General features: G+C 29.0%; 3 protein-coding genes and 2 pseudogenes across 6 annotated transcripts; 2 read left to right on the top strand and 3 right to left on the bottom strand.

Annotated features, from left to right (window-relative positions):
• Positions 1-16,923: 16,923 nt before the first annotated feature.
• LOC149894072 (uncharacterized) lies at positions 16,924-18,457 on the top strand. The gene has a single exon (XM_090070755.1). It carries the CDS (start codon positions 16,928-16,930, stop codon positions 18,029-18,031), a length of 1,104 nt encoding a protein of 367 aa, XP_089926881.1. The 5' UTR covers positions 16,924-16,927; the 3' UTR covers positions 18,032-18,457.
• A 5,707-nt stretch (positions 18,458-24,164) lies between these two features.
• Positions 24,165-26,090, top strand: LOC149894071 (uncharacterized). Its single transcript, XM_090076985.1, has 3 exons — positions 24,165-24,627; positions 24,837-25,023; positions 25,247-26,090. Exons 1-3 carry the CDS (start codon positions 24,294-24,296, stop codon positions 26,088-26,090), a joined length of 1,365 nt encoding a protein of 454 aa, XP_089933111.1. The 5' UTR covers positions 24,165-24,293.
• Positions 26,091-27,538: 1,448 nt separating this feature from the next.
• Positions 27,539-29,956, bottom strand: LOC149894070 (zinc finger MYM-type protein 1-like; annotated as a pseudogene).
• Positions 29,957-39,051: 9,095 nt separating this feature from the next.
• Positions 39,052-64,735, bottom strand: LOC145191135 (protein NLRC5-like). 4 transcript variants are annotated; one of them, XM_090070674.1, is made up of 8 exons: positions 64,618-64,735; positions 62,522-62,650; positions 58,525-58,607; positions 57,719-58,019; positions 57,375-57,428; positions 53,208-54,545; positions 43,933-43,965; positions 39,052-39,671 (listed from the first exon to the last, which is right to left on the bottom strand). In XM_090070674.1, exons 2-8 carry the CDS (start codon positions 62,643-62,645, stop codon positions 39,115-39,117), a joined length of 2,490 nt encoding a protein of 829 aa, XP_089926800.1. In that variant the 5' UTR covers positions 62,646-62,650; positions 64,618-64,735; the 3' UTR covers positions 39,052-39,114. The 4 variants fall into 4 exon arrangements, 3 of the variants coding, with proteins under 3 accessions (XP_089926800.1, XP_089926805.1, XP_089926812.1); XR_016446321.1 differs by lacking the exons at positions 39,052-39,671; positions 43,933-43,965 and adding exons at positions 46,524-49,242; positions 49,425-49,683; XM_090070686.1 differs by lacking the exons at positions 39,052-39,671; positions 43,933-43,965 and adding an exon at positions 49,404-49,683.
• On the bottom strand, positions 47,011-48,947 carry LOC149894069 (uncharacterized; annotated as a pseudogene).
• Positions 64,736-72,089: the final 7,354 nt, after the last annotated feature.

The raw sequence follows: 72,089 nt of genomic DNA, 5'->3' as shown, positions 1-72,089 counted from the left end.
TCATTAGGAAACAGAGTTTTTGATTGTATTTATACACTTTTAACAAATCTCGATTAACGTTTACAAATAAGGCCGCGTACCAGTGCAGTGTTAATTTCACAATTTTGCTTACACTAAATAGCTAACTTTTTGGTACATATTGCAAAAAAACCTAAAGAAGCTATTGCCACTCTTTGGTCTGTGTTTTTGGCCGAGTACAACAGTGCAACAACAACAACAACAATAGGACTACAAGGAGAGGCTGGTTCTGGCTCATTCCATATTTCAACCATAAATCAACCATATGTTTTTTTTGTGCAGGATTCGTGCTAATTTTTTTTCGACCATATTTCTAGCCATAATTTTGTTTTTTGTAAATTAAAGAATTACAAAAAAGGGGCTATTTATTTACCCGTTTTTTAAATAACGTGTGATTACTTTATTCGAATTAATTTCTTTCAAATGCTTCAGGTTGGTTTTTTCTTTCATTTAATATAAGTCGGTTTCTTTCAATTATTTCAGGCGGGCATCTCACAACTATTTCACGTCGTCTTCAAGCATTTGTTTCTTGATGTAGTGATGAACCTAACACAGATATTTCTTTGAATCTAGTTACCATTTTTAAATGGTATGCTTTTTTTTTTTACTTAGATTCAATTTTTTTCATGTCACGCGTAATTTTATTCGGTAGTATAGCTCCTAATTCATATGGGTGCAAAGAAGAACCTTATTCATATGGGTTCAAAAACCTAATTTATGAGTAAATATTATGCGTAAAAGTACACCTGACCTAACAATAAATAAAAACTTCCAGATTGACCAACTTGCGCATTTCCAGAGTTTAATGTGACGACCAGGCTTCTACCAGTAGAAACGCTAGGCATAGAATCAGAATCGCTAAATTTCTATAAAATGAGTGGTTGTTGAGCCAATTGAACTATTTGATTGGTACAATAATCCTGATGATTTATTATTAAGTGAGCTTGTAATTGAGCCAATCCATGAAGATAAATAAAAATCCTCTAATCCAGATCAGGAGAATATGCATTTACTATCACTATTATAACCAGGAAAGAATGTATAATTACTAGCATTATAGGACGTCCAAGGACTAAGAACAGTTCAATTACCTGGAGGTAAATTTCTGTCATATATTCTTAATCTTGATTCCCACCAGTTTCCAGAGAATCCTATGATGTGTGCTCTAATATATTTTAAGTAAACACCATTTCCTTTATCTGGAGCGTTTAACAATACATATTCATTTCCGTAAGTTGTGTTTAAATATCTAAATGTTCTTGAGTATAATTTAATAGATGATATAAATGATGGAGTTGTTGTAAATGTTGTAATAAAAGGTTGAATCCAGTATGTTACTGTAGAATATGTGTTGTTATACAATTGTATAGCTAAACTTGTTTTAAATGACAGGTCAAAAGTAAAATAACCTCCGAATGATGAAGTAGTAAATACAGTACATCCTTGCAAAGAGTTTGCATAAAATGGCCCTCCAAGTGGAGAATATAACAAATCACAAGCTTGAGGAACACTATCAAGAGCAATTCCACGACCGTCACAGCGTGACAACCGTCTTTTTTTTTGTCTTTAGCCTTCAATATTTTATTATTAAATAGATATAAAAAGAATTTTTTTTGCTATTTTATTAGCTCATAATAGGTGCTACAAAAAACAAGAAAAAAAATTAAGGTGGATATATTAGCCTCTTATTCATGCAAGAAAATATAAAACGTCACAGCGTGACCAAAATTTTCACATTGTTTTTTAGTTTTTAGATCAACATCGCGATTCAGCTAATATAGATGAACTGAATTATTAACTTGGCATTAAACAAAAAGTTTAGACGTTACTCTTACAAGTTTTATATCTAAATAACATTTATTTAATTAAATTTCAAACAGGTGCACCTTTAATTAACTAGTGGTAAACGTCACAGCATGACGTCACGGCGTGACCAGACACATTTGGGTAATTATAAACCAGGTAAATGGACTGTTTTAAATAAATTTAAAACTAAGTAGAGAAGTATTAGACAAATATATAATTACATTTTTATAAAAATAGTTCTTACATAGTAATCTTCAGAACACGCCCATACTATATCAGTGTCAAATCGCGTCCATATTATATTGCTGTCATATATAACGTTTTAAAGTTTTTTGGTGATTTTGTCTGAGGACGTAAGTTGTTTCACTAAATACTTGGCACTTGAATAGGGTCGCATTTCTATTTTCCCATTATTGTTGTGAATTAGGTGCGCTGCAAATATTCCTGGTTTTGCTGGTGCTTTTGTAAATAACTCATCAATTTTAAATCTTTTTATTGTATTTATAATATCTTCCATAGAAGAAGACATTGAAATTAGTCTCATTTTTAACAGATTCATGAAAAGTTATGGCATCAGTTATTATACATTTTCTCTGGATTATTTTTTGCGTTGCTATTCTTTTAACGGTCCCACCAATAGCATCTACTGGTCCTTTCCCATGTGAAGCAGCAAAAAAGTTCCAGAATAATTTTAAATCATGCTGTTCTTCCAACCAGGGTATTGCTGATGCAATAAAACGATTTTTAAATTGATTACTTGGCCCGTCTGTCCAAACCTGTAGTATTTTAACACTTGATTTAATATGCTTAGATAGTAAATTATGAACAAATACAAGAATAGATTATTTTGAATGGCTTATATCATCTGAAACTATAACAGCTGATGAGGATGAATTTTGGTACCAAAATACAGCAGTAAAAATAGTAACTTGCTTCTTGTGCTAATGTGCTGACTGCACTTCATCTTGCCACAAAGTTGAAAAATTTTCAGCAAAATCCACTTGAAGAACGGCTGTGTCTGGATTTCTTTGAAGCTGGATCTTATGATCACGATATGTCTTTGACTGTTTCTGTTTAATAAAATGATGCCAAAAAAATGAAGGTAAAGATTTTGAAAAGGTGCTGTAAAGATCATCAATTCTTTCCTTTTTTTCAATTTTTTTAATATATTCCTTTCCATTACCTTCTGCAAATTTTTCCCATTGGTACCATGTAATGCATTTATTCTTGTCAATTTCATTCAAAACAAATAGATTATGAAACTTTGCAGCATCTTTACATGTTGTACACATATTATTATAACAAATATTTGTTATAATAATATGTGTACAACATGTAAAGATGCTGCAAAGTTTCATAATCTATTTGTAGCTTATAGAGTATACTCTATAAGCTCTATAATATATATTCCACTATGCATTGTTTTTTAAAAGGTGTATTTTCTAATGAGCTTTTTTATAATTCATTTGATAATGCAAAACTTTTAAAAAAGTTATTCAAATTTATAATTATCTTGCAAAATGCGGTCAGATATTTCATCCTTTCTTTTTTCATATTTCATATATTATTTCATCTGTCATAAAAGGCACATAACAACCCATTTGTTTTTGTCAAATAAAAATTAGTTTGTAAATAGCTGGTAAATCATGTTATGTTAAAATTAAATACTCAGTTTTTCTTGCGGTTTGCCATAAATTGGCTTTGCTAAATTCTTTAAAACTGTGACAAATTATTTTTTTCTTTTTTGTATTTACATTCATTTTATGTATAAGTTATTTATCCTTAACTGTATGTATTTCTGTTGTTAAACAGAAAAATAGAAAATTCTACAATATTCATTAACTGGAAGTCTACAGCATTATAGTAGATGGAGTAGTTCCCTGGACATGAAACCATTGTGCTTTAGGTAGCTACAAAACTATTTGATTTTTTTTTATTATTTATTATACCTCTAGTTATTCATGTACTAAAGTATTTAAGTAAATGATCTCAATTTCTATATTATCATCAGCGTTATTTCTTAAAATATTAAGAATATCTAGCTATATAAAATTAAGCTTAAAACCTGATTGTATTGCTGTTATCTTAAATAACTAAAAGGAAGGATGAAAGGATATGACTGGTTAGACGAGACCAAAACTTTTCGACGAATCCGACAGACTATAACATAATTTAATTTCTACATTTTAAAACAAAAGATTTGTAACAATGCGCAACGAGCATGGTTCGCAAAAAAAACAATAGGTTGCACGTCCATATCTTATATGTCCATGATTCAACGAATTGCATTTTCTTCTAATTTGCATTTAACTGAACTTAAAGCTGCAAATTAATCTGTTTCAGCTCAATGATCCACACTACTTCAGTTGCTTTACTATAATTGTGAATGCGATAAACGAAGCTGATTTTATATTATCGTGCTTATAACATTTGCGAGAAAAATGACGGAGATAAGAGAATGCTCAAATGTGAACTTATTGATATTTTAATCAAACATTCACAACAAGTATGTAAGATTATATAAAAAAGTATATAAATATATTAAGTAATATAATAGTTAAAAATATTTTACAATAAATACGGATACGGTACCAAAAGTTTAGCTTAAAAAATAAATTTCAAATCATCTTTAAGAAAAATAGTTAAATACTTAAAAAAAATCATTACACAATCGGATGCACCTGCATACGGTCTCAATAAGGCAAAGATTTTCTCAGATGATGACCAAATATGTCGAAAAAGTGTAGACATTGATAAAACGTTAAATACCATTCGTGAAAAAATGAAAACCAGTTTTTTCACTGAGTTGTAACCGTTTTTGAAAGTTTTATTTCGTGCTGCTTCATTTTAAACCCCAACATTTTGTGTAAAAAATGATAAAGGGAATTGTTTTATAAATACATTTCTTTCACCAACCCAATTGCTTATTAATACAAAATCCAAAGTAACTTTGGGACAGATGTTTGGAATGAGTGGTTTTAAAGAAAAATTATCTCAAACCAAATGCAGTTTAATGTTTGAAAAAAAACTTAATGTTTCTTTTGAGTAAATCACCTGCATGCATAATTTCACAATATAAAATTATTCGAACAAAAAATTCATAATATATTGGTTACAAATTAGTTTTTATCTGGAACAAAATCCCGGTCAACAATAATTAACTTGCAAGTTGTACCTTGTCCTGTGCTATAGATAAATCAAGGCGTTTCCAAGATAAATGGAAAGAACTGAAAAGACTGATACTTTAATGAAACACTAATCAATTAATTTATTAGTTTATTATACTAACACTAAATTATGTAAGTAAATCTTGGAAAGTGATTGCTTCTAAATGTGTTATTACAACTTTTTTATTTTTATTTCACAGTAAAAACCCAAAGCAACCTATATCTTTCGTGACTTGGAACGAGTCTTTTTTCAATCCATAAATATATCTCTTACTTAATACAAAACTTGAAACTAAGAAATGTGCAATTTACTTTGAAAACGACATTTGTTATAACTTGAGCACTGTTATTATGGCCATGAAACAAAAATAGAAATCCGAAGCGAAGTAAACGTTAAAAAGTTTTACAACTTATTAACGGTTGTAACAGTTCCCATTAAGAACATTTTTCAAAATAATAGCTTATGTTTTATGTGAGCTATTATTTTGTAAAAGAATTTCGAATTTTTTAAATGCACTCAAATAAAAGCAACTGAAAAGGTAGCTTTTCGATTGTGCTAAATTAAAATCGTTAAAGACAGAAATGGCATAAAATTAAAATTAGAATTTTGAGATATTTATACTTTTTTACACTGAAGTTTAAAACCGCTCCAAGTTGACTTTAATATATGAATAAAATATAAGTTTATGAATGCAGTGGTATCTAACGGGCCTGCGAGCCAATTTTTTGTTCACACACAAGAAAAAGTTCAAAAAATTTCTAGTTCAAAAATATTTTTCAGTGATTTTTTTAAAGATTATGCCACATACATACTATTTATCTAAAATGTTATATTCTTAAAGCCTCGAGTTTTTCAACTTTTGAAGCCTTTCAATCATCGTCTAATTCTTTCTTAAGCCAATCTCGTAAGAGAAAAGTTTTAGTAAAGTCAAAAATAACTTTTTTGTTCGCGCTTTCTTAGGTTATTAGGGCTCCGTTAAACCAGCACTGCCGAATTTCAAAACAGATTTTGACAAGTTCTAAAAAAAAAAAAAGTCGTTAATAATAAACAAAAATAAACTTGTATTTGTGTCATTTTATTTGTAGTAAAAGTTTTTGCTGTCAAAGAATTAAAATATTAAAGTATTAAAGAATTGTTTTTTAAAATCAGGTCTCCTTTATTTGCAGTTTGACGCCCCCAGTCATAAAATGTTTACTTCAGTCCACCCTTAAACTCCTCCCTCAACCTTTACAAATTATTGTAAAGTAATTTAGATCAAATTCGAAAGAATATTTTAATGCTTGGATGCGAAATGTTTTACGAACTTTCCCTGATAACAAGATTTGACATTTTTTGTTTTCTAAACTTTGACTAAAATGGACTGTGAGTTAAGGATAAAGTTGTAAACACAAAAATGTTACTGATTTTATTCAACTTCAAAATTGCTGTTTTCATGAGAAATCATTTTTCTAATACAAGTAGTAAAGTATCATCCTTTTACTTAAATGAATAATAAAATAATGAACCGTATATTTTTCTTTTCTTTCTTTTATATCTTTTAAGTCCGTATATATGTTCAAATTTACTTCTTCTTAAAACAATTTTTTAATCTGGTTGTTAAAAATAAAATTTTTTCCGCACTAAAATTATTGATTCTTGTAACATTTTTCTTACTCACCCTTCAGAAAAATGAAGTAAAGTTTGCAAACAATTATTTTATTGCGAGAAAATTTGAATTTTTATGATGCGTAAGCTTTCATTTTAAATCATAAAATAATAGTAAAAATATTACATTTTCACTCTAAAAAATACGTTTTTTATTTCTGTGTTGTAAAAAACAATTCAAATGGTAAAAATATCAACCGACGTAAAACTGATTACATCAGCACCTATTTGAAATTAATGCGACAGTAAAAACCAGAATCTAGATTTGAAACTAGTGAGATAGCACCAAATTATTCAAGTTTTATCAAGACTGGTTTATCGAGACTGTTTCCAATGAAAAGCTAATTGAAACGTTGAAACCTGAAGAAAAGGGTGAGATTATTGAAGATGAAAGAAATCGAAAAGTACATTCATTGAAAATATTGGGTGGAAAAGTAGACAAGAAATGTGAATCTGTAAAAAATCCAGTTGTAATGCACCATATTGCATTTGATGACTATAAAAGTTTTGTTTATAATTTTGAATAAAATTAAATAAAGGTAAAACTAAATTTTTCTTAGTGAAAATCGTAAGAGAAAAGCGAAAAACTAAAATATCAATGACTTAACCACAATACATAAAAATACCTCAAAAATATTGGAAATTTAAACTTCATTGTAAAATCTCCACATTACCTGTTTCCAGAATCTAAAGCTGCCTAAATGTAAAGTTGAGATTTTCTCAGTTGTGTAAATGATGAAAGACAAGAAGTTGCATACAAATAAAGGAGATCATAAATTGCTCATAACAACTCAACTTCTTTCACTACGGAAGAAGACATCATGAGAAGATATCTTTCCCAAACGAATCATTTAGTAAGTACATCTATTAAAAAGGAACACTTACAAATCATTATCTCAAAGGCAAGCTTCTGAGTCTGAGATTTAAATATTTTTTATATCATTTTTAAATTTTTCATATCTGTTTAACATATTAAAAATATTTAATCATTCGAGTGATTTTCGTGTTTTTCACTCCCACCCTTTCAATTCTTCAATGTTATAAAAATCTTTTCTACAGTACACGATCCACAACTTCTTGAAGTCCAAACAACAAAGCAATTCACAAATGTCGTCGATAAATTTTGTGTCGTTGTGAAGGTCAAGAAGTAATTCTTCAACGAGTCGAATACACGGAAGGACGAAACCTTCGAAATCGCTCTTTGATACAAAAGTAAATTTTATGTATATCCACATCTCTTCAATCTTATGTTTCGGTGTCCATTAATTGATCTGAATACTCTAACCAGACACGACGAACGTTGGTCGAACATAAAATGACAAGTTTTTTCTCATCCTCAGATAAAATACAGTCAACTTTCCAAACAGAAAAAACATTCAACTTGTATCCAGCGTTAAAGAATTTTTCCATGAAATATTTCTCATATGAAACTTCATTAACAGTTTTTCCATCGCGTATGTAAATTATCCACTCTCGTTCATCGATTGATCTTTTCAAGTCCTCTGAAATCGACGCCTGCACTTCAAAGAAGCATTCCATGAACATACTTCGAGTAATGTATTTATTTTCATCTGAACAAGAATAGTAATAATATATTAATATTATCACTAATATTTATTTGCAACAACCATTAACTCAAGACAATCAACTTTAAAAAATGTGAAAACATAACACCGTGTTTAATAAATATAAAATTTATATTATTTTCTAAATCGAAGTGACTAAAACAATCAAAAAGATCAAAAACTATATTTTACTTAAATATTTATTAAACAAATAAATTTACAAAATACAGAATTAATTTTTTTTACAGCTTCTGCGATATATTTAAACCTTAGATGCGCTTTAACCAATAGAATTACGAATAACAAGTCACTCAATCAGCAGCTTTGTCAAATGCATTAAAACTGCGCGCGATTTTAAGTTGCGTGAAGTTTTCGGTGCATTATAATTTATTTTCAAACCAAGATAAAAACGTTTCGCTTTCTATTTCTTTGTTGTACCAACGGAAAATGTAAAAAAGTAAATGAAAGTATGTAACTTTAAAGGGGTAACCTTCGTAAAAGTAATTGTCAAAACCGTTGGAAAACTTCATTTTATAACTTTCTCAGAAAAGTACTGCGGATCCATTTCTTTTAAGGTCATCGTTTTGTAAATTTTTCATTTCGTTTTGAGGAAAAGAAATCCTGTTTAAAAATTGTTACAGATTTTAAATGTGTTTTGATCTCTTTTGTTAGTAAGTTTTCATTTTATTGATTTCATTAAAACGTAATTTAGGTGAGAAGGGAAAGGACGCGGTTCATGCGCATGAACCGCGTCCTTTCCCTTCTCACCTAAATCTTGGTGGTTAGGAAAATACTGGATCACAGTCTTATTTCTTAGGGGAGGGTAAAATGTTTCAGTTTAATGAAGGACAAGGTTAGGAAAAGGTATTTTGAAAGAAATAGAAAATGTTTATCTGTCCATTTTTTGATGAAGATCCAAAACTAAGGCCCTAAACAAATGGAGCGATTTATTTTTAAAGAACTATTTCTTAATTGATTTTCCTATTTTTTTTCCTTCTAATTTTTAAATAAAAGATTTAAATGGTTTGTTTGATGTTAAGGGAGATATTTCCTTAAAGCTCTAAAGGTGAGGAGTTGGGTGGGGGAGGGGGTACTTTTAGAGAGAGAAGTTGTTTCGATAAAAGTTTACATAAAACTTAAATAAGAGGTTATTAGTGTGTGTATCGCCCTCTAGAGTTGATCTATAGATAAAACCAAAAAATGTTGATTTTCAAAGGCTAGTAAAGTGTAAATAATTTTGTTTATCAAAATTCTGCTGATGGGCTTTTTTCGATGTAAGCATTTTTCTATTGCCAAATATTGCTTACCTATTAATACCTAACAAATTGATAACTAATAATTGTTTAGTTATCAATTTGTAGCAATTCAACAAAATAATAAAACTGGCACTGAAAACAAAAGCTTACAAAAGAGAAATTATGTTAAAGTTAAACAAATCTAACTAGATAACGGATGCAACTGAAAATAACATCATTTACAATACAATTAGTTAAATACTAAATCTGCTGAAAATTATGATTCATTTTTCTTCTTAAAACAGACCGAAAAGACTCATGTCATAAAAATCTTCACTTTTTCCTTTCATCTATTGAAACTTTCTTCAATAGAATTTCTTCCAATCTTTTTATAGAACAGGTCATTTTTAGCTAGAAATATTCCATGGTATAGAAATATTCAATGGTATTTTACAAATGAGAGAAGAAAAGTAGTCGAATTCATCAATTGTTTTAAATTTATGGCGAGTGAACGAATGGAAGAGGTTTCCTCGAAAATAAAGCAATCACATTTTTAAAGCATTGATCGAAAATTTTATCAAAGAAATTGAAATTATAAATATTTCTTACTCTCAAAATACATTTCTTTTACTGGTACCAAGGCTAAAAGAAAAATGCACAATACATAAAATTTTAATTTAGAAGCAAAAAACAGATACTTTTTAGTTGAGAAAAATATAATTTTTGAAGTATTTTAAAAAATTTTAGTTTTAATAAACGACAAATATTCGTAACAAAAACTCCAAATAAAAATGAAAATCTTTCCATTTTTTCCTCGCGTTTTAAGTTTTAAAATAAAATTGTTTTTTTTTTCTTTTTAAATTACTTATTATTTCGTTTCATAAATAATTTTTGAATTATTTATACTTAACATATTAAACGTTTTTCGTGTTTCTTACTTTAAACTCTTCGATGTTGAAAATCTTTTTTCCACAGTATTCAATACACAACCGGTTGAAGTTCGAACCACGAAGTCATTGACAAATGTCGTCAATGAAGTTCGTGTCGTAGCGAAGGTAAAGATCTAATTCTTCAGCGAGTCGAATCCACGGGAGGACGAAACCTTTGAACTTGTTCTTTGATGCGAAAGTACCGCTGATATCTATCCAGAAGGGCGTCCCAGCCGCCCCAACTTTTTGCAAAATCGCTGTTCAAAATTTTGCAACTGTGTTTCATCATATATACACCGGAAATATATGTGTTTTTATGATTTTCAAAAAATTGAACCAGCACAATCAAATTGAAGATTACGTTTTATTGAATTTTCATCTTTTTAGACTAAAATACAAGTTAAAGGATGAAAAACGCAATATTTTCCATTAAATAATGTAATATCGTGTACAATGTTTATTGTTTATTATAAAAATCAAAACCTCATTTATGTATTTAATCATCAAACATCATCCAGTGCTAGGAACTGCGACTTCTCTTGAGAACAAGATGATAGTTTCCGCTGATCTAGAACTTTTTTCGCGAACTTTCAACTACTTGGAGTACATCTTGAAACCTTTCTTCGTCCATTGTTACACCCAAGAAATCATAACATAGCTTTACTCCACTTTCAGCAGCTTCGTTGACTACTTGAAGACATTGAACAATTGTCTTCAGTTCAAGAAAGTCGTCCAGTTTTGTCCATTTATTGGCTGGTGTTTGAAGAAACTCATAGGGAGCATTTACAATATGGAAAAACCTCATTGATCCAGAGCCAATCAAATTACTCAGTGACTTAATCTCCTCTGAAATTGGTTTAAGGTTAGACTTTCTGAAAGATGCTCCATCACGATCTGTAATACTTCCAGCACTTTCAAATTGGAGAAGCCGGAGTCTCATACTCTCTTCGTCTTTGTCAGATACCATTTGTGAGAAAAGAGCCATCGGAACAAGTTCTTCATTCATATATCAACTATGTCTGCTAAGAGTTTTTATTCCCTTGCCAGCAATTATAGAATCATGGTATGCAAACTGTTTCAGTTTCTTGACTAAAATCAAGTCGTTGACTGGGGCATCAGCTGCAAGTGGGCATTTCATCCACCATTGCACGTAGACACTTACAGCAAACACACAGAAACGTTCTAATTTCTTGATTTGATTTTTGGTTGCAATTTCTGAATTGGGAAACTGCTCAATTATCTTTCTGGACAATAATACTATTTTCATAGTGTACAGAAGTTTTGTCATCCATCTTGCTTTGTGCAAAGCTCCAGGGTGCTTCATGCTAAACTTCTGAGGTTCGGATCCTTTTGTAACTAATAACAGGCTGAGTTCAATAAGTTCTTGGTAATCCCCTCGAGTGAAATCTAACGCTAGAAATTCACGGAAGCAATTTGTTGAGCTTTCTTGTTCCTTTTCAGTTGCTCTAGGAGGTTCAGGATAGTAAAAGTTTGCTATATTACTTGGTGGAAGTTGTAAGTAGTGGCTCTTGAATCTGCAACAATTTATAATCATTATCACTAGTTAAAGCAAGTCTACTTAATCAATTAAAAAAATCTTTTTTTTCAATGATGTTGTTAAAGCATTAGGCTTACCTTTTAAAAAGTTGAATGTTTGGACCAGATGAAGCCTCTATATTTAATGAATCCCAACAGTCGCTAAGCATGACTTCTCCTACATGCCTGCGGCATGCAAACCACAATAAGGGGCGGTCTAGTTCTTTCTGCAGGCAGACACATGCTGCAGTATGCTGTCCTGTGATGTAAAGAGTGAATTAATTATTTTTTTAATAAAACTATACCCAATAGCCTTACAATTATTCCATTACTAAAACCTCCACAGTATTTGTAATCCTAGAGTTTGTGCAAAAATGATTTGTTTATTTGAAATTTAATAAATTATTAACATTTCACAAAATTTAATAAATAATTGCTATGTTAAAGCCTAACCTGTATTCGAGGATGTTGTGTCGAAGACCATGCCTATGATGTTTTTGTCGCATTTCTAATCTACAAGCAGATTTTTTGTTGTAACAGAGACAGCGCTACCATGTTTCAGATCAGCTTTTGTGGTTGAACTTGGAAGGGCTGGCACACCAAGAAGTTTAGTTCCATTTACTCCCGAGACTAAAACAGTTAGACGATCAGCGGTGTCTTTGCAGTCCAGGGAAGCCATTTGTTGTCCGTCCCAATGTACCACCATTTTTGGAGATGGATTCCATTTGTCTTTTATTTGTTGGCTGATATGGGGCAGTACTGATGTTCGATATCGATGGGCTGAACTGGAACTTAGATTTATTTTTGAAACATCTCCTCCGCAGACAGATATCATCAAATGTACGAATGAATTCATCTTAGTATTACTAATGTTATTCCTCACACTCCAGGCAATAACATTTGAATTCTTGAGAATATCATGTGGGAAAAATATGTGTTCACCAGATTTAATTTGCCTTTAGTGTCGCCGTTCAATTTCAGACCAGGCCGAGCTGGGTCCAGCAGTGCCCCCCCGACCGATTGTATTTCATTAACTTCATAAATTCATTCTATTCTTCTTTAATTATTTTGCCAATGTTGTTTCTTCCACTTATTGGAGGGATACTTGACTTCAAATAATGCTTCAGGGCATTAGCAATTGTAAGAGATGATGCATCATTAAATTTTAAAACCTTAAGGTTTGCAAGCAGGCAAAGAATTACTTGCTTCTTTGTTGGTAGTTTATGTCCCTCAATTCCCTTGTCGTTGATACCCTAATATCATTTTTATATATCGATCGTTATGTCTAGTTTCCAAAATGATACATTTATATTATATATTAATCATTAGTAATCTGAAAAATAATCAAAGTTAGTTAAATAACAATACTAAACAAAGACAAAATAAATATTCATAAGATATTATTACGAAAAATGTAAATATTTCACAGTATCAAACTTTATGTCGCTTGTGCTAACTCATATGTGATCAGATTGCAGAAAAAAATTAATAGCCGTTGTTTTTAGGCCCAAACGCCTTACCAAAAACTTGAACAGCTATCCACGACCAAATTTTGAGTTTTGTGGGGCGGCTAGGACGCCCTACTATCCACAACCAATCAATCTTTCTATGCTTCGGTGTTTATTCATCGATCTTTACTGGATGAAATAACCAGACACAACGAACGTTCGTCGAACATAAAATCCACAAGTTAGAATCACTTCACAATCATTAAAATTTCAAAAATATACACAGACTATAATAATGTACTAAAAGAAAAAAAAAAAAAAGTTTCTTATTTTGCAATTACATCTCCAAATGAATGCTTTTGTAATTAACAGGCAAAATTATCAGTCACCCCGCGTATCAAAGTCACCCCGTTTTACGATATATTTCGGTGATTTTTGCAGTATTTAAAAAACTTCTTTAAGTTTTAAGAAACAGCAAATATTCGCAACAAAAACTCCTAATAAAAATAAATTCGTTCCATTTTTTTCCGCATTTCATGTTTTAAAAGAAAACTGTTTTTTTCTTTATCATTTCATTAACTCATGGCTATCCTTTTTTTCTTTTTAAAATTACTTAATTTTATATTACACAATTTTCACAAATTCTTGTATTATTTATATATTTTACATATTTATTTAACATATTAAAAATATTTAATCAAAATTATTTCGTACCACTTCAACTTTTTCAACTCTTCGATGTTATAAAAACTTTCCGGTATTACAATATACTTTTTACATATTTACATTTGTATTTATTTTTTATTTAACATGTTAAATATGTTAAATGTGTTTCTTACTTTAAACTCTTTGATATTATAAAACCATTTTCCACGGTACAAGATCCTCAACTTCTTGAAGTTCGAACCACGAAGCCATTCACAAATGTCGTCGATGAAGTTAGTGTCGTCGTGAAGGTGAAGAGTTAATTCTTCAGCGAGTCGAATCCATGGGAGGATAAAACCTTCGAAATCGTTCTTTGATACGAAAGTATAACTGATGTATATTATCAACCACTCAATCTTACGCTTCGATGTCCATCTATCGATCTTCACCGGATGATATAAGTAGACGCAACGAACGTTGGTCGAACATAAAATGATAACTTTTTTCTCATCCTCAGATAAAATCTTTTTCTCAACATCTAATTTATTCAACTTGATTCCTGCATCAAAAAATTTCTTCATGAAGTATTTCCGATATGAAACTTCACGAGCAGTTTTTCAAAAAAATACAAAATTAAAATATTTATTGAAACTTGTCTTACGCCGTTTTTAAACTTTGGTTGTGCTCCTACCAATAGAAATACGAATAAATAAACAGCCGTTCAGGAGCTTGGGCAAAACCATAAAAAGAGCGCGCAACTTTATTTAAATATAGGGTGGCCATCGATTTTTTTCAAAAAAAACGGGAAAATTTACAAAAAATACGGGACATTTGCGAAAAAAATTTTTTTGTAAATATATTGAAGCAAAAAATAGTTTTTAACTTATTTTTCGAAATATTTTAAATTTGGTAGCTATTTTAAAAAAAATTGCTCAACATTTTCAGATCTATTTCTTTATGAATGACAAAAGTCCAATTAAGTAAAAAAAAATTGAGATTGCAGAACCTTATTGTACTGCAAACAAATTTTTTTTGTTTAATTTAAATTTTAAATTTAATTTAATGGCTGAGAAATTCAGTAATAACTGTGAGATATTTTTTTTTAAAAATAAATTTACTTTTAATTTGAATATTTTTCTTTTGAAATAACATTATTAAGGAAAGAAACATTATCCTTAATAAGATTATAAAAATGTAAGCATTTTAAGTTTGAATTTTATTTAATTGTTATCAATGAATCAATTGTCTCAATATCAATTCGATTTTTGTTATCATTCCAGATCTGATTAATTATCGAAAACAATCAAACAAAATGCAAGCTCTGCTAATTTTTCTAAACTTGTTAAAGATGTTGAATTTTTTCTAAAATTTACGAAAATTTTAACCCAAATGCTTTCTGGTGAAAGTTTTAAATTTGACTAGCTTGATAAATTTTGTATAACATAATCCCCCATTGAGCCTTATTCATCAAATAGTAAATCAATATTTATAATATTATTGAACTTCTCTCCATATCTTTTCTTAACATATTGAGTTGATAATTCCACATCATTCCAATCAGGATATTTATTATCATCCATATAAAAACTTGCGAACTATCTATTGAATTTTCCCATAACTGAATATAATTGATTATAGTTTTATAAAAATCATTCACTTCATAGATTCACTTAACTTTTGAAATTCAGGTTTGGAATCAGTAGATAGAAATCTAAATGCTTTTATATTTATTATTTCTCCTTTCAATATTTTCATTTGATTTGCTGCTTTAAAACTTGTTGTAGATAATGATTCAATAAGTCTTATTGAATCATTGAAATTTTTAAGCTGATTTGCAATGAATAACATCCAAAATTTATTTTCACTGTGGTCAAAAATAGATTTGATAACTGGTGGACACTTTGTTAACGATGTAAAGTAATCCTTCAAAGGATTGTAAAACTCAATTAAACAAAAAATTGCAGGTTGAAGTGTTAAAAAGCATGTGCTGGAATGGTTTAACAAAGATTTGTAATATGAATTAACTTCATCACAAAACTGTTTGAATTTTTCTGTTCTCACAGTGTAAATATAAAAATGTTTATAAATTTTAACAAAAATTGCTTCAATATCAATTTCAAGCCATCACATCCTGCATTTGAAGCATTAAGTGCTATATGAGCCATATATCCATTTCCAACAATTTCTGTTTTCATATCGTTTTGAAGCTTACGCCAGACATTATTGACACCATTACGGTTGACTCCACCAAAATTCAAATTTGTATTGTCAGCTGTGAATGCAACTTCTTTTTCCTTTAAATTTTGTTTTTTAATTACTTCTAAAATTAAATTAGAAATTTTTGTTGACTGTTCATTTGGAATTATTTGGAGTAAAATTTTTTTTTTTAAGAACACCAATGGATTAAAGAATCTTGCAATTACAGGCAACATTTTGATGCTCTTATGATTTGAAGTAGGGTAAAGGAAGGTATGTTCGTGATATATGTAATTTCGTGATATTTCGCTCGGCATTTGTAGCGAACATACCTATTAGTCAAAAACATCGAAATTGCGTCAAATGGTACCCCGGGGTACTACTGTCGATTCACAAATAGTCGTTGGGTGCGTGTGATACGTCAATTGTTTACTATCAGTTTGTACATTCTTTAGCATTATTTAACGTGCGTTCAGCACATTTGTTTGGAGTACTTGTCCAACATTTTTATTTCCAGACTTGTGTTTTAAGGTAAGTAAATTATTTTTATTAAATATTAAACTAGAAAAGATGCTTGATTTAATGGTAAAACTTTTGTTTTTTTATTAACTTCCTATAACTTATGATTCCTTATCGCAGTTACACATTTTCTTAACGTTTTCACCTCAAATGAATTTACATTTTTAATCATGTTTCTTTTATTAAATATAATGACATTAAAAATTGTTATTAAAGATATGCCTGGCCGCCTTTGGAATTGTGATGAAACTGGACTATCTTATGTAGTAAAGCCTAATAAAGTAGTCACTGCTATTGGTAAACGTTATGTTTATAAAAGAACTTATGCTGATCGTGGAGAAACGCATACACTTTTAGGATGTGTATGTGCCAATGGATCATGGATTCCACCTTTAATTATATTCAAAGGCGTTAGATGGAACGATAATCTTAAAGCTGATTGTTTACCAAACTGTATGGTAAAATTATCTCCAAAAGGATGGATTAATAGTGACTTATTTTTGGAATGGTTTAAATTTTTTATTGATTCTATTCCAAGTGAACGACCTGTGATATTATTCATGGATTCACATGCATCACACATTAACATGGATGTTATATTACTTGCAAAAGAAAATGAAATATATTTATTTACATTTCCAGCTCATACTAGTCATTTATTACAACCACTAGATGTAGGAATATACAAGCCACTTAAGTCAAACTGGGCCACTAGCTTAAATGACTTTATGAGGGAAAATCCTGGAGAAAAACCAAATCGGACAACTTTTCATACAATATTGAATCCAGCATTTATTAAAAGCTTTTCTAAAAAAAATATAGAAAATGCATTTAAAAAAAGTGGCATTTGCCCTTTAAATAAAAATGCCATTCCTCCAGAAGCAATAGCTCCATCTCAATTGACAAACAGAGAGATTCAAAGTACAGAAATTCAACCACACAGTAATGCTGCTATACAAACATTGTTAACTATTCCATCTGTAGAGCCAACCACACCTAACCCTAATAGGCCAAAAAGGGATTCAAGTGCAAAGTGTCTGACTCCTCCTGATCAACCTATTCCATTAACTTCAAAGGATTCTATTCCTGTATGTTCTAAAAAAAGTAAAAAAAATAAAAATGCTTCAAAAGATGATGATTGGGAGTGCGGTGTTTGTAAAAAAAGTTACAACAATGATGTAAAAAAAAAAAATGGAAAAAAATGGGTGCAGTGTTCCTATTGTTTAGTACCTTATCATGAGAGTTGTCAAACATATGAGGACATTGGTGAAGTATTTATGTGTGATACATGTTGTCAACAAGAATGTGATTTAGAAAAATAAGTTAATCAGATATAAGTATGGTTAATATTATAGTTATTATATTAAGAGTTTTTTGTAGGTCTGTTATTTTATTTTCTAAGCTACCTATGTTAAAAGTATATTTTTTTTATATATAAATATAAAGTAATGAAAGTATTATTATAATTTTGTTAACTTATAAGCCTGACTATATTTATATTTTATGAACTTAAAGTCTGATTGAATAGTTATGAATTCAAAACAAGTGTTGATATTTTTTGTTATATTATACCAGATGTTATACTTAATTAATAAAGAAAAATTTAAATATTATTGTGTATTCACGAAATTACCTAACCACTATCACGAAATTAAATATCATATCACAAAATTACCTAACTTTTCTCAATGACTTTTGAGCTTTTATAAAAACTTATCAAAGGACTTAAAATCCCAAAACTGCATAGATTCTAGTAACTTAACTCTATGTACATCAAACAATTAAAGTAATTAAGTAAAATTACTGAAATTGACTTTGTAATTACACATCTAGTTAATTTATCACGAACATACCTTCCTTTACCCTATCTGTTACAAGAGCTATAAAATTAGCCTTTTCTAGTTCACTTTTTGTTGTCACATGAATAAACGGTGCAATTACTTGTGTTATGACAGCAGCTGTTTTAGTTTTTCCAAGTGTAAACTTTTTTTTCAAAAAAGTTTCGTACTAATTCTGAAGTCCAATCATTAGAACGGAATGACAAATAATGCTTAGCAGTATGATGCACAAATGTTGCTTCTTTAGCAGCAACTTCAAGGTCATTATTTGATGCATCTATTTTTTTGAAGGAATCATTTACTTTCCTGTTTGATAATCCAGCAGAAATTGATGATTAATACTTTTTAGAATAAATATGTTGAATAATATTACTTCAACCTACAAATTCAACTGAAAAGTCTGCTGAACATAAATCACAATATGCTTTACTGTCGTTTCCGACCACTTTTTTGATAAATTCAAATTCAGTTGCATATTTGTCACTCCATGGAGTTCTTCGTTTCTTTTTCTCTGACATGATGCTATAAGAAAGTCAAATTACTAATTAAAGCAATCTTAATTGTATACTTTTTACTGACTATCATATTTAATATAACTAGTTTAATATATTAATCTTATTTAGGAATCACAAATATAAATTTAAAAATTAAAACAAATAATTTCTTGTCACTTTAAAAAACTTTCAACAGAGGTAAAGATAATATAACGAAATTCGAAAGAAATTCGGCGGCATCATAAATTGCAAATTTGTTTAAAAAAAAATGTTAAAGTTTTCATTAAAAATTAAAAAGTGAAATTTGTACTAAATAATTCAAAATACGGGACAAATGTGTTCAAATAAAGGACACGGAACATTTTGTAAAAATATGGGACTGTCCCGGCTAAATACTGGCAGATGGCCACCCTATTTAAATGTCGCGTAATATTTTTGATACAAAAATAATTTATTTTTAAGCTGAAATAAAAACATTTTCGCTTTCTATTTCTTTGCTGTGGCAACGAAATATATTACAAAGTAAACGAATGTATGTCAATTTTAAGCGGCAAAAGTCGAATGAAATTGTCAAAACGGTTGGAAATTATATTTTAAAAGTTTCACACAAAAAGTACTGTATAAGAAGCCATTTCTTTTATGGTTTTGAAAAGAAAAAATATCAAAAAACCATTTTAATGTCACCAAAAAAAAGATATAATAAACAACTTTTCCAATATATAACTTTTGGCAAAGAAAATCATTGTATTAACTGAACTTGTTATCGCTTTTTCCCTAAAAACCAAACTAATAGAAATATATTCTGCTCAAAACTGATTTTTACAACTACATAACAGCAAAATCATAAAAACTTACTACCTTCACATCGTTCGTTCGGAAATTACTTTAAACAAGAAAAAAAACTTAGAAGTTAGCGATTTTAATCAAAGAAACAACTTAACTCCTGCGACGATGTTCTCATTTGAAAAAGATACCTGAAAGCGTGGTTCAAGAGCATATACAACTTCATACAGTCAAGAAACGTTGTCCAATGCTATGAAAGAATGTTTAACTGGAAGAATAAGCGTGAGAAAGGCTAGTCGACAGTTCGGAATATACGCTTCCCATTTGCTTCAACCGCTGGATGTTGCTGTTTTCCGTCCGCTAAAGATAGAAACGCGCATCAAAGAATCAATACCAAAAAATCAGTTCCTCGGTCTTCTTCCTCTACTGCAACGTCAATTGAAAAGCGATAATTTGAGATCTGACTTGAAGGCTAGTGGAATATTTCCCTTCGATAAAGAAATGTTCATAAAGCATGATAAAAAACCTGGGGTAAGATTGGTCACTTTTCGGCGTTTAAAAATAAATATTTGTAATAAAAAAATTAAAAAAATAAATATAGAGGCCTATAGCCAAGACCTATAATGTTATTACCACAAGAGAAAATTGTAAAAAATTAATAAGATTCAGCGATTTTTAAGAAAAACTGCCAAAACTGACCAAAGTTACCCCGGCTGACGATACTCTTTTATTTGCGCAACCCTCAAATCCATAACAGAATATGCTTTAAAATTTTGATTAAGGCATTGGGAGGCATTCTTTTTTTTATTTTTGAGCAAAAGCTCTCAAAGAGAGTATCAATTGTTTTTTCCAAATTTTTTTTCGTGCAATTTTCTAATTCTTTAAAGTTAAACTATTTTCATGGCATTTTTTTTTTCATTTGACCTCCTCATAGTATCAAAGCTTTTAAACTCCTAAATAGATTATATTTCATGAAAAAATAGAACGTAGATACTCCTAAAAGAATTATACTATACTAATTATAATAATATATACAAAATCAAATATTTTTAATTTCTCATATTACAGTTCAGAAATATTAACATTTCACCATGAGCTCCTGTTAAGTTATTTCTCTTTGCAGTATATACATTTCCACCAATACTAAAAAGTCTTTCACTCTCCACAGAAGATGGTGGGCAGCTTAAATACTTTAAAGCAAGCTTTGCTAATAGTGGCATTTTGGTTTTCTGTGATTTCCACCACAACAAAGGATTGCTTTCTTTGTCAATAAGGTCTTCATTTGAGTAGAGTTGAATTTTGTTTAATAAAGCTTCATTTGAAATAAAGTTTGTGGTTGACAGATTTGTTTAAAATTAAATCCCACAAGTTCTTCAAAACAATTGTCGAAACCCATTTCTACTATATCTTTGTATTCATTTAGTACTGTACTATTATTTGCATATTCTGAGTCAATATTTTCAATGTCACAAGCTGCAGAACGATCATTTTCAGTAACTTTGATGTTTTTTATATTTTCATAGGTTTTAATAAGTTGACAGGTTATGTTCTCAATACTTGTTTTAGCAGCTGAGGTGTTTTCATTTTTGAACATTTTTGATTTGAATTTGGGATCAAGAAATGCTGAGAAGATGATGTTATAGTTATCAGTATATTGTTTGAATTTATTCTCAATTGAAAAAGTTAACTCAGTTGTCACAAATTGAAGCTTAATTAATGAAATGTTTCAAAAGCTGTATCTGTGGTATAATATTTGAGACAATAGAATTTCTTTCACTCAAGCGAACTGTTGTTTTTTGGAAATTTTTTAGCAAAACACTAAATTGTCCAAAAATCATCCATTTGTTTGCATTTAATGAAGAAAGCTTACCATTTTTAAGTGCATGTATGGTTAGAGGTTTCCTTTGTTCATAAATTCATTCTAAAATATGACAGGCACTATTCCACCTTGTTGGAACATTTTGAATAAGTTTGTGCTTAGGAACATTGTTTGCTTCTTGAAGAGCTTTAAGTTTATGGCAGGCTTGGGGAGAATGGCCCAACAATTAAATGGCAGTTTGCAATGACATTCTTGACTACTGTTTGTTCAAAAACACACTCATTAATTACTAGTTGCAGTGTGTGTTAAAAACAAGGCATACTATCATATGGGCTATCTTTAATAGCCTTAACAATATTTGCACCATTATCTCTAGCTAGAATTTTTGAAGGTGATATTTTAAATTCAGCCATAATATCTTCAATCAATTCAGCAATATTTGCTGCTGTATGCCTCTCAGGAAATGGAGCTACTCTAAGACAACAGTTTTCTGATTAAATGTATTGTCTAAACAGTGACCTGTCAGGCTCATGAAACTTTCATTTGAACTACTGGTCCATATATCAGTACTAAAGCTTATGAATTCAGGGCGCTACTCGACTTTCTCCCCCCCCCCCTAATTTTATGATTGATTCTGATAGAGAATTTTATGCTGATTAAGAATCGTATAAAAACATGGGTCTCAAAATCAATGGAAAGTGCTCTAATTCGAAGTCAAAGTTGTAAAAAATCCCACTAAAAACCCTAATATTCGCCATTTTGAAAATACTAAGTTAATGATCTTTTAGCTGACAAAAGCAAAACGTTAATAGCATGGTTTTTACGTTAAAAAATTCGTTAAAGTATGTTTATCTTGCGCAAATTTTTGTGGCAATGAAAATAGCCGTTTTTTGATTTATTAGAGAATAAACTATATTGCAAGTAAAGTACTTTTGTAATAAACTTTAAAAAAGAATTCACCAGTTTTGTTTCCTAAAAGAAGAACTTATGAAACTTAGTTCATAGTTGTTCTATCACATGTAAAATTTAGAAATAGTAACCTTCAAACCGTTTTTTTTAATAAAAAAAACCAGCGTAGGATACAATAATAATTATTCATCAATTTTTCTACATTCTCACATTCTACGTTCAACCTTTATTTGAAATCTTCTATTAATTTCATTTCGTTATAACACTTTCGTTACAATACTTTAAAATAATAATGCTAAGGCTTATGGAAACCAGGTCTGTTTATTGCGCAATGTAACGGTAATTAATTTTCGTTAAAAATGAAAGCGTTTTGAAAAAAAATGGCGAATATTAGGGTTTTTAGTGGGATTTTTTACAACTTTGACTTCGAATTAGAGCACTTTCCATTGATTTTGAGATCCATGTTTTTATACGATTCTTAATCAGCATAAAATTCTCTATCAGAATCAATCATAAAATTAGGGGGGGGGGAGAAAGTCGAGTAGCGCCTGAATTCAGCAACTGAGTAAACATGGACAGCCATTTTTAATATAAAGTATAAAATAATTTCATCAACTGAGTAAACATGGACAGCCTTTTTTAATGTAAAGTATAAACTAATTTTTAATATTTTACATACCCTAATGAAACAATGCAACTTTTTTAATGTCTAATTTCATTCCCTAACGAACGCTTTTTGACCATATTGCGCATGCGTAACTCATGCGCATAACTGTTTGTTAACTTTTTTAACGACTAACTTATTTAACGCAACACCGGTGTTGCGTTAAAAAAGTTAGTCGTTAAAAAAATTAACAAATAGTTCTGCGCATGCGTTACGCGTGCGCAATATAGTTAAAAAGCGTTCGTTAGGGAGCATCACTGATCTCTATAATAACTGGATAGCGGATCTCTAATATCAAAATTCACGCCAAAATCGCCATATTGGAAAGCCCCAGAACAATGAAATCTGATATGTGTGATAAAGCGATAAAGCGATAAGCCGAAAAACAGAACTTAAAGCTTACGGGATTAAAATTTTTGGGGCTTTCCAATATGGCGATTTTGGCGTCAAAAAATAAGAAGTTTTGCTCGGAGTTGCGCTATCCAGTTATTATAGAGATCAGTGGGGAGCATCCATAAAGTACGTACGCAGGTATGGGGGGAGGGGGGTTACCAAAAAACGTACAAATGCGTACTAGGGGAGTGTTCAAGACAGCGAGTACGTACGCGGTTTGACTATCTTTCTGAGGAATTATTTTTAAAACTTGATCTGTATAAAAAGCAATGAACTTTTCGAATGTTAAAAATCTTTTTTTTAAATTACGCATTATGGTTTTTATCTTTTCAATTAAAACATTACAACAAGTTAATTTTTTATTATTTTAAATTAATATCTTATTATTAACTTTTTATTAACAATGTACTACTTCAAATTATTATTAAAGTTTAAATGTATTTTTTCTGATTATAAAAAACAACTAATTTTAAAAACAACAATTTTAATGCTAATAGAGACCAACACCTTTCATTGCGAGATGTAACTGCAATTAATTTGAGTCGGGTTATTTTTTTACGTTCTTCGCTTTAACGACACTGAATCTTATGATGAAATCGTTTATTTCCAAATAAACAAAAACTTTTATCTTTCTAATCGAATAATTGAAAACGTTGCAACAAAAAAAAACTGCTTACTCCCAAGATGTCGAACGAATTTGTTGGGAACAAGAAAAAGTATCTTCAACTCCTTGAGTTATGTAAGAAAGCAAATTCAACACTTGAAAAACAAAAGCAGTATCAGCACGCACAGGAGTTGTGGAAAATAGTAAAATATGATCAATCTTTGTATGAAAAAAAAGTAAACGAATTAAAAGTGAAAGCAAAAAAGTCAAAAGGATCAATCATGTCATTCTGGGGAAATGCTTTATCACCGCCTAGCAAAAAGAAAAAAGATATTCATCCATTGCCGTCTTCGTCAAATAAAATACAAAATTTTCCGAACGCAACTACGACAGAACCTGAAAGGATTGAACTTAGTAAGCCATTTTTTGCAATAATTTACAAACTTTTTCTCTCGTGATTTTCTATATATTGAATTCAACCGAATTGGTAATTAAACTACATTGTACGACTATATTGCAATTGCATAGTTTTATTCATCATAATTGGACCATTTTCTCTACATCCAATCTCTATAGCTGTCAAGAATTTATAATAGTTTATTTTTGGGTATTTCCTAATTTAGATTTAACATCAAACGAGAAGGAAAGAGCAAATCCGGCGCAAGTTAAAAGTCGGAAGAAAATCTCAGATCTTGAATCACAGCTTTCATCCTTAATAATCTTACGCGATTCTGGTTTGTCTACTGTAACGAGGAAACAATTAGACAATGTGAAAGAAAGCATAAGAAGAGAAAAAACAAACTTGGACAGGTAAATGTTAAGAGATATATCGAATAGAGCTAAGAAGTATAGACAAACGCCTTGGCCATAAAAACCAAACTTTTAAGCAGGCAGTAACTTTCAAAACTTTGTTTTTCAAATTGTCAATAAGAACTTCTAATTGAGGATTTACAAAGTTCGCAGAATCCAGGAAACCTTAAGTATAGAAGGTTTTATTACGGAATCAAAGATTTGTGTAATATTTTGTTTTCAGATTGATTCGTGAATCGGCACGTCAAAGAAAACGGAGACAAAAACTTAAAGAGGGCATCGAAACATTTTGTCAAAACAACCCTGAAGTATCAAGTGCTTTGAAACAGTTTATGCGAAACCATTCTGGACGACCACGGCTCAAAATTGATCAGCCAGAACTTTTATCAACAATCATAAAAATTGTGCAAAGTTCATCAGCAGCAGATGAGCGTCGAAGAACAGAATGTCTTCGTAGTGTCTCCACTTTGGATGATCTTCAGAAAGAGCTGACGAAAATAGGCTTTAACTTGAGTAGAAGTGGTTTGTACCTTCGTCTTTTACCACGACGTGAAAACACTCATGAAAGAAAAAAGCATGTAAAAACAGTTCCTGTGAAGCTACTACGTCCAGAAAATTCACTGCGAAAAAGAAATGATGATAGAATGTTTGCCAAATCTTTTATTGATGACATGTTTGAAGTTTGCAAATTGTTTGGACCAAAAGCTGTGGTTTTCATGTCAAATGATGATAAAGCCAGGGTACCGTTGGGTCTCACTGCTGCAAGCCTTCAAGCGCCGTTGTTGATGCATATGGAATACAAGGTCAAACTTATGGATCATGACTTTGTCGTTGGCCCACAGCACAAGTTAATCCCATCGGTGAATGGCATATGCGAAGTTAACAATAATGGAAATGTATCCTACAGTGGAGACACTTTCATACGCATAAGAAGTGGGAAACACTATACATCGAATGCTTTTACACATGCTTTTGATGTTAGGGAGCTAATCAAGATGGTTAGACGTAAACCAATTATGTTAATGGAGACTGATGGAGCTCAAGATGAGGCACCACGCTTTCCTTAAACGTTAGCAACTGCTGTTGATCTCTTCCGCTAGCTGGATTTAGATGTCTTGCTTCACGGTGTGAATGCAGCTGGGCTTTCAACCTTCAACCTCATTGAAAGAAGAATGGCACCTCTTTCTCGTGATTTGGCTGGAATAGTTCTTCCCCATGATTATTTTAGCAATCACCTTGGTTCTTCTGGGAAGACAATCAACCAAGAACTGGAGGTAGAAAATTTCCAAAAAGCGGCTGATGTTTTATCCCAAGTTTGGGAGAAAACCGTCATCGACGGTTACCTTGTTAATTGCCGGGCAGTACCAGTTGGAAAAGCATATAAATCGCCGAATCCTGATCCTGTTTGGGTAGAGAAACATTGCCAGCAATCGCGATACTGTCTACAAGTTGTGAAATGCCTGGAAAAGTTATGTTGTTCATCGTTTGAAACAAATTGGCTGAAAACCATCCCCCAACGTTTCATTCCATTTCCGACCATCTACGAGTACTGCGAGAATGGTTACAAAGCGATGGAACCGTCTCGATATTTTAAAAACATATCAAACTATTCAAACTTTGCACCTCTGACGCATAGGCTTTTGCTACAAGATATACCTGCAGAAGGCTTAAAGTACAAAATTATACCATTTGATCTGTATTGTTCTTCGTTGGAAAAAAAGCTTTTAAACGGAATTTGCGTCAAATGCAATAAATACTGGCCGAGCGAGGCAGCAATTAAACGGCACAAGAAAGCACATAAAAAACAAAAAATAATGAATAATATGGAGAGTGATTTAAGTAAAAGTGAAGAAGTCAGTGAGGAGATTACTAATGAAAGATTAGAAGCAGAGTTCATGCCTGTTTTCCATAACATTTTCAATTTATTTAAGTCACCATTTGTGGAAATATAAATAGCTAAATTGATCTTTTTTGCATTTAATGATTTGAAAACTTTTTTTTTTTTGGGTGGGGGGGGGGGAGGTCATACTTTTTTATTAAATAACGTGTACGTACGCAGAGGGGGAGGGGGTATTAAAAGCGTACAAGTGCGTACAAGGGGGGAGGGGGGGTCCAAAAGCATTGGTTTTACTGCGTACGTACTTTATGGACGTCCCCTTAGGGAATGAAGTTTGGCGTTAAAAAATTTGCATTGTTTCGTTAGGGTATGTAAAATATTAAAAAGTAGTTTATACTTTATATTAAAAATGGCTGTCCATGTTTACTAAGTTGCTGAATTCATAAGCTTTACTACCGATATATGGACAATTTAGTGTTTTGCTAAAAAATTTCCAAAAAACAACAGTTCGCTTGAGTGAAAGAAATTCTATTGTCTCAAATATTATACCACAGATACAGCTTTTGAAACATTTCATTAATTAAGCTTTATAACATGCAGAGGAATCAATGTGTTTTCCAATTATAACATGCAGAGGAATCAATGTGTTTTCAGTCTCAGATTTATCTTTTTTATGCGTTAAAAACCCGAAGGCTGCAACGTTAATAATGTTACAAATTGTTCTATTTCAAATATGAAACTATCTTCTAAATCATTTGAGTACACTTCTACAATTTTTTTCGCGCTAACTTCCAATTCCATGGTACTAATAGTTAACAGCTTCGATAGAAATCCAAATAACTTATTTACGTGGTTGTAACCATCACTTCTTATAGTTAATTGTGTTACAAGTTTGTCAATAATGACAAAAAATGTATTCACTCGAAACTTGTCGGATACGCTTAAAGAATCAACTTGGTTTTCTCCGTTGCTCAATTTTTTAATTACCTTTCTTTTGTTCTTATCCAAATAGTCTTTTTCAATAAACGAGCTAAGTTTTTTAGATTCATTCTCAAATCTCGTAAAGTCGTTTCGTAAGTTTTTTACTAAGTCAATTAGTGAAAGTAACATACTGCTTGCTGTATGCAAATCTAATTCAACTTTTTGAAGAAATTTGCTAACTGCATTAAACCTCTTAACTATGTGATGCCAAAGTACAGCCATGAATGCAAACTCTAGCTTAGTGATCTTATTTAATAAACACAAAGCTTCATGACGAGTATCAGATTTTTCTTCTGTATCCTCAGCTATATGACATAGCGCTGCATGAATCCCATCAAATTTTTCTACTAAACTTTTTGAAGCATCTGACCTACATGACCATCGTGTATCTGATAGGCGCTTGAGTGTAGTATGATTTCCTTTCAACAAATCTCATCTTTGTGTTGAAGCTACAAAAAATGAATACAAACTCTGGAGAACGCCAAAATAGTTAATAGAATTGATGCACTCACTGACACTGCACTGCCCTACTAAATTTAAAGAATGTCCAGCGCAGGGGACATAAAAAGCTAATTCACTCCGCTCTTTTAAACGTGCTTGTAATCCAGAATATTTACCAGACATATTGCTTGCATTATCGTATGCCTGTCCCCGACAATTGGTTATATCAATATCATATCTTTCCAGTAGATCTAAAATGTCAGTAATCAAAGATTTACCGTTGTGGCTTTTAATTTGTAGAAAACAAAAAAATCGTTCATACACGTGGCGATTTAGATAATAACGAAATAAATATAATAAAAAGTAATAAGAAAATAAATATAATAAATATAATAATATAATAATATATAATAAAAAGAAATAAATATAATAAATATAATAATAAATAAATATAATAAAAAGTTGATCCACATGAGAAATATCAGGAGTCGAATCTACGATAATTCCCCAGTATTTTGCTTTTTTTATTTCGGTAATAATGTGCGTTAAAACCTTTTGAGACATAATATCAATTAGCTCTTCACAAATAGCTTTAGACGAATAATTTACATTTCTTTTGCCTTTATTTGCAAAAGTGTCAATGTGTTGCTTTAAAACTGGATCAAATTGAGTCAACAGTTCTAACATGCCTAAGTAATTTCCGTTATTTGACGATCCTATAACTTCATTATGGCCTCGAAATGCTAAACCTCTTCCGGTTAAAAAACGAATAACCGCTACTATTCTATTTAAGATTGCAGACCAATAATTAAATTCCCTTTTAATCTGGCTTACCATATATTCATCGACATGAGTATTTTGTTTTATGAATTCTATCCACTTAATCATACATTGAATATGTTCCTTGCTGTTTTCGTGGCCGAAAATAGTTTGTTTAGCTTTTTTCCAATTGCAAAAGCCACTTTTGACAAATACGTTGTCGTAATCGGTTGAAAACAACTTGCAAACATAACAAAATACACATCCAGTGGATTCATAAAACTTTAACCATTTTCGGTCACACTTTTCGCCATTATTCATCACTTTTTAAAAATATTTAACCGAATAATATCTGTACTGGTTTTTGAACATCCGCTTCGAAAATTCGAAATTAGAATCTTTATTTTGAAAAAAAGCATACCCCTTGTTTAAATACTTCATACGTTCATTTTCCTTTAATTGTAATGGCCATAAGCAGGGTCTTCGCGTAAAGTGGTATCTAAGAAAAAAAATCATGATAAATAAGCCTAATAAAAAAATAATAAGTGACAATTTATAGAATAAAAATATTAACTGCCTAAAAAGTAAATTGTTTGTTTAGCAGATGTTAGAGGTGTCATTAAAGATGGTAATAATTGGAGTACCTGAGTCAAGCTCATTATTATGCATTGTAGATTCAACACTTTCAACTTCTTGAATTTCATTTGAAGGACCTTGGCAGGCTACCTCATTTTCCGTGTTATTGTTTTCATCTTTTCTTTCATTTTTTTTATTATTATCTACAGTTTGTGGAAATTGCATATTAGTTTGGTTTGATGAAAAAAAATTTGTCATTTTCGGAAGTTTAGCTACCATTTCCTCTCTCTCTTTCTTCAATCTTCTTTTAGAAGCTCCACTTTCATATTTTCTTAGCATTTTAATTACAACTGTATAACCTGAAAAGTGTTAAACTGTTCTTTTTTTCTCTTTCAAGAATTTAGCGCTTCAGCTATTAAATGCATTCACACAAGAACTCTTTTGTGCGGAAGTACAAAAGAATTGTAGAATTGCAATCGTTAATGCATTTTCAATAACAATATAATTATTCAAGTCATTAAAAATTTTCCGAAGGGAATTGTTTTTGTAGCAATTTGTACAAATGTTACATTCAATTATTGCTATAAGGCGCTGCTACCAATCTAGTAATTCTTTTTTTGTAGAAGTAGTTGCGCTCCTTCGTTGTCAAGACCGGAAAAAGTGTATAATGCAGCGTTTTTGTTGACAGTTATTTTATTTTTGTGCTTTTGTTTTCAGACAATTTAGTAAATTTAACTTTGGCTCTTTTAAGTTAATAAAAGATTTAATTTTCAGAGATAATAAAAAATTATTTACTTTGAATCGGGGCCCAAAAGTTGTGGGGCCCGGGGCTCTAGCCCCCCTAGCCCCCCCCCCCCGTCCTTGATCTGCCACTGTAAATTATTCTTTGCATTAATCAGGTCATTAACTTGATTTTGTAAATTATTTCTTTTATTAGTTAAATTATTAACTTTTAGTTATTCTCCCATAAACTCACTTTGCCAATTATTTGTATTGAGGTATTATTTAACTGATTTTCTAAAGTAGAAATTTTATTTTGCCTTTCTGCTGACAATCTTTTGATTTAGTTGATTTTATTATGTTGGTTACTAACCTTAAGTCGTTCAGCTTTTAATTCGTAAGAATATGAATAATTCTTTTTTTTCACTTTTTTTCACTTTCTATAACTAATCCATTCTGTTTATTAACTTCACTTTGTTCGTTTTATTAACAGACGTTTAATCAGTTAATTTTAGCTTGACCTACATCTATCGCTTCTTGACGTATAGCTATTTCATGCTGCATGTAAGCAGCTACCTGTTCTTTATCTTTTAATGCTTGATTTTTTAGATCATCTATTTTTTTAGACCAAATTTTGTTTCAATTCAACTCGTTGTTTTTCTATACAATTATTAAGAATATTTAACTTCTCTTGTTGTTCGGCAATAATATCTTCCTGTGAACGAAATAAACGAACAAGACCCCCGTCCGGTTAATCTGTACTTTCATTTCTTAAATTTACACTTGTATTAAAAGAAGTATTTGTTTGACCTCATTTGTACTCAATAACTAAATAACTATATTTTTTATTTTCTAATATCTCTACAAAACCCTTAGCTTCTAACGGATTATTAAAGGGTAACCAATGATAGTTGACTTTTTTTGTTTTAGGATCACTTTCGGTGAATATCTTATTCCTTATGCCACAATACTTCTGATGAAACTATACCTAGTATTTTAATTGCATCTTCTTGATTATTACTTTCATGCCATCCAATAGCTTATACTGAATTGGGTCTAAAACTAAAATTATTAACTAAACACATTTTTAAATATGTTTTGACTTTCTACTTCTTTTTGTTTTTTATCTAAATTAGTTAAAGCTTTTACCGCCATTTTTTTATTGACTAAAATAAGTTTTATATGCAAAGTACCGATTTATTTATACTTAGTAATATAACAAAGCTCATTTTTAAAATGGCGCAGTTATTTGATATTTTTTGCATTTATTTTTTCATCTATCCACTCTTAAGTTACTCCACTTGATCTTAGCTAAGGCGATAAATAAAATAAAATTTGTACGAGGTGTTTGCCGAAGTAGTAGCCATTCAGTTTTTTACCTGCTTTGTCTATTTTTTTGTGAGGATGGAGAAAAGTTATAAACAACAATTAAGAAAAGTCGTACAAATGGAGACTTATTCAATCTGTCATATAATTAAATGATGAATAAGTAACGCAACGGTAAACAACCAAAAAGTATAAAAAGCTCAAAAAAATAAGGGAAAGAAGGAAGGAAGGAGGAGGAGAACAAAGGGAGTAGGAGATGGATAAAAGTAGAAAAGAATTTTAAGAGTTTTAAAGAGGAATTTACGATAAAAGTGTTTTAAGAGATTTTAAAGAGGATTTATGAGAAAAGAGTTCTGAAGATTTAAAGAGAATTTTATGAGAAGAATTAATGGAAACTTTAAAAAGAACCTTATTAATAGAGTTATTTAGGAAAGATATTTGAGTGACTTTAAATATACGTTATTATCTGTATTAATGTATTGTTATTTGTAAAAGTTAATATTATGAGAATATATATATATATATATATATATATATATATATATATATATATATATATATATATATATATATTGATGAGAAATAATTGAGGATATTTATGAAGAAAAATAAGTAAGAGAAGAAAAAACTGTAGTAAGTATTTTTATCTTTGTATTTAGGCATTGTTGACATGTTTAGTCATCATCTGAGAAAATCTTTTCGTTACTGAGACCGTATGCAGGTGCAAACGATTTCATTCCAGGGAATGACACGAAGATCTCAATTTGATCTCTTAGTTGATCATATTATGAAATACAACATAAGCAGCTTTCTTTTGAATGGTTTAAGGCGGTGGCATGTTTAAAAATATCTTTCTTGAAAACTTTTCGCTCATTTTCGTTACCAATGTTTGGATACTTTGATGAAGCACAAGTTCTCATGGTTCTCTCAAGTAATCACTTTTTGAGCGTACATACTTTTCTAAATTCAGCAATAAATCAGCGTAAAGATTAATTTTTGAAAACACTTTACAAAACTCATTTGGCTATTGGGATCTTTTTCTCTGAAGAAGTAACGTTCAACAATATTTACGTTCAACAATACTGAGATCGAATGCAGGTGCAACCGATTCAATGATGACTTCTTTTAAGTGTTTTACTTTTTTTTCTTAAAGATGATTTCAAATTTATTTTAATGGTAAACTTTTGTTATCGTGTCCGTGTGTATTATCAAATATTTTTAACTTTTATATTACTTGATATATTTATATCCTTTTTTTTATATATTCTTTCTTACTTTGTTGGAAATGTTTCATTAAAATATCAATACGTTCACATTTTAGCATTTTTACATCGATAATTTTTCTCGCAAATGTCATAAGCACGATTATGTAAAGTAGCTCTGTTTATTGCATTCCCAATTACAGTAAAACTGTTATTTTTCCAGTAGATTATTTAATACAATCTTCCCGACCTGAGCATATATTTTTAGATCATGGATTTCTAATGGTAATTTCATTTAAACTCCATATAGACGCATATTCAGGGAAACCTAATAAATTGCAAAACTGAACCATACATTCAAAATCTTGAGAGAATTCGCTACGAAAAAGCCAATATTATCACACTCTGATCTGAACAGATCTAATAACTTCATAGATTGTTTTCAAAAAGACCAAATTTATTGGTACCGTAACGTTAGATATGAAAGTTGTGGACATTTTGAGCAAAAAGCAACAAATAAAGCCTTCTATTATCATATATTACTGTTGTTAAAAAAAAAACTCCATAGAGTCCAAACTGTACAAAAGTGGTATAGGCGGCTTTATTAAGGTTTCAAATAATTTGCAGCTGTAAGCTTCAGTGTAAAAAAAAAACTCTCAAGTTCAAATTTTGATGAAGTCTTTTTGTCCTCAACGATTTTAAACTTAGCATAGTAACAGAGCTACGTTACTATGAGTTACCAGAGTTACGTTTCATCTAAACTATCAAAATGCTGCCTTTTCAGTTGCTGATTTTTGAGCTTATTTAAAATTCGATATTTTTTTACGAATTAATAGTTCACGTGTAACATGAATTTTGTTTGTTAAAGAAACTATAACAATCCTTTAATAAACAGGAAAATGTATGTTTACATCGCTTTGGATTGCTATTTTTGCAGCTTCAAAAATCTTGGGCATAGTAACAGAGCTGTTAGGTTCATCTAAACAACAGTGCGAGCATTTAGCTGCCACTCAAAATACCACTTAAGTATCACAAGACCGGAGGAATTTTAGGAGTACTCACTTCTCAAAATATGAACTGAACGTTTGGTTAGAACAACGCAGGGAATGTCATCGGATCTTGTTCGGCCGTGGAAGGGGTTATTTCAAAAAAATTTCCGGATCCCGAACCCGTTCGGTTATAGACCCGTTAAATACCCGATAGCCCGATAGCTTTAAACAATGATCAAACGTATTAACGAGCACCGACTGCTAAGGAACCGAAACCGATAAATTCTCCAGTATCCATCCGGGTATTGACTTTTTTTTATAACCAAAAACCCGAACCCGCTCGGTTTTTGACTTTATCACCTTACAGGTCCCAAAACTTAGTAAAAGATTTTTATAAATTGCGAAAATTGTTAAAAGCCACTAAAATTTATTACGAGTTATTGATTCAATGATTTTAGCACCTTTGGAAGAGTCAGTGAAATGTAAAATGTAAAATTTTTAAAATTTACTTAGTTAAACTTACTTTAGCTGGAAGTTAATTAATGAAGTATTTAGTTAAAGTCCACGGTCAATTAATGAGTAAATGAAACATGAGTAAATGAAAGAGGTTTAATTATGTAAAAGTATATGCAGTTTTGGTACCAAAAGTTAACTTTCTAAACATACTAGTTGCCTTAGTCATCATAGAAGTAAAACACAGTCAAGCATATCATTTTCATCTTGGAACTTTTACCTAACGCTGATTACAAATAAACACTTAAAGTTTGGAGATGTACTGATGCGGACACTGTTTTCATGAGTTTCTTTGCAAGAAATAAATCGATAGAAATCTGAGCCAAGTTTTAAAAAATTATTTTCGACATTTTCTTTGTCTTCTTCAATGTCATACATGTCCATAACGTTAATTGCATTAACAGGGGCTTCCTCAATGTCATCATCCGGCTCCTCATTCGGAATTGATGAAGAGAATTTGGTTTATGAGCAGAATTTGAGCAACATTTTTCTCTCAAACTGAGAGTAGTTGCTCTTGATGAAGAGTAGTTTTTCAGCTTTTAGAGGGTCCATGCAATTTCTTCCTTTCGTGACTGTCAGGCTGGCAGCGCTGAACAAGCGCTCTGAGGATGCTGAACTTGCAGGAATGCTCAGGATAGCAAGAGCAGCCTTAGAAAGAATTGGATACGTTCCGCTTTGTCACCCAGAACTGCATTGGCTTTCCCATTCATGCAGAAACTGCCTCAACATCATTTTCATAGGTAAAAAGTTCTCCTTTCAATTCAGTCGGGCTCTTCTTTTGCTTCTTCGGCTGGATAATGTTCAAAGAAAAGTTTCCAAATTGTGAGTGCCGAAGGCTGTTGTGGACGAGGAATGGTTTAATCTCGGAGTCTTCTTGCCCACTTTTGCCGAACAAACTTGACAAGAACTCTTTCACAGCTAATTCAGAATCCTTGGCTAAATCTGAAGACTGAATTTAGTTTTTTTGAACGTGGCTTTCAAGAACTTGCCGCATTGGTCTAAAAAATATAAAAAAGAATAAAAAAAGTAAGACTTTCACGGGCAAAAAGACTGAATTTAAGTGCAGATAGTCAGACTTTTTCATACTTTAACCAATTTTTACTGAGTTTGTGTCCTAATATTTACAACTTTTTGTATTATTGGAATTATTTGCTAGTATTCCCTCTCATTTCTTTTAATTATTCACAACTGCATTACTTTAAATCATTGTTAGCACTTATTTATACTAGCTACTTTAAATGTAACTTTGGACAATTCGCACGTCTAATGGTGGATAAGGAACTTGCACAAGAATAGACTACAGCCAGTTATATTGTAACTTTTGGCTAATAATATTTTAAAATGATTTTTCACTCACATTTTTATCAACGGTTTAAGTAGTTGACTACTAAGTAGACAACTTGTCTGAACTTTGCAACTTTAAACAATGCTTAAAGGCAAGTAGTACCCTGTGTAAAATTTACAGGCACTAGACAAAGAAATTGAAGTAATTGGCAATTTATTACTTGACTTTTTGGCTTCGCTTTCATGGGGAGGCAGGTCATCTGTATCTGGAGATAGTGTTGGATTTTCTTTCTCACGTTCACTTCCATCTTCGTTTTCAGTTTCAACATTGTCTAGACTTTGTGATGACAGAGCATTTGACTTGCTAGCAAACATTTTCGAAATGTTTTTCTCTTTTACGCACGTCCGATTTTAATTTCAAAATTTTAAAATTAAAACCTTTCTTACATCATTTCAAGACACGGAAAAAAAAACAAAAATTCTGAAAACACACAATGATGCTTTACGATCGCTTTTACTGGTTTCGGCTTATCTTAAGCTTGGTTTCCAATAGTTGTAGGAATGTCGTACAACAGTTGCACAACAACTTTGTTTTATAATGGAAACATTTTCTAGTGTAAGTTGCACAACTTAACGTTGGTTGTACAACAAATTTTATGTTGTAAAACTGCGTTGTGAGTTTTGAAAAAAATCTATTTCTGCAACAGTTTTTTGTTTTTTGTGCAAAACGCGCAGCTTATTTTTTTAATGGAAACCACACAATAACTGTTGTACAACAATAAAGTTTACAAAATATCGCCATTGTGAGGAATTGTTTTAACCTTCTCTGAGACACTAATGAGTCATTGCTTTCTTTATGAACTTGACAAAATTTTTCCCATCTGACTGTGAATCATACAATTTACAAACTCCACTCCCCTTTTGCACAGTAGTACAACCGCCTCATTTTAACACATTGAATACATTAAGACAAATTTGAAAATCCGATTAATGACAAAAGGTGTTCAAGTCTGTCAGGAGACATTCTTAAGTATCGATAAAAAAAAAAAATCCCTATCAACTAGCATCATTTCTTGCACCAAAGAACTAAACGCACCTTGCTTAACGAGTTTTTTTAAATAGTTCTCTGACCCAAAACACATGCTTTCTTTTCTTTACGATTTTTTGGCGTCTTAAAATTAAAAGTGTAACAAAAAGTCGATAATTTAGAGTGAGATTTTTTTTTTTATGACGGCCATTTTTTGTTTGTTTACACTGTTTTTTTTGAAAGATTTTTGCGCTAATTCAATCTAATGGAAACATTGCGTTGCACAACAATTTACCGCACAGCTAATCAAACGAACGTTGCACGATTTTTGTACAACATTTCTACATTTATTGGAAACCAAGCTTTAGATTTTTTGTAACAACCAATCAGAATCGAGCCTTTCAAATAAAGGGTGAAATAAAGTAATTTTGCCAAACGGATGACGTGAATTGCATGAGGAAATATATTAAATTTTGTTTAACTGCCAAAATGCTAAGTGAACATGTGCTTATTGCGATATTATGGTTTGATTCTTCTTCCCGTAATTTTTTTTAGAAATATCAATTATTTTTAAACAAAATAGAGCTTTTTCACAGAATGCCCGACAGAACCGTTCGGGTAATCGGGTTCAGTTCGGGTAATCGGGTTCGGGAACCGGTAGGATCAATAACTTTCGGATACCAATTATTAAAATTACCCGAAAGATTGAGTCGGGTGGGGTATGAAAAATTTCGACTATCCAATTTTATCGGCGTTATCGAGTAATACCCGTTTGGGTAATTGGAGTCCGATAAAATTATTTTTAGTTTTTATCGGTATCCGATACCGGTTCGGATCGGCACTCGTTCTATCGGAACCCTGACATTCCCTATGCTTAACCGTAGCTTTACCATGATATGCTTATATTTTTTAGTTTCAGTAATTATGTTTAGTTAATTTTATGCATGCTGGCATTTTGCTCAAAACAAACTTTAGGTTTAAAACTGCAATTGGTTTGAGAGCATTTTGGCGCTACTCGACTTTCGCACCCCCACCCCCTTTTTTTTGTTTTTTATTATTGATTCTGATAGACAATTTTATGCTGATTAAGAATCGTATAAAAACACAGGTCTCAAAATCAATGGAAAGTGCTCTAAAGTTGAAAGTACAAAATTATAGGACAAATCCCAAGTATTTGCCATCTTGATTAAACTAACGTTACGGTTGATTTTGATCTCAAAAGCATTATATTGCTAGCCTGGTTTTTATTATAGGAAATTTTTTTTTTGATTATTGTTGGCGCGAAAGTTCTTTCGAGTGTGATCAGATTTACAAACGGGCTGTAAAACATTTTACTTTTGTGAAACATGATTCTTTCTTGAGAATTTTATTTTTATATCAGAATTTGCGACTATTTCTTTAATAAAATTTTGCATTATAAGTAAAGAAAAAAGTAACAAAAAAGATAAGCATTCATTGAATAATAAAAATTGAATTTTTTTATGTTTTTTGCCAAAAATTTACTTAGCCATTTTTAATTAGCACGATCCTAGGTATTAGGGTTATTGCGTTTGTTTGTTGGTTTTTGAAGAGCTACGACATGTAGATAAATGAAGAAACAGAAAAATTATTTTGAAGTATTCCTTTTTGTGTGACGTAGTGAAGATAAATTTTTACGGGGGCTGAACTTTGAAACTATTGTTTCAAAGATAAAAAAACTTTGCTTATAAACAATTTTAATTGTTTTAAAATTTATTTTAATATATAACCAAAGAAAGAATTTTTCGAATTTTCCATAAAAACGTTGAGAGATATTCTAAACTGTAAGGTAAGAATCCAAGTTAAAGAAAATTGGCGTGATAATTTAAACGTAAATGATTTCTCATGTTCTATTATTTGAAGTCTTCATTAAGATAAAATAAAAACCAGGTTGTAAATACTTTTAAAAGAGAGCTTTTTGACCAAAATAAATCATTATTCAAGATAGCGAATATTAGGGATTTGTCGTATAATTTTGTACTTTCAACTTCAGTTTAGAGCACTTTCCGTTGATTTTGAGACGCACATTTTTATACGATTTTTAATCAGCATGAAATTCTCTATCATAATCAATTGAACTCGTCATTTCGAAAAGGACACAAGTCCGTTAATTAAAACTTTTCAGGATCAACAAAAAATATGTTTCTTATCAAAAAAAGTCTACGGTGCTTATAAAACTAAATATAGGAGTAGATAAATAAAAAACATATAGAGTTTTTGTGAACTTTATTTATTAAAAAAAATAAAAAAATAAGAAAAATGGCTCAAAAAAGTGAAATTCGAAAAAAGTGTGACTTGTGCCCTTTTCGAAATGACGGGTTCAATTATAAAAAAAAAGGGGATGCAAAAGTCGAGTAGCGCCAAACTTTCTTGTATTACAATTAGCTTTTACATATTTACATTTGTATTTATTTTTATTTAATATATTAAACATTTTCTCGTATTTCTTACTTTAAACTCTTCGATGTTATAAACATCTTTACCGCGGTACTTTATCATCAACCGCTTGATGTTCGAATCACGAAGCCATTCACTAAAGTCATCGATGAAATTCGTGTCGTCGTGAAGTTCAAGACGTAATTTCTCAGCGAGTCGAATCCACGGGAGGACGAAACCTTCGAACTCGTTCTTAGATACGAAAGTACGACTGATGTCTATCCCCAACCATTCAATCTTATGTTTCGGTGTCCATTCATCGATCTTCACTGGATGAAATAAGTCGACACGACGAACGTTGGTCGAACATAAAATAATAAGTTTTTTCTCATCCTCAGATAAAATCTTTTTCTCAACCTGTAAAAGTTGCAACTTTTGATGAAACTTCTCCATGAAATATTTTTCATGTGAAACTTCATGAGCAGTTTTTACATCGCTTATAACAATATCCCACTTTCGTTCACCGATTGATCTTTTCATTTCTTCGGTAATCGACGCCTGCGCTTCGAAAAAGCATTCCATGAACATCTTGTATTTATCTGAATAATAATAATAATAATAATAACATATTAATAATATTATTAATATTTATTTGCAACAACAATTATTCAAGAAAATCAACTTTCACAAATTTGAAAACACAATACCGTATTTAATAAATATAAAAAGGGATATAATTTTCTTTATAAAAAAAAAGATCAAAACAGTTCAAACAATCACAAATCAATATAAAAAATATTTTTTTATTCATGAAATGTTAATTAAACAAATAATTTACGAAATACAAAATTAAAATATTTATTGAAATTTACAACGCGTTGAAATCAGTGATTAAAAGTATTCTCTGAAACATAAAATACAGGGATAGTCTACATTCAGTGGAATCACTACATACAGTGGAATGTGAGAAAAATGTTTTTCTTCAAAATCTTAATAATGGCTTAGCAAGTGCTTTCAGATGACGATCACTAAAGGATAGCATCACAATTTTAGGAGACAAATACCATGAGTATTTTTCGAAGTGAGTTACCATCTTCTTGATTCCATTCTATTTGAACTGTTTTTGCAATAACTTTTTTGCATTTGAATCATTGAGAACGCCATGTTTTGCTCTGCTATATTTTTTCGTTTGGATTTAAGCGACGTCACAGTGTCAATAAAATTTGTATCTTGCTCAAGCCCTCAAACTTCGTGTTAAAATTTTGATCTTCAGATTTGTTAAACTTTTTCATTTTTCAACTTTTTATTTTATTGTTAGGATTACTCTAAGTTGAGCATCCATTTTTTCCATCACACCAATGGCTTTCTCAATTAACTCACCTTTTGGTTATCTACTTAGTGTATTACGGCGCTCAATAAAAATGTGATGTGTCTTATTCTCTATAAATTAATTCAGATAATTTCTTCGTAGAGTACCGCTTGGTTCTTCTTTCGGCGTAAGAACCTTATTGCCATTTAAAATGTTAAATGAAGCATAATTTGTCATATTATTTAGTGAAAAAAATTTTAGTTTATAATTTAGGTAATATTTTTAGTTAATGTTTTAGCAATATTTTTCTGAATTGTTCACAAAAAGGATTTATGCTACTGCTACAAAAAATCAAGAAATATCAAAAGATACTTTTAGCTCTTTACAGCCACACCCCTAATATTTCTTCTGTTTTTTATTGGCAAAAATAAGAAGTTTGTGACCTCAAAAAACTAATCAATAGTGAGTTAAATGACGAGTAAAACATGCAAGTCAGTATTTAATGAGCTACTTAGCTCTACTGGGTGTGGTTTACCTCAATACCATTAATATAAAATATAGTATTAAAGCCTGTTTTATATCAATTTAAATGATTTTAACAGCTTCTTTTTTCTCAGGATAAAAATATACATTATGTCAGGTTTTGAAGGCCTAAAAGTTTTATGAGGGGGATTGTGTTGACGATAAAGTATAAACCAAGGAAGTACATATAGAATGGAGTTTCTTGATATACAAATAAGGTGTAACCGAATGAGTCATTTATCGTTGAGTACAAACTGCTTTAGTCCGCTACATTTATTGCGCTGTTACCAGGTTGTTTTGTTACCTAATGTCTCATTTCCTTCTGACTTTTTATAAGATTTGTTATAAACAAGTCGCAAAAATGTTAAAAAACATGCTGTCAGACATTCCAAAAAACAATGCCTACTAACAACCGCTTAAAGAAAGCTTATCGCTGTTATTCTTGCAACCGAAAGTGCAAGAATAACAGCGATGAGCTTTCTTTAAGCGGTTAAGTTTTTTTATCGTAAGAAATTGCTCACAAGAGAATAACAAAAGAAGGAGCTACTACTTTATCTATAAATTTTAACCCAATATCCTTTTTCAAGTAGTACTTTCTGTTAGTAATGTTCGTTAATCGAGTATTTTTCGTAGCTAATACTTTAAGAACTTAGAGCCGAGGTGAATGCAGCGATTAAATGTCAACAACTGATGTTTTACTTAAAGCGTTGCTACAGTTGCAATAGCGATTTTACTATCACAATTTGTTTTTATAACTTTATAAAGTCAATTTTAGCAGGTCAACATCAGCTACCTTCTCAGAGCAACAACTTATACTTAGCATTTGCATTCGTTCAACAAAGCAAGATGAACTCAAAAGTGCTGCGGATGATCAATCTTGTATTGCTTTAGTCATTTTAGTGATACTCATGAATAAGTTAGTAACTTCATATACTTGCTTTGTTCCAGTTTAAAAAAGGTTTTTTAATGTTTGTTTTGATCCTTTATGTTGTTTAGTTTACGTTTTACTGATTTCAAGTTATTGATTATTACAATTTGTTGATTAGTATTACGTTGTGCTTTGAATAAATTTTGAAGAATTTCAGAGCTGAGTTTATGTTTTAATTATCTATTGGTTTGTTTTCAAATTGTTGCATCTTACTTTTCAATTCAATCGGAGGTAAATAAAGGTTCTTAAGATTTTTAATGCGCATGCACAGCGTCCTGTACTTTCTTACTTACAGTAGCGTGCAAAATTTTATATTGCCAGCTAAATTTTTCATGTTTTTTCGTCATAACTTTTTGACTTTATACTGAAAATGAATGAAATTTTAAACAATTGTTCCTACAATGTGATTACATAGTATCATTTACTAAAAAAAATGATAACTTGTAATGGAAGGAAGAAATTCAAACTTTATTGAAAGCATAATGAAGTGGATCAATAGAATCAAGACTGAATGATCCCTAAACCATTATGTTGTCACCACCATGTTTAACTGTTGGCATTTGATACTAAGGAGCAAATCTTTCACCTTTCAGACATCTCCATATACTTGATACCATCGCTACCAAACATGCGAAACTTTGATTCGTCACTGAATAAGACTTTTGATCATCTTTTGAAGTCCAATTCAAATGAGCAACTATTTAAAAATATTAATGCAATATAAATATAATATTAACATAAAATATTATTTAATAATATTAATAAGCAATTATTTAATAATATTAATGTTTTCTTGGCAGGACAAATTATGTTGATGCAGGCGACGTTTTGTTGTATCTACGCTGCACTTAAAAACATAATTCTTGCTCAAAATGCTATTTAATTCGACAGCACTTTAACAGGGATCTTGTTTTGATTTTCTTACCAAAATTTTGTAGTTATCTTTGGCCTACCTGGATGATGCTTGTTTTCATGTGTCTTTTGGTCTCTATATCTCATAGCTAGTACGCTAATTGTTGATTTAGCTACACCATAAAGCTCAGAAACTTGCTTATAAGGAATCTTCTTCTCTACAGCACCTATTGTTATATTTTTCTTTTCTCGTGACGATTCTTTAGTCTTTCCAATTATTTTTTAAAATCAATTTACGTTAAATGATTTACGTAAATGTTATCTCCAGTAAATTAATTTTAATATAAATTTTCTTAATGGGCATGGAACGGTTTATCTTTTTTTTTGAGTAAATTATACTATATAATCACATAATAGGAATATTTTTCAAAAATTTCATCCATATTTCAGTCAAAAGTCAAAAAGTTATGACGAAAAAACTTTAAAAAACTTGTTTATTAACTTTTGCACGCTACTGTAAATCTTGATGGTTAGGAAAATGCTGGGCCACAGCCTTATGTCTAAGGAATGTTGCAGTTTAATCAACAGGGTTAGGAGGGTACAACCTTTGATTAAAAGGGGCTGCAATGTTTCTTTTGTTTTTTAATTTTATGTGGGTTTTTAATTACCTAAAATTAAGTCCCGAAAAATAAATGGAAGGATTTATTTTTAAACTAATAGATATTTCTAAGTTGATTTTCATTTTTTTTTTTCCTCTTCTAATATGCTAAAAGGAGGCATTTCCGTAAAATTTTAAAGATGATGATGAGGTAGGTGGGGGAGGGGTGAAAACTGACAAAACAATGCATTTATCTAGATAACATACGCAACTGATAATAACATCATTTACACTACAATTAGTAAAATATTGAATCTTTACAATATACTGAAAGCAATGAGAGTCATTTTCTTCGTAAAACAGACCGAAAAAATGTCATAAAAATCTTCACTATTTCCTTTCAGCTATTGAAATTTTCTTTAAAAGAGTTTTTTCCCGTGTTTTTATAGAAAAAAGATCATTTTTAGCTAAAAATGCTCAATGGTATTTTACAAATGAGAGAAAAAAAGTAGTCGAATTGATCAATTATTTTAAATTTGTGGCGTGGGAACGAACTGATGAAATGTTCTCGAAATTAAAGCAATTGCATTTTCAAAGCATTGATGGCGTAAAATTTTCCCTAAACAAATTAAAGTAATAAATAATTCTTACCTGTAAATGCACTAACTTTATTCGGTACCAAAGCTAAAAACAAAAAAGCACGATATATGAAACTTTATTTTAGAAAAAACTTATTTAATGAAAACAAAAAAAAAAGGAAGGGGAAATAAATTTAAATCGTTTATCCTGTGGCTCAGCAAAAATTCAAAAAAGTGAAATTTCTAAAACGATATTCTTTTGGCATAAGCAATCAATATTCCCAAGTGATAAGGAATCAACATTTTTTCCCCCATGTTTTAATTATGTTATTGTCTTGTAACCATGTTGAAAAGTCAAAGTTGGTGTTTTTGTTATGGTCAAAAACAATAAAATTGCAAAGAAATTACAAAACTTTAAAACGCCTCCTGCCTCTGAAACGCTTATGTAAGTCTCTTTCCAAATAAAGATCAAAAAGGAATAATATACATATCAATACTCATTTCCAAAGTAATAAGTAATCCACACTTTTTGCAAATTTTAATTATGTTGTGGTCTTTTGATCTTGAAAAGTCAAAATTGGTATTTTTCTAAGGTCAGAAAAAAAAAAGTTCTGGTCGTGTAATAAAGTCAAATATTGGTGTTAAATTTTTTATGGTCAAAAACAATAAAACTGCTTTTAAACTGTGCATACCGTTTAAACGCTTACATTAATCATTTTTTAAAAATTAATATTTTTTATTTTATTTATTTTAACATATATTTAAGAATCTTGAAGCAAAAAACAGTACCTTTCACTTTTAAAATAACATGCATATAAATATAATTAACAGATATATATGTTATGTTCATGCCTAAAATTTTTTTAAAAGAGTATTTGTTGCAAATGCTGGTCAATATATTTTTTTAAAAATGTCTTATTACCAAGTGATTTAATTTATCATAAATATCTAGAGAATTGTTATTTTAAAGGAGGATAAATTATTTAAATTTTGTAAATTACCACTGAAAAATATTTCACTTCACAAAACCTTTGTTTTTTTTGTTGTTAAGTTTTTACAAAAATTTTTCACTGTTTATTCTGAAGCTTAATAAAAAAAAAACGATGACAGAATATCTATCCTACAGAACAAAATTAATTTCTTTATAGTTTTAATATTATAGGAGAAAAAATTTCCTTGTAAATTATTTTTAACAAAAAAAAACGTTTATAAAAATAATAATTTAACATTGAAAAATATTGAAGAAATTTTTTTTTAGATTCTTAATGTTTTCTACAGTTGTATAAAGTGAGAGTAAAATAAATTATATAACTCTATATAAGGAGGTTAAATTATTTAAAACTTAATTACCTAAAATTTAAATTAAAAAAATTTACTTTTATAAAATTAACTGTAGTTTTCTTGCAAGCAGCACAACGTTATAATTTTAAGATCTTTCTTTTTACTCATTTAAAAAGCTGTTTCTAAAAAAATTGCGCGTTCAATTTATACTTTACAAATCACCTCAAATATGCTCATAAGAAAAAAACCGCTTATACTTCAAAAACCTTTTATTAAAAGCATTTTTTAAAAACAGAACGCAATTTGAAGTTAAATAATAAAAAAGGCTTAAAGATATTTTTAATAACTTCAAAAAAATAAGCTGAGGTGACATTGATTGTATTATTTCTAAGTTAACTTTAATTAACGTAAATTAACTTTAACAAGGAAAAAACTATTTTTTACCATGCAGTAAAAGAATTTTATTGAATATTAAAATTGAAAAATACTAAATATCACAAAATACTTGAAGCTAACCTTGTCATCTGTTTTACAAAATTTAACACATTGAAAAAAAAATTATCTTTTGAGCAGTAAGAGATGTCAAAACATCTTTTACAGTTCAAAAGGTAATTCTTTTGTCTTTGAAATCACAAACAATAACTTTGTTAAATTTAAAGGAAAAACATAAAAATAATTAATTTGGTGTGTAATAATGGTGTGTAATATCTGTAATATAAATCTAATTACAGATTTTACATTTCTTTATTCACAAAATACGCCATTATCTAAAATTTTCATACAATATTTCTATTTTTGTTTTTGTTTTTTTGTTCAATTATGTTCTAACTTTGTTCCATTTTTTTGACTAAATGAACTTTGAAATAAACAAAAGGTATGTTATTTTAAAAACACTGCAATAAACTAAACTTTTTTAAAAAGTTTAACTCTTTTGAAGAAAGATTAATTTGAGACTTAGTTAAATAATAAAATTGTACAGAGAATTAAAATTGAAAAAAAGGTAATTCCACATCAAATCACCCAGACCATTGAACCATGTGTCTTCCTTTTGTGTTATATTTTGACACATTATTCCTAATTATTAAAAAATATTGCATGCAAAATTTCAGCTAAAAATGTAGAGCAGTTGACAAGATACTGCAATCTTTATATTAACCTAGTTTCCCAAAATGACCCGGTTTTCATAGCATTCTGAAAAAACATTTTTCTTAAAAAAATAAGAAATAAAAATGGCAAAAATATGAAAATAAACATATGTTTTTTTGATGCTGAATTCAATAAATGTACGTAAAATGCTCAAATATAAAAGGAACATGCTTAAAAGTTAATATGCATAAACCAACTTTGGGGCCCAATATCTCAAAACACCCCTGTCAATTTTTTTTTTTTTTTGCTGTTAATATTTTCAGCTGTTTATAATTATACTAGGCACAAAAAGTCTAACTGGAAAACAACTGAAACATATGGAACTTTAATTTCAAAAAAGCATTACTCTTACAAGAAATTTCCAAAAAATATTTGTAAATAAAATAAAGTTAATCGTAATTTAAAAAGTTTCTTAAATATACAAGATTTTCAAAGGTATCGAAGATGTAAGTTATTTTGACTGTGTTTGTAATAGTTTACAATATTGTTCCCATTTTACTTGTACTTCCTCTATTTCAGCATTTTCAGTCTAACTGGAAAAACAACTGAAACATATGGAACTTTAGTTTCAATGATATATCAAATTTTCAATAAATTATTTTTAAAAACTTGCAAATAGAATTCTGTAAAATATTATATTTAGTTTATAGACTCATTAAAAAAGAAAAAAAAAACAAAACAATTTTGTTAAATTTAAGGAAGTCTTAATTATATGATAACTTAGTTATTTGATCTTAACAACTGAAAAAAACATCCTGTTTTGTTTTTTCAAGCAAGCTTGTGGAACAGATAGTTTTTTCAATATGTTGGTGTTGGGAATAAAACAGTAGTCGTCTCTTTCAGGACAGTTAAAACAGATTGATGGACCATTTGGGTGAAGAAACTTAACTTTAGCATCAACTTCTTCTAGGTTGGTTTTAGTTACAATGCCGATCCACCACTTATCATCACAGACTACAGCTACATAACAACCTAAAGTAACAGTATCAAGTTGAAATATATATTGTTTCTTTTTAAGATTGTGGATTATTGTATAATTAGTGTCCGTACTACACCTCTTTGCCCCAACCCTCTTATCTTCAAGATGTATAAATTGATGAAAGCTTCAAGTACCAGGTAGAGTTGTTACACCAGTGTACCTTTCTTTTTGCTCTTCACGTTGCAATTGTAAGTCCAATCCCTTTATGTAAATGAAGTTAACAACCTTGATTTTCTCAATACAAAATTCATACATAGCTTCTGATGTGAGAATTTGGTTTCTGTATGGTTGTTTTAAACTTTCTTGTGCTGTTAACCTTTTTACAGTACTGCCAATTCCATTGCATGGTGACTTTCCGTGGGACATTGCAAAAAAATTCCATTCAACTTTAAGGCCAAATTCGCTCTCTGGTTGGCATAGATTGTAAAAGCTTTTACAATTTTTGTACTGTCCTGCGCAACCATCAGTGAATAAATGTAACTTGGACAGATTGGAAAATTTTATTTTTAATATTGGTATGATTATCTGGAATATTTTGTACACATAAGTTACATCATGTGTAATGTCGTCTGATATAAAACAGTAAGAAATATGTTTCAGTACACCTTCATCATCTTTATAGTATATCACTAATGGATGTAAAGAACATTGTTGGGTGTTCCAATGATGGGTTTGTATTTCATCTTGGACTACAAAAGCATAATTTTCAGCTAAGTCGCAAATAATGATAATGTTTGATTGATCCATATTTTGTTTTAGTTGGTTAATGTACTGTGATTGAGAGTGAGGAATAAAAGAATGAGCTTGTAGCTTTTCAAAGCAAGATACTAATAGTTCAACAAACGTTGGAACATCTGCTGTTAAACTCAATAGTGTTGCACGATCAGTAGTTTGCCATTGCTTGTAGTGTATCTCAAAATCATCTTCGTATTCTCCAAATATCTCATACAAATATTTGTTGAGGGGTTCTTTACTAGGACAATCATCACACTGTGCAAGCATGCATTCTTTGTTTTCTACTGAGCAAACGGTTTTCAAAAGTAAATCCTTATACTTTAGTCCAATATTTAAGGCATCTACCAGCAATATAGCATTTTGGTGATAAGAACAAACACAAATAGAATGTGTACCACTTGCACCTGGCAAAATGCACCACTTTGGTCTAAGTGAAGCAAATTTTGAGTAATTTATTTGTATTTCTGGATTGTTTTCTTTGTATAATACATATAGTTCCTTTAAATTACACAAAAGCAGTTTTTTTTTTTTTTATGGACGTTCTTTTGAATGCTAACATAATCTTTTTTTCCAGGCATAGTTCTACATCAATCACTTGAGTCATAAAAAAATTTAACAGAATCTTCTATTTCTTTGTGTAAGACTTTACCTTTATACAATGGAGAGATAGCTAACAATCCTTTTTTATTAAAAATTTGTCTAGTCTTTTTTGCTTGGTATTCTGTAACTGCAAAGTTATTTTGTACTTCTAATATTGACCAACTTGGGGGTGCCAGTGTTAAAAGTTGAACAATAGTCTTTTTGTCAGAACATAGAATTTTTTCTTTTATCAAGCTCACAATTTTATCAAAGTTTTCAGCCTTGTTTTTCATGTTATTTGTTTCATAACACAGTTTTGAGGGGACATTGAATTGACTTTCAGTTTTTCTAGTAAGGTTATTTACCATTTTGTTGATGCACACAACTTTTCACTTTCCTTCTGAGAGTATATGTTTTGATGAGATTTTAGAGGAGATATATTAAAATTTCCAAGTTCTTGATTGATATCCTGTCTTTTTTATTTGAATGATGATATTAGAAAATCCTCATCTTGTTCACCCAGACTTTGCTTCTCTTCTTTAAGATCTGCTTTTTTGTCAATCTTTTGCTTACAAGGTTTGCAAAGTTTCTTCCCAGGACCAATATTTAAACTACTTCTCATTATGACTTGTGACTCATTTATCCTAACTTCTCTAAGATTTTCTAAAAGTAATTGAATTGTATATATAATTTTATATAGCTTTATGCATTTTATATACAGTATAATTGTATGTATAATTGTATTAAGCTTGTCTGCACAATTGTTTAAAACATTGTTTATGTTTTGGAAAATACAAATTAAAAAAGTATATATATTAAAATACATAAATTCCACTTTTACTTACTTGTGATTTTCTTTGTATGTTTTTTGAATGAATCACAGCATGCTTTTTGCCATGTAGGATACATTTTCAAATATTTTGTAGCATGCCATTCACATAATATTGTTAAGTTTGATAGTTCAATGTTACAGCATCATAATATAGTTATTTTTTCTTCATTGCTTAAAGTTTCAATAACATCTTGTTGGGCTTTGCATGCATCTAATGTCATTAACCCAATAGAACACATCTTATAATAAACTACTTAATATGAATGTATTTCCTAAAAAAAAGAGAATTCTCCTTTCCTACTTAATTTTTAGTAAATAAAAATTTTAATATAGAAATAATTCAAACCTTTTCAGAATCCCTCTGTTGTATAGTTTTTTACACTGATAGATATTGTTAATTTTCTTTATAGATATATTTATATATATATACAATCTATATATATATATATATATATATATATATATATATATATATATATATATATATATATATATATATATATATATATATATATATATATATATATATATATATATATATATATATATATATATGTATCAAATTGTTCATTTGTTAAAATTTAAATAAATTTACCAATAAATGTTGTTTTATTACTGAACTTTTTATAAACTAGTTATTACAAACTTTTACAAAATATAATTCTCAAAATTTTAAAAACAAATGCATATCAATATCACACTTATTCAGTTTTTATATAAAAACAAAACAGGATGTTTTTTTCAGTTGTTAAGATCAAATAACTAACTTATCATATAATTACGACTTCCTTAAATATAACGAAATTTTTTTTTTTTTTCTTTTTTAAGGAGTCTATAAACTAAATATAATATTTTACAGAATTCTATTTGCAAGTTTTTAAAAATAATTTATTGAAAATTTGATATATCATTGAAACTAAAGTTCCATATGTTTCAGTTGTTTTTCCAGTTAGACTGAAAATGCTGAAATAGAGGAAGTACAAGTAAAATGGGAACAATATTGTAAACTATTACAAACACAGTCAAAATAACTTACATCTTCGATACCTTTGAAAATCTTGTATATTTAAGAAACTTTTTAAATTACAATTAACTTTACTTTATTTACAAATATTTTTTGGAAATTTCTTGTAAAAGTAATGCTTTTTTGAAATTAAAGTTCCATATGTTTCAGTTATTTTTCCAGTTAGACTTTTTGTGCTTAGTATAATTATAAACAGCTGAAAATATTAACAGCAAAAAAAAAAAAAAAAGTTGACAGCGGTATTTTGAGATATTGGGCCCCAAAGTTGGTTTATGTATATTAACTTTTAAGCATGTTCTTTTTATATTTGAGCATTTTACATACATTTATTGAATTCAGCATCAAAAAAACATAAGTTTATTTTCATATTTTTGCCATTTTTATTTCTTATTTTTTTAAGAAAAATGTTTTTTCAGAATGCTATGAAAACCGGGTCATTTTGGGAAACTAGGTCATTATAAAGATTGCAGTATCTTGTCAACTGCTCTACATTTTTAGCTGAAATTTTATGTGTTAACTTTTCTTTTTAAGACGCAACAGTCAAAGAAGTTTTTAAAAAATTTGAGGACCCATGGTTCAAAATTTTCTAAACTTTGGGTTATTTGATGCGGAATCACCCAAAAAATAAATGACAAAATTGTATAAAAAAACATTTCAAAATAGTATTTTCGATTGCCATCTAAAATATTTCATTAAACATTTAAAATGTTTATTAAAAGCTTAATAAGTCTAATAATGATTCTCAATAAAGTTTTGCTTGAAACTTGGATTAACGAAATTTAATTCGCAGAAAATTCGTAAACGTTTATGAATTTTAATTGAATATTTTTTTGACAGGAAATCTCATTCCCTTTCTCTCTTTCTTCTCTCACTCCATTAAGAAAAAAATTGTTTGAAATTGTGCATGAAAAAGGGTTTCTTTATTAAAAGTTTCACCAAAAAAAAAAAAAACAACAACATATTTCTGTACTGGTGAATAATTTCCTATATAAGTTTAGGATTTTTATTTTTACGATTTTTGAATTTTACGTCAAAGTTTAAAAAAACGACAGCTCAACAAAGATCTTTTTTAAAAATCTTTTGATTTGATAAAAAAAAGGTTTTAAACTTTGTAAATACATCAACAAATTTTCATGCTGAAGTAAAGTAAAATTTCATTAAAACTTCTATGAAGCATTCAATAAAACTCAATAAGTTCAGTCTTTGCTTTTCTTTTCTCTTCTTAGTACCTATTCTCCTCTATCACATATTTTTCACTTTTTTTGTCATAAGTCTCATGATAATAATGTCTCATGATAATAAGTCTAATGATAATAAATTAAACAAAAAAAATATAAAAAAGAACAAAAAGGAAAGAAAATTAAAGAAATGCTTGATTGAAAAAAATGTAAACAATGAAGAGGAATGGTTTTGTCCAGTTTGTTTAGGGAAATGGTGCAATGGTACCAAAACTTTCTTCAACCAAAGGTAATGATATTGAAAGTGCTACGATTGCATGTTTTGAAGGTTGAAGCTCAAATAGAATCATAAGTCTCCAGACCTCAGATTTTGACCTCAGATTTTGCTTTTTTTTAAATTACTTTTTGTTTAAATAGTTTAAACACATAAAGTTAGTTGTCGATTGTTTTTTTTAGGATGTGACTAACTAAAAGGTTGCAATAAGTTAAATTCATTAGCTCAATTAAATCTGAAAAACTATGAGGTTAGTCCTCTAGAGCTACTTTATGCTTTTAAAAGCCACATAAAAAATGTTTGGGAGGTTCTTCCAGAAGTATTGAGCTGAAGGGAGATAAAAGTATTTGAAAATTTTACATTAAACTCAAATTAAAGATTAAAACTTTTTAAATACTAAAATCAAAATTTTGTAGTACAAAATTTCACAATTCAATTTCTTTGAATCTAAAATTGTTGATTACATTAAGACCCTGTTTACATGAAAACAAAAATATATACCAATAAAATACATAAAACTTCAAAAGTTTTTAAACACACTTTCCCCTATGCTTATTTTATATTGTATGAGAAACGTCTTTTAAATATTCAATGAATCATCCTCCTTTAAAACATTGTTTGACCTGATACAGTTTTTGGTGGCCATCACTCCTTTGCTGTTTTTTTTTTCAGTTGATTAATCTTTTTAACTAAACAAAGTCAGTCAACATACTTAAAAGTAATATTAAAAAATTCATTAACTTGAATACTCATAAATAAATGCACGAACTAAACAAAAACTTTTTTACATGTGAGATTTCTTATTATATCAATACAAGAAATATATAAAAGAAATCTCACATATACAGAAATCTTCAATATATGTGTTATTCAAATTAACAAATTTTTTAACATGGCTGAAAAATGTTGACTGTCTTTGTTAAAACTATCAATCAACTGAAAAAAAAACAACAAAAAGGATATGATAACCTCCAAAAAACTTGCAATATGTCTTGTTATATCAAATTAAAAATGATATTAAAAGTATTATAAAAATTAGCTCAAGTAATGAGCTAATTTTTTGAGAAAAAAACATTTATGGTATTTTAATATCCAACTGTGAGGTGTATTTTGATGGAAATAACTGACTAATCATTCTACTACTTACTCAAAAAAATAATTTAAAAAATTGGGAAAAACAGAACAAAATAAAACAAAAATTCTATATAATTAAAGAAAATTTAAGGGAAACAAATGTAGAACTCATTATAACCAAAATAAACTAATGATGAAAACTCAAACAAAGTGTAATGTTTCTTTAACATTTCAATTAGAACTTACCAAGTATAGCTTTAAGCAAGGAATTCCTTTCTTCATTTGAATTCTTCAATTTAGCAAGAAACTTGACAAAACATTCTTCGCTTTTATTAGCCAGTCCACAGATCATAGGCCAACAGCTACGCAACTTATTATTACTTATAATCTCCTTAGGACTCAAACAAATGTGTGCATGAACTGAAACACAAAACTCCATTAAAGTTAGGTGAGCAAACTGATATTGATAACCATGTTGTGATTCAACTCTTTCAATGAAACCAAAAAGTTCATTTTCAACTTCATCAAAGTCATTTACAATACCTTTCATTTTCTCTTGGGAGAAAATAATTTTACCTTGATTGAACAACTCCCATGCAACATTACAAATTCTTAAAACATGCTGTTTGTTTCTCTCATTTTGAACTATTTTATGAACTGCTTCATTGGTTTTGCAAATGTGTTTTTGAAAAAAGTATAAAAAAATAGAGCAATACAACTCAGTCATTGTGTTGAAAGAATAAGAACCACTTGCATCAATAATTGAACACATTGCTGATAAATAAAATGGAACAGATGCCATGGCTTTAGCAAAGTAAGACTCAGTTAGAACACTTTTAATGCACTCTTTTTTTTCACCAATGTTTTCAACATACTCATTAATTCCATTTTCATTAAAACCCATTATTTGAATGGTTAACTTGTCTGCACATTCTGTTACTTTTTCTTTGTATTGTGATATAGCTCCAACTCTTCCAGCAACAATACATTTGTGTTTTTGAATATTCAATACTTCTGCTAGTGCATTAATGATGGGTTGCTTGCTTGGATATTGGGAATTGTGATTTATTAATTCATCTATGTAAGCAAACTCATCCAACCCATCTATCACAAACAATACAGAGAAATGGTTACAAGCATCAGACTCTTGAAAAATATCTTTGTAGAAAATTTGTAACAGTTCATTTATGTTACTGATATTTTGATGTTGATTTAACTTTCTACATTCAAGATAAAAAACTAGATCCACATTTTTCCATAAGGTACCATTAGCCCAGTCAAGTAAACACTTTCTGAGCAAACAAGTTTTTCCTATACCAGCAATGCCAGATATCAAGAGTAAGGATAGTTCTTTTGAAAATACTTCATCAAACTTGATTGGCTTATAGGTCATTTGCCTCTTAAGAAATAATTCTCGCTCAGAAATACTTACAAGATCTTTTTCCACTTCATCTGCATCAACTACAGTCAATTCAATAAATTTATTCAAAAGTTCAACTTTAGCAGGAGTTTTTACTAAGTGCACAATTTCATCCATTTTTCCATAAGTTTTAAGATAAAACTTTTTCAGTGCTTCACACATTTCTGAAAGAACAAAAAAAGAATTTTACTTAACTTTTCTAAAAAAATATTTTCATTTTGATTTAAATGAATTTGTTTTGAATATTAGTATAAAATAATAAATTAGTTTTTTTTTCAGAACTCAAAAAAAAAAAAAAAAAAAAAAAAAAAATTGTGATTTTAAATTTATGTTGAAAATCCATAGATAGTTTAAAATGGATTCCTAATGCACAATTATTTTAATAAATAACTGAGAATATTTACCTGAGGTGACTTTTATATAAATTGCTTTTATTTTATATTATGGCTGTTTGAAATATTAAATAACTGAGAGTATTTAACTGAGGTAATTTTTGATAACTTAATGATATCATTTCATATTTTGGCTATTTGAAATATTAAATTTTTTACATTTCAAATTTTTCATATAAACAGATACTAGTTCTTTTTCAGAAATCTGTTTGATATGTTGTTTACATATGTGGTAATAACATATAGGAAGTGCAACTTTTCATGATGTAACATCATTATTAACCTTATTTGTACTGTTTATGTAACTTCTATTTGTACATGCTTTTAAATTATCTCTTAAGGCTCCTCTAAGTACAGCAAACATTTACCAGTAAAATTTTGCAAATAAAATGATGGACATGATAACAATTATGATAACAAACAAAATTTTATCAGTGGGTCATTTGTTGTGAGAAAAATGTTTTTACTAAAAATCAATTTAATAGAAAAAATTAAATGTTCTTTTTTATAACATTTAATTCTTTCTGTAATAAGGCTAAGTTAACTAAACTCATTGATAAAATAATAATAATTAAATTAAATTAACTTTGAATTAAAACCAATTTTCAGCATAATTCAACTTAAAATTGATCAACTTCAATTTGCATTTGAAGTTAATCAACATAATGTTAGATTGTGTTGAAAACTTCAAATTTTGAAATTTTAATTGCTATGAAATTGAACATCAAAGAAAAAGATTATAATTAAAAATTTTTCTATTTCCTTTTTTTTAAAGGACTGTTAAACTTAAAATAGTAAATATAGGAATAATATTGGCTATTTGAAATATAAAATTTTTTATATTTTAAATAGCCAATAATATTCCTATAATAACTATTTTTCTTATAACCAGATATTCTGTATCACAAATCAGAAGGAACTCTATTAATATTATTAACTAAAGATAAAAAACCAAAGATATTATTGATAAAATATGTATAAAACACTTTCATTCTGTGAATTTATTATAGAGAAGATATTTAAAAAACCACATAAAACACAAGAAAATATTAAACTTAAACAAAGAAGTCAAGAAAGCATATTTTGAACCTGATATTAAAATAGCATAAGCATTTATGGCAAAAAAAAAAATTCTATATTTAACTTTTTTACAAACATTAAAGGTTTAAAGTCAAAAAAAAAAATTTTCTTTTAATTGTAATTTTAAAGAAATAGTTCAATGGTTAAGTAGTTAAATAGTTCAAAAAAAATATTTAAACCAAAAATCATTTTAATTTCATTAACAAAATATAGAAAACTAATTTTATTCAAATTTCAATTATTTGATTGTCAAAAGTATATGAAATAATTCATTCTTAATGAAGTTAAAAATTGAAGGAAAAAGTTTCTACTCTTCGGCTGTTACAACATTCTAATGTGAGAGGCTGTTTGTATTCATATTTACACTTATTCATTAAAATATACTTTTAATAACTATTAATTTCTCTTTTAAATGTGTCATTAACTACTCATACATAACTTTTATTTCTCCTTTTTACCAAATCAATACTTTTTAATTACACTCTCTTTAAAAACTTATTTGCCTGCTGGCACATAGTTAAGCAAAATTAATTGTGTGTCAGGATAACTAATTTTTTTAAAATTATGCTGGCACATAATGCTTACAACTAATCCATATCTAAATTACTTTAATTGCACTTTTTATATTAAACTGGTATTAAACCAAAGTACTTTTATTTTCAATAATTAAGTTACTTTCACTTAAGAGTTTTTTGACTGCCCAAAAAGAGTTTGTCCTTGCTTTGTCTTATTAAGGCTTAATCAAAATATTCTCATATAAATTTCAATAAAATAAATAAAAGTAATGAATATGGAGAAGCATAAAGCTGGAGAAACTCTCTGCATTGAATGCAATAAAACTGGATTTTAAAGGAAACAACATTTTATAAAATTTAAAGATCTTCCCTGTGAGAATTAAGTTTAACTTAAACTTATGGTAATTTTACTGGAAATCTGAGTACCTTCTTGGTGGCAATATGAGGCCATACAACAGTATGGCTATTGCTTGAATGCAACCACATACTCCTATACAAATTTAACAAAAAGTAGCTACTGAAAAACTGTAAAAAAAATTTAAATAGAAAGAATGCTTTTTTTGCTGAAAATGATCAATATTGTTCCAGATGAATTTCAAATATACCACTAGAGCTCACTTTACCCAATTGCGCTTAATCTTATAGATAGATTTATCTCACAAATAGGGTAGCATTGACACTTGAGAAGGTTGAAAAAATGAATAAAAAGCAATAGAACTAAGGGAACCACAAATCAGTTGAAAATGTTTTACTCTTATTAAAATTGTTTACATGTCAAAATTACCCTGGGTTTCCTTAATTGATTTTGGTTAGTTTGGATGGGAATCATCAATCAAAAAAATTATTTAATAAAAATGATTGAATAGGAATAATCCTTGTATGAGTTGAAATCTCACCAACAAAAATAATCTTTTGTTGATGTGTTCTGATGTTTAAAAATATTTAAAAAATATTTCAAACAATAAGATTTTGCATATTGCCAAATAACTTATATACAGCTACTTACTTTCTTTTTCTTCAATGGATGGCTTCAGGGGGTTTTCTGTTTCAAATGATTTATCTAATAAGTATATTATCAAGAATGAGAAAAACACTTAAACATTCAAAACTTTGTTTGTGTAAAAACTAATTTCAACTTCTACTATAAAAAGCAAAAAACAAGAGAAACAACATTTTAAGAATCTTTTTACTATGTTTAAAAACTTCAGAGAAAAAAATTTTCTTCATTAATTTCAGTGAATTTTCAACGTTAGAAAAACAAAAAAAAAAAAACAACTAAACTTTCAAAAAAGTATTACAAATTACTTTATTTCAAATGCATTAAAAAAAAAAGAAAAATTAAGTTTGTACTTGAGAACTTTTCCATCACTCTTATCAAATCTAATCTATTTATTTTGTGTATTGCGCTTGCTAAAGCCTCTAATGAAGGAAACTTTTGTTGGTTTTTCCATGTGCATAACATTCTGTATGCCTTTTCTTCCAAATCATCATTATTTTCAGCATCTATCACATCAAGCTCATTATCACTGACTGATAAAAAGCGTCCCAAGTTCATCCAGTCTTTGCCAATCTTCATTTTTAATTGTAATAGTAATTCTGATTTGTCAAGAATATTACCCATTTTTGCTTGATCTTTTAACACAGCTTTTTCCTAAACAAGAAACATCTTCAAAAATGTGTTCTTAACTTTTCCAAAACCAGTAGTAAGATTTTTTAGTTTTGAAATGAAAATTATAATTAACATTGTATAAAAAGTATAACAAGAAATTATCAAAGTGAATACAATCTTAATTTCCCATTTTACCAGATACCAGAACGGGAGGAAAAAATGGCTTTGAAAAAAAATTAATTAAAAATTTTTAATTGTATATACTCATTTTAGTTTTGTATAAAAAATTAGAGGTAAAGGTGAGGGTGAGGAGGCCTTTAATGATTATTGTATACAGCCAATTTTTTTCTAAATACACAACTAAAAATAGAAATAATTTTTTTAAGTTTTGTTAAAACTGCACATTTGTAAACCATAAAACTCCCCTTATTACGTATTCTTCGTAAAAAAAGTAACAATAAGTATAAAGCATAATATGTGTTTTAAAGCATGATATGTAATATAAAGAATATTATAAAAAATACAATTATAAAGATATAAAGAATACCTCATCATCATCAACAGCTGAGTAGTCATTAAGGGCAGCATGTCTTGGTGGTCCAGTATTAGAAGATGGTGATGGTGCAGGTTCTAAAAAATGTTTTTTCACTTTCATCTATATCTGTTCATCTATAAATAACAGGTATGCTATATACAGTTGAACATTACATATATATACTCAAGGATTACAACAATAATTGTGATACTATAACAAATAATAGTGTGCAAAAGATTATGGTCAGTGACTTTTCATGCTCAAATTCAGTGAGTATCTTGATATAAGGATTGAAATAAAACACAAAACTGTAGTACTTACTACAGTATTTACTATAATCGTACTGAAAAGAGAAATCATAAGCTTGAACTCCTTACAGATGAAGTAAGTTATATTAATTTTGTTTAAATGAAGGACTGACTATCAGAACTAAAACTAAAACAAAAATTTTCATGGTCCATTTCTCCTGGAATAAACTAATTGTGAATAAGAGGCACATAAAAAGATGAATGAAACTGAATGTAACAGCATAAATACTTAGTAACATAAAAGTATAAAATTCACAATTTGTTGTAAATGAATGTCATGTAAATTTTATTTTCTACCTGAATTTCATCAGTTTCTTTCTAAATGAAAGAAAACAAAAAGGACAGTACCTTTACTTGAGTAAAAAGTGTTTTTTAAAATTTATAAATTGAGGAGTGTTGTACATAGAGTATAAATGCCTCCATTTATACTCTATTTGTTCATTTGTAAAATCTTTCTAATGCAAACTGCAGTATAAAATAACAACTCTTTACTAAAAAAAAGTACAAACTTTAGACTTTCCATGAAATAATATGCATCATGAACTATCAATTAACTTCGAGGTATATAATACTGTACTGAATGATGATATTATCTACAAAGCACTACTTGTCAATACTTTGATATAGTAATTCTTGTAAGAGAGGGATTCAGATTAAGGTAACTTAATGTAAGTACCTGAAACTCTTACACAAATTACTATTTGTAATTAAAATAAACGTTTCTATTTGTACTATTACTATTTGCCTGGCTGTTTTATATTTAAACTAACTAGGAGTAAATGGTTGCTTAATAGCTTTATTTTTTTTATGTAAAGTTCACTCATGTTTTTCAGTTATTATTTATATAAATGTCTTAATATGTATATAAGAGTGATTTTTTTTCCTTCTTGCTTGGCTACTGGTAAAAATCATTTTCATTTTAATATAGAAAAATCATTAAATTGTAAATTAATTTTATTAAAACTTTAATTAGTGATATTTTTTGCTGAACCAATTTAAACTCCAACATTCGAATTTAATTTTAAGAAGAAAAATTTTTTCATTTTTTCTAAACTAATATTCACCAGAGGAGTTCTTCAATGCTTTGTTAAGATTAGGTCAGTTTATTTTATTATAATTTATTATTATTATCATTTGTACAAGTATGAAAGCTATTCAACATAAAACTTTTAATAGCTTTGAACGCTCTCATTCTTTTGAAAAAAAAAAAATAAAAACAACATAAAAGGTTATAAACAAAAACAGGTTAGAAAATACACTACAGGTTAGAAAATACACAACAGGTTATCCAATTATTTGGTCAAGAGTCCAATAATTAGCAAAAGTTCAGAAGTTTTGGAAATTTCCAAAGATGTTACTTAAATATTTCTAAACTGAATTAAGAACAAAATGGTAGACTATGCCTCAAACTTAAGGAACTGGTGTTACAGATATAATCATTGGTGAGAGAATGTTCAAGCTGTGAAGAATTTAGTGGATGCAGCATATTCCTTGGGCACAGAAAATACAGAAATTTTATAATCATATCTTCAAGCATTTTTCACAATCAAGTTTGCAAATCATGCAAGTTACTGAGCAGAGTAGCCGAGATTCCAAAGTGATTGGAACATACTTAGCCAGTTTCCATTTGGAACAACTATAAGTCTTATATATTACTATTTGCACATGAATTATCTCAGCATTCAGCAAACACTTTTTCTATATTAAGAAAGAGTATTGGATACCATGGTAAAATTAAAATAAATGGTTTTGAAAAACTTGAAGCTAAAAATAAAATTTATATGAACTCCTAGTGATGTTCTACAAGTTGCTGACACTGCATGTTTATTAATATCAAAAGAAAAAAAAAGCTGCTTTACTAATTCAAATTTGGTACTGAGGTGTACCTCAACATACTGAAGCATTAAGACTTAAAACATTTAGTTTTAATGTATGTATTTAACAATATTTTGAACATAAATTGTCAAACATTAAAAAATTTTGTTTTAAGTTATTTTATATTTTTAGAAAGTATTTTATATTTTTAAAGTTAATTCACCTTAAGTTTTTGGTTACTGAATTTCTAAAGAAACAATAAAAAACCATGTCAACAAACAAAATCCTTTTTGGACCACAACTGTTGCTTGCCATCTGACATAACAATATGTAATTCTATAGTCTGTGACAGCAATTAGTTATTGCTAAAAATTAAATTTTTTTGCAATTAGTTGTTCTCTAAGGGAAAAAAAAGTGACAGCACAATCTTCAAAAAAAAAACACTTCAAAACCTTCTGCTTTATTTTTTTCTTAAAATGCTTTCTAAAATTTGCTTTTTTTTTTTTTGAAACTTTGAAATCCTGAAGCTTTGATAATAAATTCTAAATAGTTATTTAAACATATGCAAAGTTTTCTAATAATTACAAAGTGGATTAAAGCATATATTTTTATAAGAGAACATTTTTTTTTTCATTTTTAAAGTTAATTTTCTTAAACAGCATAATATAACAATTAAGCATATCTTTTTGGAAGAATGTAACTTTATTAAATCAGCTTAATCAAATTTAAAATTATTTCATTAATTTCATTACTTTAGAGTAAAAACAAGAATGAAAAATTTTCAGTGTGGCTAGAAAAGTTACTTAACTAAGCATTGAAAAACTTACAAAAATGTTAGAAATTCAAAAATATATAAAAACAGTAAGTATGGGTCTGTGCAAAGTGACCATATTTTTTCCTTATTTTAAGGCAGCTTTACTAGTAAACCACATATTTTTAAACATTAAAATCTTTCTTATTAAGAAAGTATAAAATTGACTTAACAACACATGGAAAACAATATAGATGTAAATTGAACAAACAATTTCTGATACATTAAATAGAATAAAATTAATACAATGGCAACTTGTTTTATTGTTAAATATGTAGACAACAATCAAAACAAGATACAAAAAAAAATTTGCAGAAATTTAATTTATCAATGGTAAGCCACATAAGTATAGTTAATGCAGCCTATTGTGGAAAACCAACAGATCATACAACTATCAATCTCTATCAACTCTTTCAAAAAACTTTGACCCTTCAAAATCCAACTCTCAACTCTGACTCTCCAACACTGGTTGAAATTACTAGAGCAGAAACTATCATCTGAAACTGAAACATCTAATAATGTTGTGGTACATAATAATGATAGTAAAATAGGAATCAGATTGCATTTGACTTAAATAATTTTAAACTTAGTTCAATAATACTTTACTAAAATTTAAAAAAAGTGACATTTTTTTGAATGTAGCAATAGAAATGGCCATCACAGTTCACAAGTTTTTAAGGGTCTTTGTGAAGTTGTAAATTATGTTGTACATCAATTTATCACTAAATTACATAAAGTACATAAAATACATAAAATACATACATACATACATACATACATACATACATACATACATACATACATACATACATACATACATACATACATACATACATACATACATACATACATACATACATACATACATACATACATACATACATACATACATACATACATACATACATACATACATACATATAATAATTACATGTAATAAATACATAATAATTGCATATAATACAACAGCAAATTTTGAAACATTTTATAGGTAAAAAGAAAAACTATAAATGTTTGCAAAAAATGCAAGATGGGGAAAGCAGAAAATCTAAATTAAATGTTTTGTGTATCATACCTTCATGATCCAAAGAACATGCTGTTGAGTTGCTAGAGTCAATAATATTGTACCAATTATCATCAGTTTCTTGGAAGTCAACAACGCTTTGTTTAAAAGTTGCTTTACCAAGAATGCCACCCATTATACCTGTCAAAAGAATGTTATAAATTTTAAAATTTTAAATATACAAAAAAAAAAAAATCTTAAAATTTTAGTATATTCAAGTCTTGTTTTAGGACCAGGAAAGAAATGATACTAATAATGTTGTTAAAACTAGAGTTTACTCTGAAGTGAAAGAGCAATCACCATATAAAGTGAGTTTGAAATGTTGCATTCTCTCTTTAAAAAGTCACCAATAAAAAATGATTTCATTAAAATCTATATGCTTAGGTTGAAATAAAATTCAATAACAAGATTAATGGATATTCAAGCTCTGATATTGCAAATACAAGGTATAAACAAGTACAGTGGAATTGCTGTCTACTATTTGCAAAAAAGTTTAAGCTTCGGTACTAACATAACAATACTGCAATCCACTTTTATTTTATAGCAAAAGCATCTTTTTAAAAAACTGCTGATTTTTTTTAGATTAATTTTTTAGCTTAAAAAAGGATAGCAGTTTGAATGGGTTTTGACATCAAATTTGGAATAAAAATTTTGTAGACAGTATTATAAAGAACTAAACTTTTTTTGAAATAACTTTTCTTTTATAATAAAAAGAGTGTAAAACTAATTAGCACATCATTTTTACTACAGTTTTATCAAGAATGTTTAAGTGTTTCTTTTTGAAGTTAATAAAATATTCTTCAAATAATTTTCAAATAACAGCACTTTCCTACAACCTTTTTTAGGTGCTTTTAAGCAATAAGCAACAAATGAGGAGTAAAGTAGTTATTTTCATTTAAGAAAAAAGTATCATTTATAAGAAAAAAAGACCTGATAAAGAAAATAACAAACATGATTTGCAGTTTCTGACTAAATTCATCAAATAAATACTACCTTAATTTTGAACTTAAAAAAAAAACAAAAAAAACAATATACTTTTTTAAACTGTATTGTTTCTAAGTTGTATAAAATATGTCAGTGAAAAGTTATTTCTCAGTTTCACATTTTACTGATTCACAAGAACTTGGCTTCATATAAATAAAAAAATCCAAACCAGCTAATAGTTAAAAAAGTATTAAGAAGCATACTGGCTAATAAAAGCATTTTTATAAATAAAAATTATTAAGTATGGATGTCTTCTGCTTCATTTAATTTGTTTTTAAAGATCTAAACAAAATTTCAAACTGCAAATAAAAAGGAGTTTGTAGTTGTAAATATGTATTGTCAGGCACTAAAATAAATAATTTTGAAATAATAAAAATTTAAGCAATCAGAGAGGTTTTCTTTTTCATGACATTTTAATGTTTAATAAACAGGATTTAAACTTTATTCAATTTATTTAAATGACCTAAATTCAGTAAAAATATCCTCACCTTCAATGAGTATCTAAATTCAAAGATTGAAAACTAAATCATTGAACATATTAAATTGGCCTGTAAATAGTATTGACTATAAAATATCATTTGGCTGAAGCAAAAAATCATTGAGTCACAGCTCTCATCAGCATGAACTACTTGAAAATGAAATAAAAAGCACACAAAATAAGTTCTTTAATCTTTATTTACATGAAGGATTGACTATCAGAACTGAAAATAAAATACTAACATGGTTACTTTCTCCTGTAACAAACAAATTGTGAACAAGAAGCAAATATAAGAGGGAATCAAATTAAATGTAACAAATAGGCATTAATATCTAAAATTATTTATAATTTCTTGTACATGAATGTTATGTAATAAGATAATTATAGTATATTATTATTCAAATGATAGAAACGAGTAGCAAAGATTAGTTACTCAGAAAAAAGATTTCAAATTAAACTAAAAAAAAAAAATACTTTTTTCTAACACCAAGTCAAAAGTAACTTTGAAAGACTTGTTTAAAATGAATGTTTTTAATGAAAAGTTCCCGCAAACAAATTGGAGTTTCTAAACTTGATGCATAAAATGCATCATATCAAAATATTGGAACTAAAAAGTTCGAATATATAATTAGCTAGCAAATTTTACCTAGTCCTGTTGCTTAGATAAATCAAGACAGTAAATTTTGCTCAAGGAAAAAATGCAGAGTCTGAAGATATCTTGCACTACACTGGCCAATTTGTTTGTTCATATTTAAAGTAGCGATTACTCCTTAAATTCATGCGGTCACGTGATACTTAAGTGACCAGCTCTGTGTTGAAAAACGTGTTGCAAGAACATACATGTTTTTTTTTTTATAAGCATAACGCTTATAAGCATATGGAGGCTCAGATTTGGAAAAAAAATAAGCATATGTAAGCATATTCATGAGCCTCCATAAACTATTTTAAAAATTTGAATTTCATTTACTTAAAAATTTTAAATATATATATTTCTAAATTTATTATTTGTAAAAGAACAAAAGCTTGATAAATTTGTTCTTTTGCTGGACAATTTGAAGGGACAGATGCAGGAGAATTTTAAAGATGCTGTGGTTGCTGCTAAAGGACTTCTATGGTACGGTCTACCAAGTGCCATTGACCTTTGGCAACTAGTTGACGCAGGATATGCTGCCACTTTGAAAAGACTTACTGCAATTGAACATCAAAAATGGCTCGATAGAGATAATCATTTTGATAGATGGTTCAGTAATACACTGCAAAAGAGAGACGAATTTTGATTACACATTGGGCAGGGGAAGCATGGAAAGCTTTAAACACTTCAAAGTATGACAAGCATAGGAAGAAATGTTGGACAATGACTGGGTGTTTAATGACTTCTGATGGCTCAGAAGATTCGCTTGTTAAACCAGGGTGCCTTGATAGTTACAAAGTGCCGCCACCATCCATTACAGATCCTGGCAGTGATCAACCCATAGGAAATCAGGGTGATATTCAACCGATGGAGGTAGATGATGCTATAAATGAAAGTGCCAACAAAGTTCTTCCAGATGACACCTTTATTGGTCCGGACGAGAAGGAACGCGAAGTTAATATCTTTGATTTCATTGATAACATTTGTATATAGTATATATGTTTTTTTTTTGTTATTATACTATAACATTAATTCAGCTACATTAAAACCAAAGCAAATACAGAGCATAAGTCAACTTTTTATTTTTCTTATACCCATTAACTTTTAGGAACGCGCACACTTTAAGAAAGTATTGAAATAAGCATATTTTATAAGAAATATGCTTAAGCTTAAGCATATTTTTGAGCCTCTTTTAATTTTTTGCATAAGCATACCGAGCCTGTTTCAAAAATTTCATATGCTTATAAAAAAAAAAACATGTATTGGTACAAACAAGGACGTATTAATAGATGGACGTTCAATGCATTGTTATAGATCAAAGGTGTCGCCAATTAGCCAAAAACTATGCTTGTTACCGTCAATTTTTTTAAATTCATGATACAGATATTCCGACTTCTACCCGTTAAACTTCCGTCAAAAAACCTCCCTCAGTAAACCCATTATAATTATGCATTTACTGAAGCTTATGGTTATAAAAGACAAAAAATTAATCAAGAATAGTTCACAAATCCGAAAAAGGTTGATTTGAGCTATGAACTTTGCTTAATAAAAATTTAACTGCGTTTAAACTTTGACGTCTAAAACTAGGCTTTTGCAAAAAGACTATGTATAGTTTACTAGAATGGATAGAGTAAAGTGAAACAAAGTTTCCTTGTTAAATTGAAATTGCTATGATATAGTTTAAAGGTCGAGAAAGATATTTTTAGTGTTCTTTTTACCCCACCCTCAGATTATGCTTCCCACTTTAAGGTTCAAATCAGAGAGTATTTCTTATTTTTGTCGGACATGTCGAACTTATTTGCCTCGCTTTTTTTTTCTCTTGAATTTGTGATTTTTTTTTTTCGTCCTAGTTCAAAATTTTCTTATTTTCGATACCTAAATCGCAATATGTCTAAATGTATTACAACTAAAAGCATCTTAACCCTTTCATGGACTAAGTTGTTTTATAACAACAAATTCAACTAAGCTTCCCCAATGCAAGTAGTGCATTCTAACCGATTGAAAACAATTTTATTTTATAAAAGAGATTTGAAAAAGGCTGTAGAAAAAGTCTACTTTAACATTTCATAGTACCACTGTCATTTTGTAAATAATTTTTTATTGGGTTATGTTAGTTATGGGAAAATAATTGGAGCATGAAAGGGTTGAAGTTCATAAAAAACTATTGATTTCAGTTGTTGGAAAGAAATATTAAGTATGTATTTTTAATGAGCATTTTTGATAAAACATTTTTAAACAGTCAGTCATGTAAAGCTACTTTAACTTATAATGATCTTATTATTTTTCTTATTATTGTTGTTATTAACAGTAACAACATGATAATAAAAAAAAATAAGACCATACCTTTCGTGGCATATTCTTGAGCCTTCTACAAGTGATGTACGACCTTATTTTTAACCTTTTTTAGATATATCAAAAGAAGTAATCTTATATTCCTATCTATTATCTCATTACTGGATAAATAATGAGTCTTCATGAGGAATATTTAAAATATTTATGTAGAAAGTGTGGCTGCATAATAAAACAGGATAGTCATTATCAGTTAAAACCTGTTGTTATCTTTAAACAAGCAACTCTTAATTTTTACAAGCTGGATATAACCTCAGACAATCAAAAAGTTCATGTTGAATATTTATGCAAATCATCTTGTATGGTATTATGCAGGTTAGATTTAAAATCAAAAAAAAGCTTTAAAGCTGAGAGGAATGATAAATTCTACACTTTTTCTGAACACCCAGAAACCTGTTATGTATGTAACACACTCACAAGAGTTGGAAGAAATAAAAAAGTACAAGTGATAAGTATTCATCAACAGTTAAAAGCATTTGCATCAAAACACGGTTTTGACTGCTACAATGAAAATAAAAAAAATTATTTTGTAATAGTTAAAATCAATAGTTATTGCCAATCAAATGGCATGTGGAGACTAATGTTTTTAAATCATGAAGTGCCATTATCCATTAATATTAACAAATCTCTTCCAGATCAACTAAATCTTCAACCTGCTAATATCATATTCTCCAATATTTCATGCATAAACATCTGTAAATGTAATAATGACTTCCACTATCTTTTTTTCTAATAAGAAATAAATTTTCTGGTTTTAAAAATTTCCGAAGCACATCAAATGAGGATGTTGCAATAATTGAATCGAAAGAAGGCAATAGAGTTGAAAACTTTAAAGTTATTAACATAAAGATTGTTCATTAATATGTTCAGAAGTCTATTGTGATTTTAATACCATCTACCATACTAACTTGCGTGTAATGGAATCCAGGTTAAAGAGTAACGATAGTCAATCATCTATTACCTTTAACTAGCCATTTTTTAACTATGCATATTTTCTTACACCAGTGTATGTAATAAATGTAATAAAGACAATTTGCATTCTTCGATATGGAAGTTCAATAGTAAATTACAACAATTTACAGTTTTTAATAATTTCTAAAATCAAAATTAAGTGTTTACTTCGAGAGTTCCGGCTTTTTATCGTGCAGAAGATGGTAAGTTAATGCTATACTTTACTTTTTCTGCTGGCTTTTCATAAGAATACTTAAAAGGTGAATAGGCTTTTAGATTGAGTTATAAATAAAATCTAAAAGATATTCTGGAAAAAGTTGTTAGTCAAAATAATTTTTTTATATTTGTTTTAAATCAGCTGACTCCTTGACTAGTTATTTAAGATTATTTAAAGCCAACGAGTAACCATAAAAGGAATAAAACTTTCAGCTTCTTAAAATAGTGCGACCTGTATTGCGTAATATTGCAGCCGGTGTCCGAGACGTTGGAAATACAGCATTCCTTACTGATCCAAACCTCATGATGAACTTTTTCAAAACAAACCTAACTTATGAAACTATTCTTCAAAAGCTTTCCTCTTCTTAACATAATTGATGACATGCGAGGTGGAGTGTTGAGTGGAGTGTTGAGTGGAGAAGGTTGAATTTTTAAAAAAGAAATTTAAACAAAAAATTACTCTTCATTAAAGCGTGTTTGTATACGTGTTCATAAAAAATTTGTTAATTTGTTGTAAATTACTTTAATGGAGTGACTTTCGTGTTAAGAGGGAGCAAGTGGCAAATGCTGGTCATGTCAAGTTTACCCAGATTATTTTAAATGAACATCAAACTTACGTTGCAATTTTCATTTAAAAAGTAAATTTAAAATATTTGCGTAATAATAAACTTCCTCAAAGAGACCACATTAGTCTTAATCAACGTAACTTCAGTTTGTGAAGTTTGTTAATACAAAATGCTATTTAGTGTAGGAATATTAAATGCATTTAATTCTTGATCAAATCACTTATGATATTGATGAAGACGTTTTTTTCTACTATTATGAAAGGCAATCAGTTTTTTTATACCCGATGAACTTGGCTAAAAAACTGTTGAACACCATTTCGAAAACATTTGTCATAAAAGAGACATAAAGCCGATATCATTTTGCTATTTTTCATGTTGAGTTTAAAAGTGTTTTGAATGTTTTATAAAAGTTTTGCCTTTGGCACAAAAACTCGTACCTCCCTAGTTTTATCGGATAGCCTGGGGACTACTAATCCTATATAATTTTTTTAACTAGAAAGAAGTTGTAATACGAATAGCAAAAAAAAGTTTAATTAGTAACTAATCTGTAATTAATGGCTAAAATTAGTCGATTTCTGATAACGCATGGTTTGTTTATGAACAAAATGTTGGGCAAGTATGTAAATATCATAATTAAATTGAAACAAACACAACAACTTTTGAAACACAACATCTTGTATTTTTTTAACTATATAAACATACAACACTAGAACCTGTATTTTATAGAAATCTCATGGTTATGTTAATTTCAAACAAAATTTTTCATCGCTAATTATATAATGCAATACAGAAATTAACACGAGATATAAAATTATAATCTAATTGTACCTATGATTTGCATTATTTTCGCAAATGATCTTAAGGACATTTAAATGTAAATGCAGATTAAAAATTTAAAAACAGCGCCACATTTTGGCCGTTGCGTAACTGTTTTTACAACAATTAACATTTTCACTTTTAAAATATAAAATTAAAATGTCTTCAATGCGTTGATCTTTTTTTTGCATTGCCTTCGCCTCTCCAAACATTATAAAGCTCTCTTTTATAGTACAAACATGCTATTAAATAAAATATAGAAATATCAGTCAAAGTAGCACCTGGTGGCAGCTATTTTTTTTACGAATTTATAAGTACACGAACTGCTCTATACAACGTGTAAAGGTAATTATGGGAACTCAGCGGAACTTCTTTTTAAAAGTTTAACTAAATATAACAGTGATAATAAGTCGCTGCAGAAAAAACCACAGCATTTACATCCTGTTAGGTTTTTTCATGCAGTCATAAATCAAAAATTACTTTTACTTCTCATAAATTTTTTACTTCGCTATTACTAAACAATTTGATTTTAATTATTTTACCTTTAATAAGTAACATTTTATGTGGGTTATTTTTTGGATGATTTTTTAGGAATAAATAGAGTTAAGTTTACATCTTTTATAATAATGCTCTTTGTTTTGTTTTGAAATAAATAAATAATTTTCTACGAAAGCAATCTTAATAATTACTTAAGTTATTATGTTTTGAATTAATTTAATATAGATTTATTTAACTTTTCATTCACTTTTAAATTTGATCGTTTTAGTATCATATGTTTTAATTTTTGTTCACATTTTTTTCTTATGATTTTATGAAAAATGATCCTCATTTACCGAGATTTATAGTTTATTTGTTTTGTTTGCATTTTTTATGTTAATTCTTATATCTTGTGCTAATTTTCTTATTTTAAAAGAATTTTTTACTTTTCATCAAGATTAAGAGGCTATTAACAAAATAAAGCTATTTGAAGTTTACATAATTTAAATTATTTTTGTCTCTCTGATTCAACTAATGATTCAATGTTTTTTGTTGCAACAGGATTTCATGGTTTTTTACTTTTGAAACAAAATCATAATATTGAACTTTTGTAGACTTTTATAGACGTTTGTGTTAAAAATAACTTCAAGTTCTATCATAAATAGCAAAATACAAGAGAAGAACAATTTAAAAACCTTTTTTACAAAGCTCACAAACTTTTGAGAACTTTCAAAATTAGAAAAAAATTAAATTAAAAAAAAAAACAACAAAAAAAACTGTAATTAAAAGTTTGTAAAAATGTAAGAAGGAAATACAAATAAAACATTTTTTTAATTTCAAGTATTCACAGCTTAAAAAAATTTTTTTACAGCTATGATTATATAAAGAAATTATTTAAAGTTAAGATTAACATAAAATTATTTAAAGAAATTCTCTGTTAAGAGCTGCATAGAATGATTTATGAAAGCAATATGAGCTTAGAAAAGTATTTGGCCAAATGACAAAACATGTAGCAGAATTTTCATTTTTTTTATTTAAACACATTTCAAAAGCAAATTTAGAAGTGAAGAAAGTTAACGTTATTTGTAGATTCATTTGTAGATATCAGATTTAGTACTGGTGGTTTTGAATTCAGAACTTTTCAGAACTTTTTACTCTTTTATCTTTCTGCGTGTCTAAAAAAACTCCAACTGTTATGGTCCATTCTAGAACTTTCTAGATACAACAGAACATTCGAGAATCTTCCATAGAACCCTCTAGATATATAATATCGTTCCAGAATGTATCTTTCTAGGAACTTTCTATTTTACTATAAATATTAAGTTTGTGATATTATTTGTATTGTATTGGTATTCTTGAATCAAAAATAAAAGCTTTACTGAAATCGAACTTTTCTTTGGATCTGTCAAGAAACATAGCAGACTTTTGGCGACGAAGATCTCTCTATTTTCTAAAAACTAGTCATGGAAGAAAAACACGGTGCTACTCTGGTAGCGATATTGGCAGAAATGCAGAAGCTGCAAGAAGCTAGTCAACGACAACTAGCCGAACAACAGCGAAAAATCAAAGAGCAACAAGACGCCATTGTCAAACTGCTTGAAGCCAATGAATCAAAAGTCACTCAAGATTTTGCTGTTTTTGATTCAACAGCTGAATTATGGTCGACTATCAGGAAAGATTCGAAACATTCGCTTAAGCTCGGGGTGTAACAAAAAATAACAAAGCTGCTTATTTTCTCAGTTGTCAAACTCCAGTCATCTACAAACAGTTGTGCAATCTTGCAAGCCAACAAGAGACTCCTTTGACAGTCAACCATCTTTCGTATGATCAAGTTGCTCAATTCATGAAAGAGCAATACAATCCAATCAAATTCCTTGTTCGTAAAAGATGCAAATATTGGTTAAACATTGGTCGAAATCACGGTGAATCTATTCCACAACTGGTTGCTCGAATTCGACAATTGGCTGCAACTTGCAACTTTGCTAACATCACAAATCCACTGGATAAAGCTCTTCAAACATATTTATCTGCTCTATTAAAAATAGAGCAGTGCTCAAAGCTCTTTTCAAGTGCAAAAACGAAGATCTAGCTTTCGCCAAGGCCGTAGAAATA

The sequence above is a fragment of the Hydra viridissima genome, unplaced genomic scaffold, assembly GCF_058129835.1.
Source record: "Hydra viridissima isolate aposymbiotic clone 2 unplaced genomic scaffold, HvirCarnegie_v1 scaffold_1, whole genome shotgun sequence".
Classification (NCBI taxonomy): Eukaryota; Metazoa; Cnidaria; class Hydrozoa; order Anthoathecata; family Hydridae; genus Hydra; species Hydra viridissima.
This window is presented reverse-complemented; position numbering and strand designations above follow the sequence as displayed.

What these genes read in the sequence shown, in the direction of transcription:
- LOC149894072 (XM_090070755.1), top strand. Translation starts at nt 16,928, where the DNA reads ATGCCTGGCCGCCTTTGGAATTGTGATGAAACTGGACTATCTTATGTA.
- LOC149894071 (XM_090076985.1), top strand. Translation starts at nt 24,294, where the DNA reads ATGTCGAACGAATTTGTTGGGAACAAGAAAAAGTATCTTCAACTCCTT. An exon ending in ACCTGAAAGGATTGAACTTA is followed by an intron (nt 24,628 to 24,836) that starts GTAAGCCATTTT and finishes TTCCTAATTTAG; the next exon opens with ATTTAACATCAAACGAGAAG. An exon ending in GAAAAAACAAACTTGGACAG is followed by an intron (nt 25,024 to 25,246) that starts GTAAATGTTAAG and finishes TTTTGTTTTCAG; the next exon opens with ATTGATTCGTGAATCGGCAC.
- LOC145191135 (XM_090070674.1), bottom strand. Translation starts at nt 62,645, where the DNA reads ATGGGTGGCATTCTTGGTAAAGCAACTTTTAAACAAAGCGTTGTTGAC. An exon ending in ATCCATTGAAGAAAAAGAAA is followed by an intron (nt 54,546 to 57,374) that starts GTAAGTAGCTGT and finishes TTGTTCTTTCAG; the next exon opens with AAATGTGTGAAGCACTGAAA. An exon ending in CTTGCTTAAAGCTATACTTG is followed by an intron (nt 43,966 to 53,207) that starts GTAAGTTCTAAT and finishes TTTTGTTTTTAG; the next exon opens with CTTTGGTACCGAATAAAGTT.